Source organism: Hyposmocoma kahamanoa, unplaced genomic scaffold (genome assembly GCF_003589595.1).
Source record: "Hyposmocoma kahamanoa isolate Upper Pololo Valley unplaced genomic scaffold, ASM358959v1 220, whole genome shotgun sequence".
NCBI lineage: Eukaryota > Metazoa > Arthropoda > Insecta > Lepidoptera > Cosmopterigidae > Hyposmocoma > Hyposmocoma kahamanoa.
Genome location: NW_020653740.1, coordinates 884986 through 950869, shown reverse-complemented (window position 1 = coordinate 950869; position 65884 = coordinate 884986). Strand labels below are relative to the sequence as shown.

Sequence of the window (65884 nt, the reverse complement as noted above, 5' to 3'; positions counted from 1 at the left end):
GTACTTATTATAAAAGTCGCCCCACAATGTTTTCAAGATTTTTAAAAATTATTCCCCATCAATGGTGTCAAGTTTTATTAAGAGAGCGCTTTGAAATCGTGGAAAAAATTAGTCTTCCACATAATTTGAACGAGTATATATATTTAGAATGTAACAACCTAATTTTATTTTCACCTCACTCTGTATATACATACTTTTTGCTACATCTAGGTTGCCAAAAAAATATTTTATCACGTTTGTCTTAACGGGCAATCTTATTTAGGCCAAATGTAAACAAGGTCATTCAAAAGCTTCAGATGGAATTACGTTTAGTCTTTGTGTTTTCAAAACACAGTATGTGTATAACAATTTTAACTACAGCAATACTGACCTAAGAATGAATTATGAATGAGTTACAATAAAAAATGTTTCATTTTCTTACGTAGCATGGATGTATGGAATCTATTTATGGGGGAGCGTCTGTGACTCCATGTCCATGTCACTAACTCGGAGATCCACAACCACGGCAAAGGAGGCAATCAAAAGTACTATCTTAAGACATCGTAATAGCCTTAGAATATTTGCGCACTATGTCCGATTCATATCAGTTCCTAGAAATAGCGATCCGAATAGTCACAGGTGTCGGAAGTGTCATTTTATCTCTAAGTGTACAAGCGATATTCGTATTTTTTCGGATTCGAAACGGACTTAATGCACAAGCGACATCTCAAGTCCATCTGTCTGAGTTTTCTAGATTAGTATAGTCTCGGATTCGGAACAAATACGAAAAGGATGCAGTGCGAAAACGCGCTTAAGAACCATCCTAATGAATTGGCAAAACAGTTTGTAATAATTGTGTGTAAATAAAGGGGAAGAAATTCAGAGTTCGTCGGCATTAGACCTCCATCTCACCTGATGGAAAGTGACGATGGGTTCGACGATGGGGGTGGAACCCCAGCCTACGTCTAGTCCTCCGATGATGGAAAGGGGAAGACAGAATTCAATTATGCAATTAAATATCGTTTAGAATATGAAATCAGTGACATAGCTTCAATTATTATTTTCAATAACATGGGTCTAATTTTGTCCTGGAAGATATTGATCCTTTAATCAATTATAACTAAGCAAAATGGTGCCAGTGCTATTAAATAATTAGTTTTCGTAGTTTTTCAATATTACAAGTAGTCTATCAACAAGTATATGTGAATATTTTTTATGGAGAAATGAGGATAATATGCGAAAAAATTTGTTATTATTTTTGAAATTAATTTTCTTTTGAACTAAGTACTTTGTCAGGTTAAAATACTTACCTCACACTCACAATTGCACTCATTTGCCTTGATCAACACTAACGTAACTGAAATTGAAAACATTATTACGACTTTAAGAAATGACTGTGCGACAGGAATTGATAAAATTCACTGCTCTTTCATTAAACAACATAAAAAGTGTTTGATTCCACCCCTGTCCTGCATTTTCAATCTCTGCTTATTAACAGGAACATTTCCCAAAGTACTGAAAACAGCCCTTATAAAACCTATGCAGAAAAGCGGCGATAAGAGCAATATTAACAATTACCGTCCAATTGCAATATTGCCATCTCTTTCTAAGCTACTTGAAAGAATAATCAATAAAAGGCTTGTTAATTATTTAGAAACTAAGAAACTTCTATCGACGTCTCAATTTTGGTTCAGAACGGGCTATCGACGAACGACATAGTTGATGAACTGACTGATTACATTGTAAGAAATTTGGACTCGAAGAATAAATGTTTAGCTATCTTCCTTGACCCAGCAAAAGCCTTTGACACTGTAAACATACCAATACTTTTAAACATGTTAGAAGTCTTGGAATCTAATTCCAAGAAATGCAGGTCCACAGCGCGTGATGATTGACAAAATAACGAGTAACGAATTACCGATTGAATATGGTGTTTCTCAAGGAAGCATATTAGTATCAATCCTATTCCTTGTCTATATTAACCAACTATGCGCTCTTCCCCTCTCCGGTGGCAAGATCAAATCTTACGCCGATGATATAGTCTCATTATTCAGCGCCTCAAGTTGGAATGAAACATTTTCACAAGCTCAATTTGGTTTTAACTCAGTAACCGAGTGGTTCAGTGCGAATGCCCTGAAGCGCTACTAACCTCCTAAGAATGCTTTTTCTATAGTAGCTCACCATTGTACAAACCCTTGAACTCATCTAATCTCTGTGCTTGTCCAACATTCGACAGCACAAAAGAGATTAAATATTTAGGTGTCATAATTGACAAACATCTTAATTTCAAACACCATATTGTAGCGCTTACTCCTAGAGTTCGAAAATTGATATATGTTTTTAAATATTTAAGATTTGCAGCTTGCAGCGCCCTTCTCAAATCAATGTATTTAGCCCTCTGTCAATCATTGCTACTTTATTGCATTACATCCTGGGGCGGTGCACATAAGATCACCCTGATAAACCTGGAAAGAGCGCAGAGAAGTGTTCTTATAGTTATCAACTTCCGTCCTTTCGGTTATTCAACACGCAAACTCCTAAACGAGTGCGATGTCCTCTCGGTTCGGCAACTGTTTATCCAACAAATAATTTTGAAAAAGCACTCAATTACTCCATTTGATTCCGTTACTTTAACCAACCAAAGACGACTCGATACCTTTTCATCTCGTGCACAACTCCGCACAGCACACTCGCATAGATTCTTTTGCTTCCTTGGTACATTCCTTTACCTTAAATTAAATTCTATTTTGCACTATTTCGCCATGAATAAAATACAATGTAAAAGGACCGTCAAATTGTGTCGTAAGATTAAGACTTACAATGAAACAGGGGACTTGCTGGAAGTTGTTTCATTATTACAATTTGTTGTTTCATATAGGTGACCATTAATTTATAACTACTAATTATTTTATTGTTAAATATAGAAAATCTATTTTTAAGTTGTGATATAAAGAAATTTGCACTAAAAGATGCCTAAAATACAGGTATACATTTACTTAGTTTTGGGCATCGCAATTACACATTATATGCTAATATTAAAATGTATAGCTTTACTATGAAGAATGTATAATCTAGATTCCCTTGTTAATTCTTATTTGAATACTATAATAGCTTTATTTATATTTGTTTTACTTATATTGTATTAGATAAAGTTATATTGAAATAAATTTATCTTATCTTATATTATCTTACCTAGTTCCAATGTTACAAAAACAGTTAAAGTTAATCTTATTGAACTTTTTGTAAAATTTAAAACTTCAAACTGAATAATACTCTATTTATGAGATTAAATTAATTTCAGTTGTGCTACCTGGTCTTCTTGGCTGTTGCATTCGCCGCTCCGGCTCCAGAACCCGGAGCACTGATTGCTCCAGCATTTGCCTACAAGGCGCCTCTAGCATATGGTGCCCTACCCTACCCAGGTCTACCAGTTGCGCCGTTGAGTTATGGGGCCCCAGCCGTCGCCTACAACTACCCAGCTTATAATTATAACTACGCAGCTCCCATTTACAGCAAGATTTACTAAGCAAATGCGATGAGTGTTTAAACTATTGGCAGCGATGATGATTTGAGTAATTTTTGAAAGAGATAATAAATTGGTAGTTCCGCCTACTTTTTGTATTATTATTACACATTGTTAAATTTAAATTAATTAATGTCCTTTGTTAAGGGAGTATTTCTATAATTATTTGTATTACATCAACCAATTACTTACACTAAACTGTTGTTCACACTCTATTTATAGAAGTATTCAAGTAGGTGTTCTGGGTATAAAGGGACTAATAATAGAGTGGTTTCATCGGCAACTATTGGACAATACGTACCTACACCTGAATTACGATATCTAACCACATGCGTCTGGTTAGGCCAGGGTCCTCTAGGATAATGTATCTATATAGGTATTTCTAGTAAACCCATTAATAATGATACTCTTCCACAAGTTTGCCTAAGTAACATGAAATAGAGATGTAATACAATTTGTCTATAAAGGTAGGTACCATATCAATTATATCTGTACAACAAACTTTCAACACATATACTTCTCACCCTTTTCCTGCCGATGCAGGCAGAGACCACGGCTTTCCACCTTTTAATCAAAGTATATTGCATTTTAATTTTCTTTTAAGCTTTTATTGAATGTCACAATGTTTCACCATGACATTCAATTATTTTTCTGAAGTTACTCCATTAATTTGTAATAAATATTAATACAAATATTGAACACTTTATAAAATTCCTTTGCTCTGGCTGCATTCGAACCAGCGTCTTCAAGTAAACCGTCGCACGGAACGAGCCAACAAACCTTACGAATTTTTCTGTGTGCTTGTTGCAGATCTTTGTTTTTTGTTTTTAACGAATTTTTGCCGTAGCGCCAACTGTGAGAAATATATTGAATTGGTTACATATTTATGATTAGCTGAGGTGAAATTTTGAATTGAATTGACTTTATACTTTTGTTACATTTTGTCACCATATTATGTTATTATTATAACATAAATCGAAATGTTAACAACAACATAATATTACATGAACCAGTCCTAATTTCTGCAAACGACAGCGGTGTATTTAGCCTTTCCACGTTATGTAATCACTTGATTAGTCAAGCTCAAGGTAGTAGAATAATTGGAGAAACTTTAAATTTCAGATTCGGAAAATCTTGTATTCACTATAAAATTTGGTTTAAGTACAATACAAAATAGTGTCAAATTTAAAAGAAGCTTGGCAATGTTAAATATTGATATTTAATACTGTTGTTAATAAATCAATACATAATGATTAAATATCGTGAACACTTTTTGCGCAAACGGTAAGATAATAGCGACTCTATTACAATCGACTACCAACATTAATTTACATGTTTATTTGAAACCGGTCCAAGTACATTTGGTACTTACTCTACCTCTGTTATACTCTTCCGGGTAAAGTAATAGTAGGCGGGTGGTAACGTATCTATATTTATAATAGGATCAAGTGTCAGGTTGAAGAACAAAAAACAATAAATTATTTTTGCAATAAACATTATATTTAATTGAACATTTGGCGTATCGGTTTCATGTTGTTTTAGCAATGCGTACAGTCGTTATAAGGATCACACGTCGAATTAACGAACGTAGTAGCCCGAGGAGTAAGCATAGGGTGCATAGGGTGCAGAGTAGGCATAGGGAGTATATCCAGTGTAGCCGGTGTAGCCATAAGACACTGCAGGAGCAGCATAGCCGAAGACCTGTGGCTCAGGTTTGGGGCTTGCGAAAGCGGCAGCCACAAGGGCGAAGAGCAAGAACTGAAAACATAAAGTATAAGTATAATAAGGTATAATGTACTGATTTTGTGACTACATAGTACCTTTTTGTATACTCGTAAGCCATTTGTTACTAAAGTTGGTGCTAGCCCACCATGGCGGCTAATGTACTATCCGCTAACACGGGTGTAAACCTTTTTGTGGGGCTTAGATGTTGCCGGACTGGTCAGCAATGAATAAATATCTAATTAAGTAGTGTAACTATATTTCTTATATTTATTAATGATTTCGCTTCGTTTCGCCGCTGCTGAGTAAACTAGTCACTCTCTGCTATTATATAATTGAAACAAGTTCTAAATCTCAAACGACGCAGAGTGATTTTATAGTGCACTTATTTCACTTTTATACGCTAATAACATCTACTGGGATGACGTGCGAAATGAACTCCTCGCGTAACCTTTTTCCGCATGATAAAAGAATGGGGCATAAACTGACGGCAACGGAAGCTCGTAATATCAACGACAATTGTCGGTGAAGTGTGAACTTGGCTTGGTGACGTACTTGGAGCGTGCTTACCTTTATAGCACTAAGAGGTTAATACAAATAACACGCGTCATTGAGAGTAGGTAGTAAGTGGTTACTATAGGGCAAAAATCAGTATTGTCGTTAATTAAGTACTACATATTACAAGAGAGAAAACTAATAATACTACACAAGGAATATTCTATGGTGAATAACAAAAGATATTATACAATTCTTTGTGGGATTTCATGTTTTGATATGTTGGCAATGTGATATACTTTTGATCCCCACTTGCGAGCGACAGGGTGGGCACCTGATTGCGAATAGACACTTTAACATTGTAAGTAAGTTTATTCAAATAAAACAAGCAATCCAAAAATGCTCTGAAATTGGTTATACTTTGTAAACTGCTTTATTATATTATTTAGTAGCAGTAGAGTTCGTTGTGAAAGAGCTCGTCCAGGTACTGTCACTTTATCTATTTCTGCCGTCGAGTAGTAATGTGAGCATTACTGCGTTCCGGTTTTGAACGGTGCTGGTGAAATTACAGAACGTGTCAACCTACGTCCCAGGGTGATGGGCACAGTGGCAGTTCTTGTCATATCTTTGCGATTTTAAACTGTGAGTGGTACATTGCTGCAACTGTCATGGATAGGCATGTAGCTTACCACCAGGCAAACGGCTTATTCAACCCGTCGCTTGATATAATAAAATACAAAAAAGGTTTCTTTCACAGATAAAGTTTCTATTATTTGGTGGCGTTTTTATATTGATATTATTTTGGCCAAGGCAAACTTCACGTTTGATCAGCGCTATGAAAACGCAAAGCAATTCTCGACTGTTTTTTGGAAACCTTACAAATAAATGCTGCCAATCCTACGGGAAAAATTGGTATGAAACTGCACAAAGGGACCTTTTGAAACCGCAACTACAAAAGTGATTTTTACGTTACTTATGCTTCGCTTCGAATAATGGAAGTATAATACTTTGTAAAAAAGCAGTTAATGACTAGTACACCCGTACTTGGCATTAGCTGCTTTTTTACGTACTTACTAAAATGGAACATAAATACCCTTTACACCACCACGTAAACTGTGTTACTTTTAAGTAGATATCTGAATACTCACCACTCTGAAGAACATTGTAATGATTTGAGTTGCACGAGTTTTCACAAGTGATAAGCTCTTCAAGTCTGTCGGCACTTATATACTAACACCAGGACAACCACGCCCGATTAGTACTTGTCGTAGTCAGATAAAAAGCGTCCTTGATCTTCTAGTCAATAAATGTATTCACATTGCCTGGTCTACCTATAACAACTGCGAACCTACATCCGCGTTTCTTCTTAGGACATTATTCATTGCAAAATTATATGTTAAGCTTAATAAACTTTGTTATTAAGATCGATGGCAAATCATCCAAGGCATTGTCGAAAAAACTGTTTATATATTCGAATTAAGGTAACATAATTACTACGAGAAGTGAGTCAACAAAAAGTTTAATCTGATTAAAGACCTGCACGGTTGTCCCAATTAAAATAAATAAGTAGGTTCGAGGTAATTTATTACATAAGTAACCGCCTATTGTCGATTACAATAACTTAAGATAAATCGTACTTCAATCATTAATACCCCCACGGTTGCTTATTTAAAAAAATAGAAGTAAATAAATACTTCTATTTTTTAAAAACAAGCAAATTCAGAACGTGACGTTGTCACTTATATGCTGTGTGTACACATACTTCATCTATGTTCGTATAAAAGTATCTATGAAAAAATTTATGATATGTAGTGATAAATCGTTAAACAAATTTATTTATTTTGACTTAAATAAATGTCGTCAATATTAGGCGTACGAAAAAGCTTTATTTAAGTCTTTTTTAATATGTAATATAGTGTGTACAACAAAATTATACGAATTACCTAGTCGCATAATTTTGAGACACGTTTAGCAAGTCGATACAAAGTAAGTAAAGAGATATTTTATAGTCATTAATATACTAATGAGAACAGGATGGACCTGATTCTACTGGGCGTAATCCTATAGGCGGTATGACGTATTGTTGGTTTGTGGTCAGTGAAAACGTCCATACTATACGTAACGAATTTAATCCAAATTCGTCGCTTACATAACTATAAACATATGAGTGCTTTATTTTTGTCAATGTGATTGGTAATAACAGGATTCATAACAATTTGTTTAGATAATTATATTTAATTAATTTCATAATTATTGAAATAGTTAAGTTAGAGTGTACTTCGTATTGTATTATCAAAATTTGTATTCTTGTATATTATTAAATAATTCGTAAACAACGTTTTTCCAATTTTCTCCACGAAAACACTACAAAGCATAATCACCACGAACTCTCGTAATGGAGAAAAATATAAGTAGTATGGAATGATCGTTTTATGTGAATTTTTGAAGGGAACTTTGAAAAGTGAAAAATATTAGTTCCGACTTCCAAGTTCAAACGACATACGAGGTATACGATGGCTAATTGACATGGAGATACGAATAAGGTAGGAGGTCTAGTTCTTTCTCTCTGCCCTATTTTTATTTAAATAATAGAGATGGATATAGTATCTGGAAATTCTAAATGTGTAATTATTTGATGCATGAGGATTTATGGGAAGCTATAGAAGGGTACCCCGAAGGCCGTAATATTTCTGCTGAAGTTATGTCGAAAAACGATAAAAAGGCCTTGATGAAAATTTGCCGCACACTATTAGGCTCAGCTATGACGCACGTTAGAAGTGCAAAAAGCGTCGGAAACCTGGATTGCTTTACAAAATGCATTCGAGGACAAACGTTTGGGTCATCGCCTTTATTTAGAAAGAAGTCTATACAGGCTTAGCCTCAGTGATTTCCCTGATATAGAGACGTACATAAGAGCAGTGGTGTCGACTGGACATGACCTATCTGATATAGGGAAAACCATAGAAGATAAGTCTGTAGCGGTTATTTTACTCGGAAGACTTAGATCCCGGATTGTTCCCTTGATTATGACCCTAGAAAATAGCAATTAGAACGTGACTACAGCTCTAGTAAACACTAAGCTTATAAACGAATTATCGAATTATTATGAAATGATTCTGCTATGCGTTCCAGAGATATTAAATCCAGAAACCTAAGAAACCTATTGTTTGCTATGACTGCAACGAACCTAATCATAAACGACCAGACCGTTTCTTGAAGAAGAACAAGAAAAAGGTGAAAGAATCGACTTCATTAAGTAGTAGCCCTTGGTAAGATGTAGATTTCAGTGACGATTTCTGGACTATAGATTCAGGAGCCACTATATATATATATGACGTCGAAATTAGAATGGCTTGAGAACATGAGGTCTCCGGAATCATACAAGTAGATTACTATAGCGGATGGTACTAAAATTGACTGCGGCGGTATAAGAAATATTTATATTAATACTGGGTCTGCTGTTAATAAAATAAACGATGTAATTTATGTACCTACTTTGAGTAGTAATTTGATATCTGTTTATAAAGCTGTTGAAAAAGGTTTCACTGTACTTTTTTATAAATGGTTGTAATATTAATATATTGTTATATACCTTTTCTTTTGTAGGTGACTCTATTCTTCACGGTCCGCCCTACAGGGGACTGTACAAACTAGATTGTACAATATTCCTCGTGCTATGGCTTGTGATGTGCACTCTGACTCCACAGTTTGTTACCAGCTATGACACAAGCGTTTGGATCATCTGTGTCGCATTATTATGAACCAAATGGTAGAGGAACTGTCATGTAGGTGTAGAGTTTACAGAAATTGATAAACAGAATTGGGTAGCCTGTGTTCAAGGCAAATAATCTCGAAAACAATTTAAAAAATAGATTACAAGCCCGCAACTTCAGTGTTGGAGCTGGCACACAGCTACATCTGAACCAATGTCAGAAACCTCTTTCCAAGGTAATAAGTATGCTTTATCATTTGTAGTTGATTATACACGCTTTATTTTTATATATTTAATTTCTTCAAAGACAGAGTTGAAAGAAAAGTTTTGTCATTTCCAAAAACTAGCGGAAAGGCAGACTGGAGCTCAAATAATAGTTGTTAGGACAGATAACGGAGGTGAATATGTCAACAAATAATTAACTGATCACTTTCGTATTAATGGTATTGTACATCAAACGACTGTGGCATACAGTCCGCAACGAAATGGCGTTGCTGGACGTACTATAAGGTCAGTAGTTGAAAAAGCACATTCTATGTTGGCAGAGTATTCTCTCTCGAAAGCATTTTGGGAAGACGCGGTAGAAACATCAATTTATTTGTAAAATAGGTCGCCCCATCGTGCGCTTAACAGTGTAACTCCTTTCGAAACAATTTATGTGTGTAAACCAAATCTAAGTAATCTTAGAGTTTTTGGATGTTGAGCTCTAATTCATATACCTGATTGTCGACGTAAGAAATTTGATATGAAAGCTGTGGAATGTAGCTTTGTTGGATATTCGGATGACCCGATTACATATTTCGAGACCCCCAATATCTGAGAAGGTTTACAAAATCTCGCGACGTGACATTCTTCGAAGATTGCTTAACAAACTTGACGAACAACAAATCAAATGAGGATTCAAGTACGTCTAAAACTGTTCCAGAACCTGGACCTGTCATACTAATGTCTGACAATATTAGTCCGGTACAGGAACACAATCATAAAGAGTTAGAGACCCCTTCTCCAGTGTAAGTGAGGAAAACGCATTGCCCGAGGTATCTAGAGAGTTAAATATCTTCCCTTGTGCTATTGACGAGACAATTGATATGTTACAGAAAAAATATGAAGATGCTTCTGTAGCTGTAGTAGTGTTTATCCTGCAATGTCAAGTCCACTAGAAAGTAGGCTATGGAGTATCATCCAGTGGTAGAAGAACGGAGATATCCAACTAGAGATCGAAAACCTCCTGATTATTTCTCATATTATACGTTGGCTGAAGATAATGAGCTACAAACGTACTCTGAAGCGATCCGAGTCAATGATGCTGATAAATGGAGATCAGCCATGCAAAATGAGTATGATTCGCTGATGAAGCTTGATACGTGGAAGCTGGTGGACAGACCTAATAGAAAAATAAGTCCAAGCAAATGGTTATATAAGTTAAAGACAGACGCACGTGGTAATGTAACGAGGTACAAAACCAGACTAGCGATAAAAGGCTTTTACCAAGTTTAGGGTGCAGATTACCACGAAACTTTTTCTCCGGTGGTTAGGCATTCGTCGTTGCGAACTTTATTTGCCTTAGTCACTGAAATGGACCTTAAAATGCATCAGCAAACACAGCATCCCAAAAAAAGTCATAAATAAAATGTGTAAATAAAAAATAAAATAAAAAAAAGTAAATAAAAAAAATAAAATGCGCACGCACGCACGCTCGCGCGCACACACACACACACACACACACACACACACACACACACACACACACACACACACACACACACACACACACACACACACAAAATATATATATAAACATGTGCAGGGTGCATTTTTTTTTTTTCAGATGAAAGCGGGTTCGATTCCCGCCTGTTTTCGAAAATCTTTGAATGCAGTTTTATTTCTTTTCAAATATAAAGGAATATTTACTTTAAGTAAAAAATCAAGGAAAACTCCAGGTGGTACTACAGATTTCCACCCGGTATATACTCTATTGTTACACTTAAAGATTTATATTGCTCTTATAAACAAGTTTATTTTTTAGACTTTTGGGTAGGTGTTGAAATACTGGCTAGTGTACTTCGTATTCTATAATCAAAATATGTATTCTTTTATATACTCCCGGGCACATAAGTCGAGCCACCTTGCATTTTTATTCTTAAAGGGCAGAGCACAAAAATGTTGTTATTACTGAAGAAAGCAGTTTTGCCCAGTTTTATAAATTCAAATTTCGACAAGGACTCATGGAAATGACGTTTAGTTCACCAATTTCAAAACAGCTTAGTAGTTTTCGATCAATCAAACATTACAATTATAATTATTATTTCACATAAAAATAATTTAATATCAATTCAATATAAACTTGAGAGCAATAAATACTCAACATGCATGACTTACGTGTCCGGGAGTGTATTATTCAAAAACTTGTTAGTCATAATGGTCACTTCAAATAAAATCACTAACTAGTCAACAACGTTTTTCCTATTTTCTCCACGAAAATACCACAGTAATTAGATTATGTATATAGTCCCACTGTTGGACACAGGCACTCTCTTGGAGCGTAGTTAACACGCTGGCTCATGCGGATTGAGATCATCAAACACATCATTAAATTGCTTTGCATATGTGTGCAAGTTTCTTTCGCCGAAAAGCTCATGGTAAATTTCAAATTAAATTTCGCACCTACATTCGTCGGTTAACGAAAACAACGGTAACGATTGGCGAGAAACCCATCATGGTTCTAATTGACCGCTTAACAATATGTTTTAGAATATGTCGTAGTTTTTCAGCGAGTTAATTTAATATTTATGTTAGCTTTGTGTGCTTACAACAAGTGTACTCAATTATTATGTAAATTTTATTATAGATAAAAAAGCTATTCAATGGGGATTTACAATCATTATTATATGATCAAAGAACAACGATGATGTACGATACAAAACTGATACTAACACTACGGAACAAGCATTATTTCATGACTAAGAATATATTGTAATCATATTACCTACTAAACGAAAACATCAAGTTTTGAGAAATGGCATCAAGTTTTTGAAATCGAGTGTATATTTGAAAAAAATGAGAATTTTGTTATGTGACGATATTGTTTCAACTGCGATATATATGTACGTAAACGTAGACTTGTAAGAAAATAAACAGCACAACATTTTGGTGAAATAAAATGTTTTTATTAATTGGTAAATTTATAACAGAAAATTCGTTTGAGAAATTCAGATTTTCCACGTAGAATGTTCAAAATACTTTCTTATTTATTTCCCTTAGATAGTTACTAAGGCTGGTATAAAATTAGAATGTCAAGTGGTATATAATATTTTCTTAAACGAGTTTTTAAGTATGATATTAGATGCTGGCTATTTTTAAATGGAAAATTTTAATGTAAAACGTATTTAATTAATAATTACTTATATTACGGGTCACAAATGAACCATTTCTCAACAGGGGATAATATACATATACACCAAGAGTTGTCTTGTCTTCTCATAAAGAGACGTAGAATATTAGCCTTCTAGAAACAGTCGCATATCATAACAGCAACAAAACAACAAAAAAAAAACAAAAGAAAAATCACTCATAAACTTATATCGTAAAGCAATAAAACTAAAATGTTTGAAGAACATGACTTATAGAACAATTATTTGGTGTATTGAGAGATCGTTAAAATTTAGTAATATCCATATCCATAATAAGGGGAAGCGCCGTAAGTTCCGTAGCCATAACTGAGAGGACTGTAGCCAGAATAACCGCCGTAGTAGCCAGGGTAGCCGGACGACGTGTAGCCACCGTAACCACCCCCATAGCCATAGTACTGGGGTAGAGCCACTGCCAGAGCGAAGATTGTGAAGAAAATTAGCTGTGAGAAAACATAATTTTAATGTTATTAATGATTTTCATACGTATACGTCATTACTAAGTAGTTTGGATCCGCCAATACGTGGATCTTTTTTGTATCATCGTAGCAATAACGTTTAAAATGTTTATTCTGAGATTATTTACTGGATCATAGTTGCAAAGATGGAATATTTAAGTACATTGATATATGACTGACAGAGGTAAAACAATATAAATCAGAATCAGATACAAGTAATAGGTGCAAATTTGAATCATTATCTGAAATAGCTTGTGACCGAGGGGTTGAGTAATTAGGGATAGAAAGTACGCTCGATGGACTTGAATTTATTGTAGAAGTATAACAGGGAAAAGGTGAACGAAGGAGGAAAGGAAGGACAAGTAAAGTAAAGGCTGTAACAAAACCAGGTAGGTATAAAAACAGGTACAATAATATAAAAACACGTCCTACATATGAGAACTTACTGTGAGCTTTATTGTTATATGATTAGTGAACTTACCACAAAGGGCTTGTATTCGTATTATTGCTGCTGATAAGCAGTTAGGTTTACATGATAGGATGCTACGGTCTTTCCTCTACGAGAATTTTGATAGGAGTGATGACGGAACGAAGCAAAGTAAGAATGACGATGCAAAATAATTAGAGAATGATTCAAAATTTAAAAGGTGTGGCCAGGAACCAGAGAAAAGGGTGAACAACGACGAAAGAGGTCGCATCTCACAAGCTTAACCAAAATAAAATCAAAAATACTCCCGGACACGTAATTCGAGCCACCTAGCATTTACACTGTAAATTTTTTTATAATTTAATATTTATAAATTAACCGTTCAGCCACAGAGGCAGTTAAATATCAGAATATAATATATAAGATACAATATGAAACAAAATAATAAAATAAAATAAAATAAAGAGTACAATATTAGATATCAGAATATAATTGTACAAGTATAGTATGAAATTACAGGCACATAAGTACAGCAATAAGTACTTCTGTGTACTGTGTATATAGTAGCAATAGAGCTCCGCAGCGGGAAAGAGTTCGTCCAGGTAAGTACTGCCACCTTACCTATTTCTGCCGCCAAGCACTAATGTCAGCATTACTGTGTTTCGGTTTTAAAGGTTAAGAGTTCTGGTGAAATTACAGGCACGTGGGACTTGTTTACTTCCGTCTCAGGATGACGGGCGCAGTGGCAGTGCCCCTCAGATCTTAATATCCATACCCTGTTTTGGTATATGTATCTCAAAAAACATTACTAGCTTTACAGCTCGATTTCCAAGTGCTTACAATAGTGCACGTATCAACAACGTATTGACAAAATTAAATGATTTTTTTTATAATATCAAGTGATGGGACGAACAAGTCGTGCGCCTGATGGTGAGCTACACGCGTGTCCATAACAATTGCAGTGCCACTCAGTGCTTTAAATCGAAAGACCTAAAAGATGTAAATCACTGAACATTTTATATTCAATCAATTTAAGCACTATGACCATTGACTTACAAATAAATGGACGACGGGTCTAATACAAAAACCACGAAAAAAAGTCCCAAGTCAACCTATTTAAACGTAGTGACATGTAAAGGAATAGGAAAAAGCTAAAACGTTGAATTTTAAATTGTAATGTCATCGCAGTACTGTTTAATTTTGCTTGCTTCGCTGTCAGTCGAACAAACGAAGACTAAAGCATGAATGACGCTCTGTATACGGTTTTAACGCCCTATGAGTTCGGACACTTTTTAGCGCGGACCCGACGTCCATATAATTGTAAGTCAATGACTATGACACAAAGAAAAGTAGAGACCTTTTTTGTGTGAAGTACTATTCAAATACTGTCCATGGGTTAATAAGAGAACTTATTCTACAGAATGTAATAGTAGAAAATAACAGATATGAAAATAACATTTATTAAATTGTGATCGTACTACATACGTTTCGCAATGAGATTGCCTACCTACCTACCTATTTCTGCCGCCAAGCAGTAAAGTTCATTATTGCGTTTCGATTTTCGTGGGACTTGTCAATTTATGTATCAGGGCGCAGTGGCAGTGCCCCTCAGATCTTTCCGATTTAAAGCACTGAGTGGCACTGCAACTGTTATGGACAGGCGTGTAGCTTACCATGAGGCACATGACTAGTTCGTCCCGTCACTTGTTATTATAAAAAAAAAATACGTATCGCAATGACATTGGAAATACAAAAGTGTTCTAAAATACAAAACTTAAAAAATTTATTCCGGTTTCCGAATGACGTGTCTGTTATTTCAATAGTCATATGCCCCAACAGAAATGTAACAATGATCCTTTGTCATGTTAATATTTTACGTAATAGGCGATTTCACACACGTACTTCCCGAATTATGTCAACAATTGTATTCCAATATTTAAACAGCCATAAGACAGATACTGTAAATAAAACTATATATTTTCAAGAAGTGATTTAGATACGGGAAAACACAGATGTTATTGTGGAAATTGGGGTGATATTTTTTTATTGCAAATATATTTATTCAATATTTGAAATCAAACAGTCGTAGATGACAATATACAGCATGTCTAATAAAATAATTTTACTGTCTTTTAACCGAACTTCAAAAAAAGGAGGACGTTCTCAATTCGGCTACATGTTTTTTGTATGTATGTTACGCGATAACGCCGGCAAATTGTGAATCGATTTTGATGATTCTTTTTTTATTGGAAAGAGGTGACCTAAGTTGTGGTCTCATTTAAATTTGTAGATAATATTATTGGGTTGGCTTTAGAGGTCGGTTTTTTAGTACTCATTTAAATTTGTAGAAAATATTATTGGGTTGGCTTTAGAGGTCGGTTTTTTAGTACTCATTTAAATTTGTAGAAAATATTATTGGATTGACTTTTGAGGTCGGTTTTTTAGTACTCTGTACCGAGATTATTATCTAAGTTTACATTTCACAATAAAATGTTATTTAATTGATATGTTACCTAAAGGGATACTTGGAGCTGTGTACCTCTATATGAGAACTTACCAGTTTGACAAACATTTTGTGTTATTCACTGAAAATAGATATATCTCTTTGTGTCCCTTAGTATACTCAATTCAGAACTGTTCCGATTTTTTACCGCAGCTCCATTTTTATAGTGAACCCGTGTCCTTGAAGTAGCCAATAACGAAGACACAAAAGAGTCTCGACGGGAATACATGTGAATTATGAATACATAAACGTTTTTGAGACGAGAAATACATGTACAATTAGGTCTACTTTGTTTACATTTAAGTTAACATAACACTTGAGACGAATAAAGTTATGCGCCATTTAGTTTTATTACAGTAATACATTCTTGGCACATAATGGCAATATAACTGCCATTTAGTTGTATAAAAACATATAATACTTAAGGTTTTCTTAGATTTATGTTGTTAGCATGAGAAACATCTTTGAGGCTTTGAACATATCCTTACAAGGTAAGTCAGGATGTATTAGGCTTTGAACAATACGCGGAGCAACGACCTCTAAGTACGCCCTTGCGATGCTCGTCATCTAACAAGCAAATTAGATCATATACTGTAAAGATCAAGGCCAAATTTTGATATATAAGCTTAACTGAACTAGTAAGTAGTATGATTCGGTAGTACACTGCATCGCTACAAACATGTTCGCAAAAATCGTAAGTAATCGACATTGTAACACTTTCACTATCCTCAAAATATTTAATAAAATTTGTTTAAATAGTAATCTGGGACAATACATAACTTACCATGAGCAACGGCGTAAACCCGGTATTCTAGCTATTGTGTCCTGTATTTAGGCCTGCACGAAGAAATTTCTTTCACAAATCGGCAGAACTTTTTGTTTGTTTTCCTTTTATTAAATGTGGTTTGTGTTTCCTGTACAATAAACGCTTGAATAAATAAATAAAAGTTAAAATACCCGAGGTGCAATAAATTTACACTTAAAAACGTAATTTTTTAAGCTGCGGCTCATTCACTATGCTGACTTCCCTGAGAAGAACGAGCAAGAAACTCTAAGTTGCTCTTTTCAAATAAACTTAAATGCTACGGTATACAATTTGAATCAGAGTATGAGCGCAGCAATCGAATGACTATTAATTTTTCTTCTTGCGAAATAATAACAAATGTGTATGTATAACCTTTATTTATGTCCTGTTTTTAATTTCATGACAACAAAAACGAAATTAGTTTCATACACTCATTTCTTTTTAAAATTTGCATTTTTGACAATACCTTCTTGTTAACTTTTATTATTTCTTTCTGATGGTCTCTCATAGACAATCTTCACAATATTATAGACTAACATCTGAATTTGTCCACAGTTCGCTCTCTTTGCCGTCCTGGCTGTGGCTTTTGCGGCGCCCAATCCTAAGCCGGAACCTAAGCCCCAACTCTTGACTTACTCCGGCTTGGACTACGCAGTACCCGCCGCCGTCCCTGGCTACGTTGCTCCCTACGCAGCTGCCCCCCTTGCCTACTCCGCGTACTCTGCCTACCCTGCTTATTACGTTGGCTGAAAATCAACAATACATAAATTTTGACTCCGACTTCCATTTAGGATTTGGATCTTTGATTTTAAGAGTGGCAATGACAATACAGATGTAAAAACTTTAGCAAAAATAAAATAAAACACTACCAAATTATTTTGTTTTATTATGTTAATTCTCCCTAATCTCGTAAAAGTTTTAAAAAGAGTAAGTGCATATATATATATATATATATATTATGTATATTATTCAGGGAAATACGAGGTGAAATTACAATAAAATGGAATTTCCCGCGGTACTTTGTATATGTTATTATTAGCGAGTAAGTGATACGAGTCCCGAGTGGGTTGGGAACGTTCCGCGTGATGTTTCCTTCGCTTAATACTTTTAGTTTTATTGTATTAAACGAACGTAAATCTCTTCTAAAAGTAAATGAAATGATAAAATGAAATGGTGCTATAATTTCACTTCACAAAACAGGCTTCAGAGTTAAGAGGGGCCTTAAGGTTAAAACAAAACATAGACTGATCAAACTGTTTTGAGAGAGACTGATGCCTGAGATAGGTATAGAAAAACCTGTATTACGGGTCACCAGGCTCTCACTCTGCAAATGAGCAATGTGGTGGCACTATAGTTGTGAAACAGGAGAAAAATTAATTAAAGCACGTAAACATTCCTAAATTATAATAAAAGCAATTAGTGGACTAAACTAAGTCTTTAGACCATCTTAAACTTAACACTAAATAATCTCACGATATGTAAACTGTGAGAATGAATGATTGAGTGTTTATAAGGTGCGTGTGTTAATGATTGGGTGTACAGTAAGAATTATATATTTGGGGAGTATGGTACGTATTGACTATTGACAGACCGTTCCCTTTCTACGTTTGTACTTAGTTATATATAGTAAATAAAAAGTAAATAAATTTACCACAAGTGTATTTTGTTTATTCTATTCGAGGGAATATTAGATCAACTAGCCGAGTGTGTATGACATATGCATATAATTTATTGCTGGTAACCGATCCATTACAATAAATTGGTTTAATTCATCCTCACTGGCCTAATTAAAAAAAAAAGAAAGTCCCGTATACCAGGGACAATTCAATATTCCACGTCATACGTGGGGCGACTATAAGTTTCCGGAATGAATAAGAAAAAAATACTATAAATGGTCAGAAATGAATATATTGTTTCTCAAAATATTCTCTGTTAGCGTTAACGCACTCTTTCATACGAATGAAAACATTTATGCCACTCCTCCGTGACAATCTCTAAAACATATTTTTCATACTCTTCGACAGCCTCTTCAGGTGATGAAAATCGTTGACCACGTTCTTAATTTTTGGAAATAAATAAAAGTCACAAGGTGCCAGGTCGGGATTGTACGCGGGATGGCTCATAAGGCCAACGTTGTTCACCTTCAAAAAGTCATTTGTTTGTTTGGCCGTGTGAGAACTGGCATTATCATGGTGCAAGATGATACGGCGTTTACGGTTATTTTTACGGAGTTTGTCAATAACTTCCGGCAAACAAATGGTCGTGTATCAATCACTATTTATGGTACAACGATTCTCCAAAGCAACAGTAGCCATGTATCCAGTTTTATTAAAAAAAGAAGCAATCATCCTCTAAGAGGCACTTTACACGCGCTACTTTGGTTGGTTTCGGCTCATGTCGAAAGACCCATACTCTCGATTGCTGCTTTGTTTTGGGATCGTAACTATAAATCCATGTTTCGTAACCTGTTACTATGTCCCACACCTAATTTGGCGCTCCTTCGTTGAATCTGGTAAGCATGGCATTGCACCAAGTGACACGATCCATTTTTTTGAGCCAGTCAAATTGTGTGGGATCCACCGAGAGCACAGCTTTTTCACACCCAAATGTTTGTGTAGTATTGATTGTATTTGATCATGCCTATGCCTAAAGATGCCCGAATTTCATGGTATGTCACAAGCCTGTCTGTTTTGATCGCCGTATGATCGCACAGCATCGATGTTTTTATGTTCACAGCAGTGGACGGGCGACCATCACGAAATTCGTCACTGAGATTCACACGACCGCGTTTCATTCTGCAAACCAGTTATAAAAAATAGTCATCTTGCATAGTGCTTCATCGCCAAAAGTTTGTTTTGTTAAGTTATACTTAAAGTCGTAGAAAATCATATAACGAAAATTTTCACGGTTAAATCCATGGTGACAGTAGACAGCCAATTTTTAAAATGTCGCCACAATGTAAAAACAAGCGACTGTCAGATTAAACAAACTGTACTCTACAGCCAAAGAGTTCCGTTTTCAAATGTCGTAATTACTTTTTAAATATTGTTTATATAAGTGGCCAGTTCCGGAAACTTATAGTGCGCCCTATGTATATTCTTTCATTCCATTCTATATGATGCAAGCCTGTGTTTAGAATTGAAGTTTGATCTCCTATAATAATAAAGATGTTAAAAAACGAATGCTGTGTAAATAATAATATATTAATTTCCCTCATCACTGTACAATCAGTCGCGTAAACGCACTTAATTATTTCGTTTTATTAAAATTTGTTTACTAAGAAGTTATTAAAATTTTAATAATAATAATAAGTCTTTATTAACAGGGATCCATGAAGTGCTGGTAACAAAAATAGCTTATAATTAGGCTAGTACTTAAATTCTACTCCGGATTATGTGGTTGTTATTAAATGCTGCATCACGGGGCGCTCACTCCTATGCGCGATAGTCTTCAGTTGGCCGTTGCTGCCGCCTCAGTAGCGTCCTGCGTGCGCGATATAATGACGTTTTATTATATCGCGCACGCAGGGCTCTAAGCGAGCTTTGGGTATAGCTATTTTATAGGTATTTTGCGTATAGTTTCTCTATTATAAATTAATTAAACCTGGAAAAAGAAGATGTATGCTTAATGAAAAATTTTTAGATATTACGTATTTGTTTTAATAACTATAATTACGATACCAAGTGACAGGACAAACAAGTCGTGCGCCTGGTTGTAAGCGACACGCCTGTCCATAATAAATGCTATTGCAGTGTCGCTCAGAACTTTAAGGGTCGTATTCCAGAACTCTACTCAATGCTCAAGTCAGGATTTGAGCCGACTTGAGTATGATTTCAAGCACTGGAAATACGAGTTAGGTATACGTGTTAGGAATCTGGGCGTAGTGATGGATGGTAACTTAAGATGTTGAGTAAATGTTTTGGGGTCTTAAATCCTTATATAGACTTCGGCCATACATCAACATTGTTACGACATCTCTGGTGTGTAATGCTATAGTTTTATCCCACCTGAGCTATTGTATACGGACCATGCTTACTTGAAAAAACAAATAAAGCCATACAGAGAGTTCAGAATGCATGCATAAGATATTGTTACTCTGCGCCTAGAAGGGACACAAACCATATTTAATTAAAAATAAGATACTAAATATGCGCAATTCTCAATGTCTCAAATATTACTATTTTCTCATTGACTTACAAATAAATGGACGACGGGTCTAATACAAAAACCACGAAAAAAATGTCCCAAGTCAACCTATTCGAAATTTAAATTGTTATGTCATCGCAGTATCGCGCTGTCCGTAGAACAAATGAAGACTAAAGCGGAGTGTCGCGCTCTGTATACGATTTTAGCGCCTTACAAGTGCGGACACTTTTTAGCGCGGACCCGACGTCCATATAATTGTAAGTCAATGTATTTTCTACATACTTTATTTGACAAGCAAGTACCAAAATATTTATATAGTTGGTAGTGTTTGAGACACTACCAACTTAAAACGTAAATGTTTTCTGTGGCTGTTTAAAAAGCAATCTTGGGACGCAGGCTTTATGAAGTAGCTTGTGTTTTGTGTGTACTTGGTATTATGCTATTTAAATTACTTATTTATTTCTTCAATTGATATATTTTTTCTTTGTCTAATTGTTGCTTGTATCTAATTTTATTTACTTAGCGCCTAAATGTCTACAGTTATTTTAATTTGCATTTTTTTTATATTATTTGAATTGTGATGTTCTATATTATGACAGAATAACAGCGAGGCCTAATTAATAATTAGCAGAGGCTGAGTCATGGACCCTTTGGACGTCGTTCTTTTTTTTTTTTTTTATTGAATATATTTTTATAATTTTTTTTTGTTTGTTTTAAATTTATGCGTGTCAAATAAGCCTATTTTTTTTAAATCGCAAGGATCTAAGCGGCATCGTCACTGCGCCCGTACCTTGAGACATAAGTTGACTAGTCCTATGTACCTGTAATTTCACCAGCATTCTTATCCTTCAAAACCGGAAAACAGTAATGCTGACCATTACTGCTTGGCGACAAAAATAGCTAAGGTTTACGTTTAAGGTTACATCCCTGGACGAACTCTTTCACAAGGACCTCTGCTGCTACAAAAATGTAACTGGTAATTCTCCTGCTAAAAAAAACAATTGACTATCAAGTAAATTTATACCAGGCTGAATTTCGATTCCCGACGAATCGAAATTTAAAATTTGGGCTTGGTCATCTGTAGAATCACATTTGCTAGTTTTAAATTTCATGCGTAACTAAAACTACCGTGAGACTCAGACATATTAAGTAAATTAACGGGTAACTCACGTATTTAGTCCGTGGCCCTTTAGCGGCAGTGTTTTAATGAAAACTTAGTTTATCGAACGTGTGTTTTCGAAAATACGAAAACGTTTTATTCCAATTTTCATAATTCTTTTTTTAACCTAACACTTTATGTAAGTATCAATTACTTACTAATTTTTTGTAAAGGCTAGGCGTGCTCTTGAAATTATAGGGACGTGGGAGTTGTTAACTTAAATCTCAGGATGACGGTTGCTGTGGCAGTGCCCCTCAGATCTTTGCGATTTGAAGCTCTGAGTGGCACTGCAACTATCACGAATGAGCGTGTCACTTACAACCCAAGCCCACGACTTGTTCGTCCCGTCACTTTGTATCTTAAATATATATTATAAAATTAGCGTACGCTAATTTTTTTAGTTCATGATTTTTTTTGTATCACTTGCATTTCTGGTTTCTGGACGTCAGTTTCAATCCGGTTGCGCATTACACTCTGTAAATAAGATAAGACATTGTTAATTTCAAATAATTCTGCCAAAGCTTACATTTGCTTTAGAATTTGAGTACTTGTATATCAGCAAACAATAAACATTTATTGTCAAAAGGAAAATCATACCGAATTACATTTTAAAGTCGACAAATGAGTCATTCACTAACATTTTGAGAAAGAATGGAAATTCTTTCTCAAAATGTTAGTTCCTATTTAACATAGTGAACAGTAAAATTGGCTCATTGAAAGTGATGTCTAAATTCTCCGCAGTCGGCAGACTAAAGCACATAAGTCAAAATCTAACATCATTCATTTAAATTAATACATCTACTGGTTAAAGCACATAAGTTAAATTAATTTGTTACTTCATACATTTCAAACTTTATTTTAGAGGTTTTTAACTTCCCACACTAAAAAGAACACGAAAAAAAATATAATTATATATTAACAAATGAAACACTTTTTTGACTTATGTCTTATGTGCTTTAGTTTGCCGACCCTAGAATTATCCTTTAGGACTAATCAAGCTAAGTCTCAGGCGTCAACCAGTGCTGTGTGTGCCCAGGGCGAAGACCAATTATAGGCAAAATTATTTTTTTATCAGAGCTATTAAGGATCGTGTCTATTGACCAATCGTCTATTGACATAGATCTGTTCAGTACCAGCGTAGCGTACTATGCAATACTTTACTTAATTACCTATCTCTCAATTGTTTTGTTTCCCGTGTTTAAGTTGGTTAAATATTTTCTTCTTCTTTAGCCTATATTGGCACGTGTACCTGGATTTCTCAATGTTTTAAATAATATTATATTGTTTACATTCCAATAATAATGTTTTAGTTTCTGCTAATGACCTTAATAACCTATTTTTTGTGCTAATTGTGGAGATTTGTAATTAGAACTCTCACTTGTTACTTATCATTATAGTTACTGTTAAAAATTTGCTGTAAATCTTCCAAAAATAAGTAAAGAGTTTGAGCGGTCTACATATTCTTGTGCATATTTTTACATTCTGGACAACTGCAGTTACGAAATACTTATTACACTCTTCTGTTGTTTAATTTTTCCTGTCAAGTCTCAAGGTGAATCACACAGCTTAATAACAATCGTAGAACGGTTGATTCTTCTTTTGTACGATGCTGCTACTGATAACCCAGTTGAGAGAACGCTAGCCTTACATGCAATAGACCAAAGTTTCCTTTCGAAACACAGACCTGCACGACATAGATCGTGTGCAGTTTAGTACTATTGATATAAACAGTGAATATCACGAGAAATGTCACCCTCATTAGGTTAAATCGACTTCTCACTGGAGACTACTCACTCGCTAATATACATATTCAAACTACCACGAGAAAGTCCACTTCATTATAATTTCAGTTCATATTCCCCCGAAGAATATAAATACACCTAAGGTGTTTTATTCACTTACTTTTTAAGACTTTTGCGAGATTAGGTGGAATTAAGATAATAAAACAAAATAATTATTGTTTTATTTTATTTCTGCAAAAGTTTTTACATCTGTATTATAATTGCCACTCTTAATCAAAGGTTCAAAGCCAGTCGTCAGTTGAAGAAGGAGTTAAAATGGTATTGTTGGTTTTCAGCGGACGTAGTAAGCTCCAGGGTAGGCAGAGTAGGCAACAGGGGCCGCTGCGTAGGGAGAAACGTAGCCAGAGACAGCGGCAGGCACGCTATAGCCCAGACCAGAGGTGTAGGCCAAGTACTGGGGCTTTGGTTCTGGCGCAGGATTGGGTGCGGCGAACGCCACAGCCAGGACAGCAAAGAGGACCAACTACAACAATACAGATTTTTTTTAACAACAGTTAAACAGCGCAATCTATTTTTCTTTACTATTGTTTTTTATTTTAATTATTTATTCCGTTTTTGTAAAATTCACGATGTAATTATTATTATAGTTATACATAATGATGTGTATTCAAATGCCATTAACGAATTGGCACCTCTAGAAAAGAACATAAAGTGCTTAACAAAGGCAAGAAGGGATTTATAAAAAAAAACACATCGGCACGATATGCTGAAGACGCTGGTTCGAATGCAGCCGGATCGAAGTAATTTTTCTTAATGTTCGATCTTTGAATTAATAATTATAAGAAACTACTTAGTGGAGTAATTTCGCAAAAACAAATGAATATCAAGTTGCAAAACATTGTGATACTTATTAAACATCATATTACAATTATTAAAGCGACATTTTTAGTCAGCCGCTGGTAGGTGTAAAGGTAGGTCTGAGAGAAGAAAAGCTTTCATAGATTTCTCACAGATATCACTACATCAAAAAAGTCGTTAAACCCAAAAATAAAATCGTTGAGAGGCTCAGTTCGGAAAGCCTCGGCACGGCTGAACTCTAAATGCTGACGGTGGTTCGAGTCCAGCCGGATCGAAATATCTTGTTTAGTGATTATTAAATTATAAAAAAAAAACACAATCATCAAAACAGCCAAAAGAGAAAGAGAGAGAAAACAAACAAAAGAAGAACAGAAATAAAAGCTCAGCTAGACCTCAGCAATACCGTGACGAGAGCCGCGGTTTTATTTAATCCTTTTATATCTATTCTATTTTGGAAATCTTTTCCTAAAATGAGCTTGCCTTTTATTTCTATTTACTATCTATTGTACTTAATTAGGTACTAGTTGCGAATTAAAAGTCCGAACCAAAAATATCTTTAATTATGAAGCTAGTAAGTTACACCTACATGATAAGTACTTAAAACTATTTTAATTTATCACAAGCGGCCGTCCCGTACAGTATTGATATTAAGCAAATGTAAAAAGTAGAGTATTGTGATGTGTCCAAATTACTTACAATTTTGCCGAACATGTTTGTAGAGATGCAGTGTACTACCGAATCATACTATTTGCTTATTCACTTAAGCTTATATACCAAACTTTAGCCTTGATCTTTACAGTATCTATTGTGCTGTAAATCGCTCCCTATTTTTTTTTGACTAACCGTTTCAACGGTTTAGACAACGAACTGAGGTGACCACACGTTACTGTAGCACTCCAATAACGAAATCTATTATTTATGTGATAAAACGGAAAGTTTGTTGTATTTATGTTTATGATAACAAACATTATGAATAAAGATTTTTACGGAATGATTATCACTAATTAATTACAGGTTACTTACTACGGTTTCTTACCTTACCTTGGTAAGAAACCTGTTATTAGTGATTAATCATTATGAATAAATTTTCTCAGCGGTATACGAATATCTATTTTTAACTGCTTCAAAAAATGGAAGAGGATTTTTTTACTGTATTTTTTTTTGTATGTTAGTATGCGATAACTCCGCCCCTTTGTGAACCGACTTTGATGACTTTTTTTGTTGAAAAGACCTCAGTATTGGTGTCATTTAAATTTGAAGAAAATATTCCACCTCTAAGGGTGGAAAACTAGGGGATGAATACGGTTTCGCGCACTTTCCGTTAACCGATTTCAATAAAACTTGGCAAATGAATGTAATTCCACGAACTTTTGAGGTCGGTGTTTTTTTTATAAAAAAGTTACATGATGAAAAAGTTTGGAAGCAACCGCAACAAGTCCTTTCTACGACGTGAAGCAAATTTTGTAATATAGTGACGAGATAAGTTGATTTTTTCCGCTTTCTATTCTTTGAAAGAAAGAAAGAAAAAATATATTTATTTCTTAACCACAAATGACACTACAAGAGAAAACAGAATAAAACAAAACATTATTACGTTTTACGTCTAAACATAAATAAATTATGAAATAAAAACACAAACAAAACAAAAAATATACAAAAAAAAACAAAATATGACAAACATGAAAAATATCTATCAGAACAATAATTGAAATATAGCACTAAAATCACCAGTAAAAACACTTTGAATGAAATATTCTTTATTGCACATTAAAAAATTAAAATGACAACACAGAACCGTAGAGTGTTAGTATCAATTAATAAAATAAATATACTACAGGCAGCTTTATTGATAACTCGCAACTTCTTCCAGGCTACCCTAGGGTTGAAATTTAGTAGTTTGAAGGGGGTGCAAACAAGGAATTTCGTCTAATGGAAGTGTTTCAAATAAATATTAATAAATAAATTCTATACTAATAATAATGTATACATATGGATAATACGCAGTTATAAAACCTACTTAAATAGTTTTGTAGAAAAATTAAATAAATAATAAATAGTAACAATAATAATAATAGTAATAATAATAATAATAATAAATATTATAATAAATGCATATAATAAGGAATGAAATTACGAGATTGTAGAGAAAGAAGGCTATCTCTAACAACAAATTATTATTTAATTTAGCATCAACCTCAAAATGCAGGATTAATTGTAAAATATTAACATCCTCGCTGAAGTAATTACTAACATCAGAAACTACAACATTAGTTCCATGATTTTTTTACAAAACAAATTTACCAAGAATAACTTTTAAGATTTTGTTTCACTTTTTAAATATGCATTTGATAGTAAGAAGTTTCATGTTTCGTGCTTTCTGTTGCCACCGCACAGAGTTATCAATGTTTAAAATGACCTATTTAAATATTTTTACTCTTGTACGAATCATTAAGTCATTGAACAAAAGTTATTGTTTATGGTGTTAGTAATACAGTCCCGCGAGGCTGTTAAGTATTTTACAAATAACGCTGTATGCACATTGGATGTATGATCTATAATAATTACTTTTGTAATCGTCTATCAATCCGACTGTCGACCTGAGCCTCTACCACGAGATCTACTACTGTGACAGTTGTCGCTAGCGACCGCATTAGTAACTTCACAATTTTTTATGGCAAATTATACAGCGCCCCTAGCGGTCATAAGAAGAAACAACAATTTGTATACAAAAATTTTACGCGGTCACTAGCGAGTACTGTCACTGTAATCTCATGGTAGAGGCATTGATAGACTGTAGTAAACGCCGCTGTCTACAGGCAGCGTTTCTGATACCAATGGAACATCCTAATATTGCATATGCGTAGTCAGCCGTGCGACTTACCAACCACAACCCTGCAACATTACCAACTACAACCCTGTGTATGTTCACTCCCTGTTTATCTTTACTATATATATATATATATTTTATACTATCACGTGACGGGACGAACAAGTCGTGTGCCGCCTGATGGTAAGCTACACGCCTGTCCATAATAGTTGCAGTGCCACACAGCTTTAAATCGCAAAGACCTAAGGGGGATTGCCACTGCGCATGTCACCCTGAGACATAAGTTGACAAGTCCCATGTGTACAGGCACATTTCACCAGAACTCTTACCCTTTAAAACCGAAACACAGTAATGCTGACATTACTGCTTGGGGGCAGAAATAGGTAAGGTGGCAGTACTTACCTGGACGAACTCTTTCCCGAGGCGCTCTACTGCTACTATATACACAGAACACAGAAGTACTTACTGCTGTGCTTACTGCTGTGTGATGAACTGCCTCCGTGGCCGAATGACTACCATGCCGGACTGCCACGCAGAGGTCCCAGGTTTGATTCCCGGGCCGGGAGAAATATTTGTATGGCCAACATTTATTTCTCTCGTGAGTTTAGGTGTAATTTGTGGTTGTCTATGTGTGTGTCCATGGCACCCGCGACACAGTGTATCCCTAGTGCAGGGCTATGTTGTGTATGTGCGTTATTGTTGTTATTATTATTATCTAAATAAAAAAATGTTGGAACACAAGACTATTATTATTTAAAGATAGTCTTGAGTTGTAATATTTTTTTTAGCTCCCAAAATAGAAAATATTTAAACTTGTCTGACCAGTGACCACTATGGACTCCCTCTCAATAAAAAAAGCATTATGCAAGTTTTTGAAACAAACTTAAGTTAGTGGCTTCTAATTTGAATTGTAAAATATCGATGGTGGAAATTTGAAATGTTGTAAGGAATATTTTGTCGTAATGGATAATGTTCTTTACTTCAAAATGTAGCTTACGACACTTCTAAATTCGATACAATGACGAAATATTAGCGTTATATCGACGGTGGAAATTTGAAATGTCCTTACAGACATTTCGTCGTAAGGTCATTTTCCCTTACGATAAAATGTCCCTTACGACATTTCAAATTTCCACCTTTGAATATAGATCTAGTCAACACTCTCAATTTCTTACTTAAACGGAATCCTTGACCTTCAAATAGGTACTATTAGTAGTCTTGTCCACACGAAGCTTCGTCATATTTTTTGCACATTGTTATGACTGTAAGTAGGTATACCTATTCCGGAAGGCTATTGTGATGTCGCCATTAAAAAGGCAAACGCCCAAACACTGTATTTGATTAGAGATCTAATTCATGCGTCAAATGTTGAAAATATATCTTGTGTATTTTCAACTATCATCATCGAATTACCTACTCCTTTAATTCGTCACAGGTCCGTATGTATTTGCATACGGTATCTATAAAGATGATGTAAGCACATCTGAGCGTTAGAGACATCGCATGTCTCTAGGATGTGTGACGGATTAAATAATAGTAGGGGAGCAGGTGGCAGCTTAGAACAGAGGCAGTTCAGAATAAATGCGTTTGCGCAGTCAGTTTCAAAGAAAATATAGTAGGATTTATGTTTGTAATATGGCAACACTGAGCCCCACACCTGACAGTGGCAACAGTCAGTGTGCGCGCGCCAAAAACTAAATGAGAGGTCGTGTTTACTTTCAGCGTCGAAAAGTAAACATTCTCAAAAATAGTTGTAAGGATATTACTGGAGGAATATAGATGATGGTGAGTTAAACTTTGCTTGTCCTATGGATTGGCCTGTATTCATTGTTATTTTGTAGAGTAATAGTACTCTTTGTTTTGTTCAAATCTGCTCCAATGGTGGAGCAGATTTGAACAAAACGAAGGGGGCAGCTGTGAACACGATTAGATGGGACATTTCAAAGTTAAAGTTAGATACTTTCGGAAACTTTAATGACCATTTCCCGAAAGTTGAGATTTTCGTTTAGTGACTTTGTTGGTCAACGTGCGATATGTAGTAAATGAAATAATGAATAATTTAAAAAATATTAACTATTTTGTGTGAGCATTTCAACTGATTTTGACTGAACTATTAGTGATGCCAAAGTTGTGAATAGCTTCATCTGCTAATATTTTTATAAGAATTGGTTTCACTGGTGGATGGCGGTTTCCTTCACAATAATGAGAATTTTGACAGAATTATAAACTTTTTGATCATGTTTATTATGAATGATAATAGCCACGGAAGAAATTTATGTGGTCTGTAAATATAGCCACATAATAGATCTGACTACAACAGCAAACAAAATAAATAAATAATAATGATTTAGGATTTTATAACCAAATATGTAACAAATCCACCGCAAACCGGCGCGGCAACCGTAAAAGGCAGAGGACATTACATTTATCAATGTATATTGTATGCTATTTTAATTGACATAAGGTATAAATTTCAATGCTCTGAGATGCCGAGAAAAATGCGTCGCGATCCTCCAAGGTCTCGGAGCATTGCGCTGAGATTTGCACTGACCCTAAAACTTAGGTCCTTAATATCCGACTTTCAATACAAAACTAAACCTATAAACTCCTAGTACAAAACATTTATATCCGGTGTTTATTTATAAGGTATTTGATTGTAACCTATTTCATTAAATATTTTTTTATATCTAAATCCAGTTATTTAAGATCTTCTGCAGTTTAACAATTGATTTTAAGTCGGTTCTCTGCTTCAAAATAAAATAAAGAGTACATATCGAGTTCTTAGATTTTCGTGATTGTTACCATAGGAAATGAAACTATTTTTCCGGATTTAAATCCATTTTTTTCACATTATATTTGTTTTTTCAAACAAACCGACGTTTCGGTCCCTTTACAGGTCCTATGGTCACGGTGAAATAAAGTGCACACTGGAGAAAAAACCTGAAAGGGTCAGCTACCCTTATACATAGAATTGCTACTAGACATTTTAAGACGAAATTTAAATCTCCTATTTATGTAATTTAACTAAGCTCAGACCAGAATGATACCAATATAAGTAATTACTAAATCAATCGGACTATGCACCGACCATCTAAAGTAGGTCTGTAGGCCATGTTACGATATGGGCATTTGTTTACCAAAATAATGCGTTCCCCTAACGACCACCGTGTTTAGAATAATAATGTACCACCACGGCCGGCGCGCCGTTGTTAATACGATGATTTATTCAAATACAGTTTGCACCTGCGGGCTTCAGGGGTATGACTCAATCAAGAGCGCACGTCATTTGAATTGAACTTCCAGAATCTATGACGTACTTGAATAAGTTACTTTTATATGTCACTTGAAGTTCATTGAGAGGACTTCAGCTGTGACGAACAAGTCGTGCGCATGCGCCTGGTGGTAAGCGACACGCGTGTCCATAAATCAATTGCAATGCCACTCTTTAAAAAACACACTTTAAACCTCTAAATTGCAACGATAGGGGACTGCCACTGTCACTAGACTACCGTTTCCCTGAGACATAAGTTGGAAAGTCTCGTGTGCCTGTAATTTCACATTGCTGCTTGGCGGCAAAAATAGGTAAGGTGGCATTTCTTTGAACGAACTCTTTCACAAGGAGGTCTACTGCCAATAAGTTCAAGCCATAATGTATAAAAAATAAAACTTTACTAAATTATGGACAAAATTTTGCAGTAAAATCATACACGTTTTACTGCTGTGTTGTAAGGAGACGCTAAAGACCAAACCACATCACGCATAGACGCTTTCGAATAATTAAATCGATAAAAAAGCTTTAGGTAGGTACAATGTAAAAAGTTGGTATGCCTTGACATTCAAAAGACCCAGTAATAATCTAAATACTCAAATATATAAAATGAATGTTTAATTGTAGGTTTGTCTCCTATGCGATCCTGATACATTCGATTGCGATAAAACTTTCGTGAGCTCTTGATTCGATATCCCCAATGAACACTACGCCTACTTTATTTTTTGGCAGTTTTCTGTTATTTTTGTAAACAGCCATATTTATTTATTAAATTTAGTAAAAAAAAAAAACAAAATTCGAAAAAACCAAAGGAACGAATTTTGTGCAAAAGAATAAAAAAACGAACAAAATAAAAGAATATATAATAAAACTTAAACGAAAAATTTCTTAAAAATGTAACAAAATTAAAACTAACTCAAACTAACTTTCTTTGAATTGCTTATTTTGACAGATGAGACCGCCATGTGCATGGCAAATGACACGTCTTGATACGGATTTCGGATGGGGAACGTAAACTGCATGGACTGTGAATTGTTTTTGTGAGGTCATAGTATGAATTTGACAGGCTATCCAACTTACGAGCTTAAACAGGATTTCTATAAGAGCTCATGGTAACGTAACCCAGGTCCAAAAATTAAGTTAGCGTAGTGAGTAGTGTTCATTGGAGGTATCAAATTGTGCCCACGTCCGCAAGTTTTTTAACCATATTTGATAAAATACAAACAGTGTTTCTTTCAGTGGCACGGCCGCGCATACCGAGTAGGTACAGCTAGTCATATATAAAACTGGACACCTATTATTTCATCTGATAGGTATGCAGTAATAAGCATCTAGTAATAAATATGTAGATTTAGGATCAATTATTTCATGCATATTAATTAACTACATTGTTGAATCCTAACGACTATCTGCTACTATTATGATGTTATTACTTTTTTAAATTATATAAAAGCTGCACGAAGGAATTTTATTATCATTTTTTTAATTTTGTGTTTGAAGTAAATAGATTTTATATAATCACTACCTAGCCCTGGAGCAAAGGTGAAGTTACGATGGATAAATTGTATACTCACAGGGCAGCTTATTACAGTCTTCTTTAAAAGACATCCTGTGTAACAAAATGTATCCGCATGCCAAAATTACAGACATACTTATGTAATTTTTGGAGACTGTAAAGTATACCTACACATTAAGTTGATGTCGATCCAAATGCGGTGTCACGGTCCACAGCCTGTGTCTTCTTCTGATCGCATCGATTGGATATATTATAGTGCTTGCCGTCATGGTGATAGGATTTGCCAATCGGTGTGGGGTACTAGCCGATTGTAGCCCCAGGGTGCGTCAGACGTACAGGAAAATAATTGGTACGTCGTCATATCACCCGGAACACGTCCACTGCTGAACATAAGCCCCTAGCAGTAGAGCTCCTTGTGAAAGAGTTCGTTCAGGGAAGTACTGCCACGCAGTAATGCTAGCATTACTGTGTTCCGGTTTGAAGGGTAAGGGTGCTGGTGAAATTACATGCATGGCACATGGGATTTGTTCAATTTCTGTCTCAGGGTGTCGAGCGCAGTGGCAGTGTCCTTCAGATCTTTGTGGTTTAAAGCTCTGGGTGGCACTGCACCCGTTAAGGACAGGCGTGAGCTTAACATCAGGCGCACGACTTGTTCGTCCTATTACTTGATGTTATAAAAAAAGTTTAGTAAGGGGCCGTCTCACTGAACGCCGGTTCGTGGTCTCCATTCGAGAACCTTTCCGCCCCTACGGCCGTCAGTTCTACGAACTAGTTCCCTGCCCACTGCCACTTGAACTTGCTAATCTTTGGAGCTATGTCGGTGACTTTCGTTCTTCTACGGATCTCCTCATTTCTGATTCGATCACGTAGAGATATGCCGAGCATTGTCCGCTCTATAGCTCGTTAAGTAATTTTGAGCTTTTTTATGAGGCTCATACTAAAGCTGCTTGTGCGTATATTCGCCTGAAATACGTTGTCCTATGGATGTTACGAATTAATATTTTTACAGCATGCTATATACAAATATTACTTTTAAATACAAACACGAAAATAGCCAAACGAAGCGTGTAAGAAATCAAATTGTGGACAATTACACACACAGCACAGCATACACACGTTATGGCGTGTCGTTTGATTATTTATAGTTAGTTATTTGCTTCCCGTTAGTGTGTTATTTGTGTGTATTATCTAATTGCTGTCTTTTTCTCCTTTTTTATTTCGATTTTTTTTACATGTTTTAAGTATGTTTCGTAATTGTCAAATGTATGTGTGCTGTGTTGTTCCGTTATGGAATAAATATTTCTTTCTTTCTTTGTTTGTTTCAAATAAACTTGTGTTGCGTCCACCTAGACAAACTATGACAAAAGGAATATTACGTATGAAAGTGCTAAAATCTACGACGAATAAATAAAAAAAAATAATTTCTCTTATATTAGGTATATAAGAGAAATTATTTTTTTTTAATTTCCTGGAAATGCTTTGATAATTCATTCACTTAAAAGAAATTTAAAAAACACATAAATTCAATAAGTTACTTAAAATGCATTTATTCCACCAAAATAATCAAAAGAGTAACCACATAAAGCATTTCGTACTACAAATCTGTACTCGAAAAGTTACCACGCCTAGGCAGTTATTGCTGATCTGTGTAAAACGTTTCACTGCCTTTTTTGGTTCATTGGCGCAACGTTTGGGTTTTTGTTATAAGGGAGTTACCAAACTTATTAACGCGGATTCGTCTTGGTGCGATCGTGTTTAACCACATTCGTCGTTAATGCGCACGCTTGAGTATATGAACAGAATATACTTATTATGTTTTAGTTAGTCCATAAGTTCTCAGTTAAGTGAATTGTAAATTGTTATACGTATAAGAATAAATTTTGTTAAACTTCTTACAGCATGTAATAAAAAGAATACATTACTCCGTAACTACCTGATGATGTATATCTATGAAATAAAATTAAATAGAATAAGTATTCAAATAAATTTCTTTTATTCGTAAAACCCTATAGCTTTATCGTCTTGTATTTTCCCCATCAGAGTACTGACAGCTTTACATAATTGTGTAATCAATCAAGAAAACAAAAAATTGTGTTTTCGAATTAATTATTTATCAATGCTTAACACTATTTTCAAAAAAAGAATTGCTTCATTATATCAATTAATCGTGGAGTTCAAAATAGCCATCCATCGTAAAGATAACGATTCGCTGCGAAAAAATGTTAGAAAATTAAATTATTCAAGAAAATGAAAATATAAAAACTGGCATACTGGCTAATGAGGTGCTTTTAGCTTGTCCCAAAGGATGAAACATTTTATTACTATTATAAATTAAATCATTCAAACTCCTTTATAATGAGATTATTTAAACCCAATTAAAATAGAACTATAAACCAATCTACAGTGTGATAAATCAAATTACGTATTTACTTACTGTACTTAACGAAAAAATTTTAAGTTTCTTTCTATTTGCAGCTTTGTACAGGTTTCCTGTATAATAACTGAAATACTTTCCACAATGAGATAAATACTATTACAATAACGACCTTTTCTAAAGTTCATTAGCCCCAATGGGTTCTGTAAGTCATAAATAAGGTCCATTGACTTTGGTTTTCGACAATTACTCATTATTAGCAAATAACTGGCAATTGTTCACAGTCTCTATTTTGCTCTAATTAAAGTGGCAGGCGTTTTATATTCGGTCATTATGGAACCGCTATTATAACATAAAATGGGCTCAATAAACTAACGTTTGTAATAATAATCACGTGTACACGTGCAGTTTATAACATTTGAAAGAAACTATGACAAATGAACAAGTAAATCTCGAGACTTCCGGCGGTTCGCCTTCCACCAAAGTTAATGAACAACGTGCCGTCGTGGTAGGGATCACGACAACAGGTTCATTTACACGTTTACCTCAATAATCGTGACATTGTGTATATTTCTTTTGTAAGATTTTATTATTAAAACTTTTTACGTATTCAGATCTGAAACATTAAGTGTCATTGACATAATAATATAATAACTAACTTATTTGTGATAGATAACACAGGTTGTATAAAAGTTGATATGTAACAAAATAAGTATAGTACTTATCGCTGCGTCTGCATCAGCATTAGATATACAAACATATTGAAGGTTTTTTTATAAGTCGTGCGCCTGATAGCAACACGCCTACCCATTATAGTTGCAGTGCTACTTAGAGCTTTAAATTGCAAAGATCTGAGGGGCACTGCCGCTGTGCTTGTCACCTTGATACAAAAGGTGAAATTATAGAATAGAATAGAATAGAATACATTTATTACATAACACCACAACACAATAATAAACAGTAAACAATTAAAAGTGAAAGAAAAAATTAAAATAAAACAGAACTAAATTAAAACTAAAACAAACTAAATTGAAACAAACAGAAAATGAATAACAAAAAAGAAAACTAAATAAAATTAATTAAAAATAAAATCTTGGCAATAAATAATTATGCGACCACAAAGCTGGTGAACACTATTGCTGTACTAAGTAGGTGTTATATGTGCGGCTGTGGCGTATGTAATAGGTTCCACTCAGCTAATGTCACCGCCGGCACAAGGCTGAGACGCTGATTTTCAGTGGACCCTAAATTATGTGCTTGTAATTTCACCAACTCCTTTACTTACCCTTCGAAACTGGAATGCTGTAATGCTCTCATAACTGCTTGGCGGCTGTAATAGGTAAGGTGCCAGTACTTCCCTGGAGGTATATTATACATTTACTCACATGTACTTCAACAGAATACACTAGGTGTAACACGTTGTTCTATTAATAATTTTACATACATAGGATTTAATAAGTCAATCTTGATGATTGTGTTATTAAAATAACAGTAATTTGAGTCAAATTTACTGATAATGAGTGTAAATTGTATATCAAAATATAGGAAAAGAAAAAAATAGTGTGCGATAATGGTATTTGAATAAAGTAAGAAAATATATTCAAATATCAAACATTATAAAACAATGAAGTTGTGGATTTTCCATTTAAGAATTCGGACACGGTACAGTACATTTTTTTAGACAATAAGTTGTTTAATTGTTTTTTTAATTATTAATTTACCGAAGGCACTATCTTTCAGTAAATTATTGTACATTTTTGGCGCCATTACAAAAACATTTAATTATGCATGAAGGTAATTTTACGAGCCGGTCATGACTTGATTAACATTAACAATAAATTAATTAACATTAAATATTAATTACACACACACACACACACACAAGTTTTAACTTGTAATGAAGTATATGTGAGTCTATTTTTTGATGATACTTCTTTATAGACCGCAGAAGTGTCTCAATTAATCCATAATTAAGGGATTTCAACCACTTAGATGTTATGTTGTTGCATTCTTAAGTGTTTTTCATATATTATGTAATTCTTTGTTAATTTTATCATATAAATAGTATACGTATACGGCAACCAATACGCGTATGCCGTGGGGTCTGTGATTTTTTATCGAAAGATTATAAATATGCAAACCATTCCAATTTCTAGATATAAAAGAAGCATAGACTCCAAGGTAAACGATTTTTTTTAATCATAGAATAATCACGGACTCATTTTGACACCGCTACACGCGACCCAATGGTGCGGCGATTGTTGTGCATGAACGTGACACGAAGCATGCCTACTCTAATGTCGGTCCTGCGCATGCCCGGGAAAAGGGGATATAAAGCCTTCCTTTGCCACACCGCCATCAGTTCGCAACACTACTTCGTGAAGCGATCCTTACTCTCCTGAGTTAACAATTCAACGCGACCAACGAAAAAGTTTATCTTCAATCAAAATATTCGTGATAAAGTAATTTTACAATAAGTCCTGTTTTCGAAAGCAAAGAAAACATTGGATTTATGAAAAATATGCTAGGAATTGAGTATGTGGCGAGTGAGAAGTTCGTCAGCGATTTACCGGTAAACGAAGTGTCCCAGCAACGCGCATCGAAGACACGGCGTGAATCCGTGACTCCGAAAATTGTGGTGTGCCCACCCATGGAAGAAATGTCGGAGCCAATATCTCTGCCTCGCGGTGCCAGGATACTGAAAGCGCTAGGCAGAAGGTTATCACGGCGTAGCACCGACGCTGACTCCATGGGCAGCTCCAGCAGCTGCGATAGCGACCAAGCCCGTTCGGATGACCCTTCGTCCTGCTCCGCTAGTGAATCCGGCAGCGATGGCTCTGAGCGCCATCGCCGACACCGCTCAACAGTATCTCTGCGTCGTGTTTTCCAAAGTTTGAGCTTGTCATCGCGCTCCCAATCGTGCTCTCCTTCTGACCGTCAGCGACAACCCAAGAAGCAACAACAACCTAAACGCATTCTCCGGCCTCCAGTGACTTATACTTACGTGCGCGGACTCTCCGGGCTTCCAACACAGAGAGTGCCCAGACATATGGTTTGCTGCTCTACTATGGGTCTACATCGATAAAAAAACGACTAAGATCCGAAGAACGCAGCACCTTTGAGCCTAAAGGACAACATCAAGACTGGTTAAGATAAACAAGTAGTGTAAAGTGCGCTAGCGAGACGAGTTCTCATCATATCAGCAGGAAACTGAAGATTTGAGAGCCAATTCGAAACGTTGTCTTCACGGAGGACCAATACGGAAGTGATGGCGCCGCCCGGGGCCTCTTGTTCCGGAACGTGCCTCTTGCGGCTCGCGCTGCAAAAGTTGAGCTGTGACTTGTTTAGTTCTATATAAGGGACAATATATAAGACTGTAAACCGATTTGAATTAAGTGCTCAGGACGTGTAATTCCTACTAATAGAAACCACGCATTATTGTACTGGATTATTCTCATTATCTTAAATCAAATTGCACTTTAGTGTATCAATTTCACACTCATTTTAATATCACTTTGATATATTTAATATACGACTACTTGTCTAATTACGAATGTAATTATAATATAACACATTAAATGATTACGTTGTTGGATTGGTCAAATTAAGACGATTTAACATATATAGTTATAACATGAAGTTTCCTGTTATTCAAGCATAGTGCCTTTCCACATTTTTGAATAAGTAGATTTAGTGATATACTTGTATACTTACTAATATGATGAAAAATTATGTACCTTAACTGAAATAATTACTTGTGCTACTGTAGTATAAAGGTATAATCGATCATCACTTGCCCACGTCGATTTTTGTGTAGTAAGTTATCAAGAATTATTGTTCAGTAAAATTAAGCAGGTTGATATACTAAAAATGTATACCGCGTAGATACTCTAAATATTGAATATATAGGTATAAGTCATTTTTATTATAGTAAAGTAAGACAATTTTCGTATCAAATAAAAACATGAACCATAAAAAAACTCAATTATTTCAATATTCTTTTCCTACCCTACTTAGAATTATCACTTCTATTAATTATTTATGAAATTGTCGACTAAGAAAAATATAATTACACAAATGCAAATACATTATAGTGATTAGTGATGGTCTAATATTATCTTGGAAATGAAACAAATTTTTCCACATGGGCGCCTGCAAAGACCTCGAAGCGTTGGTTTTTTTGAAAAAACAACTACAAAGATAGTTATTACAAACAATGAACGAGAATGTATAGTAGTGTATTTTTTTTTAACAATGCTCTATAATCTCACACTCACAATAACGCTCACACTCAACATAGTCTGTTGTTTTTAGTAAAGTAATTTAAATATATCTTTACTAAATGTTGGTAAGCAAAGCAAATGCGTAAACTTAATAGTTTTTCAGATTGGGTAGGGCCCCTGTGGGGGACCATACATTTAGTTTTGTAACTTTTTATTTATTTCTTTATAAAATCCAGGACGCTTTCTACAATTGTTTTACAACTTTTTTTATATGTGCGCCGGATGGTAAGCTACACGCCTGTCCATAACAGGTGCAGTGCCACCAGATCTTTAAATCGCAATTATCTGAGGGGCCCTGCCACTGCGTCCGTCACCTTGAGACATAATTTGACAAGTCCCATGTACGTGTAATTTCACCAGCATCCTTACCCTCCAAAACCGGAACACAGTAATGCTGACATTACTGCTTGCCTGTTATATGCAAGGTAGCAGTACTTCCCTAGATGAAATCTTTCATAAGGAGCTCTATTGCTAAACAAAAACATGGAGCACTGCATTTGCACATTTTCTCAGCCACGACATATGCTGAGTGGTATGATTCAGTATCTTTAGTTTTAGTTTTAATTTATTTTTTTTTGTAAGTTCTACTTAAATTGAAGGGTACCGAATAAAATTTTCATTTTTTCTTGAAAAAAAAAACAATTGTTATGTGGCTTCTCCGTGGACACACACATGAATAAAAGAACCTAAAATACAGGGGTGTGGTACCATTGTAACTTTACAGTATTCCTTACTGAATTACGTCAAATATTTTAAGTTAGGCCTGTTTATCACAGTGTACTTTACTGTAAACACGTATAAATCAAAACCAAAAGGTAATGACGACAACGTGTTCCGTACGTTATATTAATGGTGAATTAAATAAAGATTTATAATTAATTTCATCAGAACTGCAGGTCTAGAACGCGAGTCACGAGACACGCCCACATTTGCACGTGATCAAAGTATTGGCTAGCTAAAGTTTTAATTAATTATCGTTCATTGATTTATATACATTCACGTTTTTGTATTACTTTTAAATCTTTTTAAAAGGTGACTCGTAAAGCATTAGGCAATTGTCACGTGGAGAGTTTTTAAAAGTTTTACTAACGAATCCACGACTTATGTACTTATGTTTATAGATGCATGGACTTTGAATGCACTAATTTTTACTTTAGACAGAGGTTATAAGTCGTCATCTGGCAGAATATGTACAGATACTTCGTCGCCATCGTCTCATCGTTTCTGATACGGCTGCCTTCCTGGTACACTAATAATATACGATCGGCGATGGCACTCTTTTATAGAAAGAATATGCTGGGATGCTAAATAATTTTAACCTAATGAATATGCTGGTATTCGCTTCTAAAACACAATATATGCAATGCCGTTACATAAGCTGACACACATATGTGTTCTATATAATTACGTAAGATAGGGTAGACGATTTGAGGCCGATACGATGTGAGACAGTGTATGCGGAACTAATAATGTCGGACAGAGACCGAAGAAACGAAGGGTCGACGAACTTACTGCAACTATCGATTTGAGTGCAGCCTCCCCGAATTTGGGTATCCTATATACCTGAAGGATAAAACCTCTTAGCTTTGTGTGAAGTTAAAGTATTTAACGGTTGCGTAGAATAGTCGAATAAATGTAAAAGTAAAATTTATCGAAATAAAGAGATTACATTAGTAACAAAAAAGATTTTTATATGCAATTTCACCATGTATGTACATATGTGCTTACACATCTCCCGATTCTACTCGTACAATATTAAAAGTTGCTATAAGTCATTCAAACATTCGTAAATGTGTGACAAAAAATTCCATTATTTTGATATTACTTAATGAGGTACACGTAAAGTCATAAAATTGTTTGATAATTTTATGACAGAAATTTCATAGTTACAATTAACTGTCAAGGCGTGTCGCGTTTAAAAGGAAACGAGAACCTACACAAAACACGAAAACTAACAGAAACTATTACGTTATAGAGTTCTCTGGAATCACGTTTGTATTGAAGCTATTGTTGTAGTGATTAAAAATTCAATGTTGTTCAATGTTTAACATAGGGATATTACTAAAGAGGATATCACCATCACTGTACTGATAGGTTCGACGGCCTGAGAAGTATGTGTGGTATGTGAGGCCACCTATACGATTTTTCCTTCAATTATACGATTCTTTCTATAGGCAGCATTACGTATTGTTCTTCATAATTAACATCAGACAATACTGATGTGTTTGTTGAAGATAAGTGACTATCGGTTACCGTCAACAGTATATATAATATTATATTTCGTTTTATACACAGGTTCCGATTTAATTTAATTGAATTGATTGTACAGGTTTGCAATGGACGCATACACATATCGTCTGCCCTGTACAAGATGGTCATTTAGATGCACAAAACAATGGAGGTTGACATATTAGACAACAAGATTATATTTTCGCTGAGTCGAGTTAGCTTAACGTGATTTTAGTAGTAGTAGAGCTCCTAACGTGAACATTACTGCGTTCCGGTTTGGAAGGCTAAGGCTCAATTTATATTGCGGCGGAACGGAATGGAAACAAATTTTTGTACGTAACATACAATCTAGATACGAGCCTATGTCATCAGCGGAATTCTCGCGCATGCTCGAGAATGCTCGCACTTTCCGCGGAACATTTTGGCTCGTATCTAGTTTCTACGTTACACAATTAACCATAAAGTGCATTATGCTATGTACAATATAGTCACAAAAATTCTCTTCCATTCCGTTCCGCCGTAACGTAAAGTGAACTTAAGTGTGCTGTTGAAATTATAAGTACAATGGATTTGTCAACATATGTCACAAGGTGATAGACGCAGTGGCAGTGCCCCTCATATATTTACAACGTAAAGCTCTGAGTGGCACACAGGCGTGTCACTCACCATTAGACGCACCACTGGTTCGTCCCGTCACTCTTAAAAAAAACTTATTCTTCTCTTTCGTATCACTCTTGACAGAAAGACTAGTTTAAAAAAAACTTACGAATACCAAAACGTTGTATTTTCGCAGCATCGTCTTACTAGTCAATGAAAACAGAGTTTCACGAGCCTGTTGGTTAGTTGACACATTGAACTCGAGACTTGACGTGTTGATAAATAGCGATAATACATGCGTCTTTGGTTACTTCTAATCAATCAATTGCGTAATTTGTTGTGGTTCAAGGAAGAGCAAGATCTATTTGTGGTTTTTCTTTATAAATAATGGAACATAATTTATAATATTGTTAACGTATAGGAAATGAAACAATTTCTAGAGGTCTAAATCGCAACGCAGTCGGTCGTGACCATGGGACCTGGACGTCTACTCTCAAAACATACAACCGCAGCTGCGTACGAAATCAAAACGATCCGTGAGCCATCCGCAGTTCGTTAGCCACAAACGCTTTCGTTTCTGGCTTCGAATCCCATAGACAATAACGGACCGATATCGTGAATATAAAAAGTGAATGGTGAAATAGGTTCTTTTACATGCCTAAACAAAAATTTAACAGAACAAATGCGGATTTCTTTAGTGTTATACCATAATCAGTCGATAAGTCACTATCGACTTGCAAACGTTTCATTAGACCTAGAATATTTTTGAACAACCTGGGGGCCTACCATAACCTTTCCAAAAACAATCTTATTTCAATGTAAGCTTAAAGTAAGCTTATTATAATATTACTCATATTCGTACCATGACGAACCTGTCAACCAAGTAATGTATTATTGCAAAAGTGATTGAAAGAACTAATGATTTCGCAATATTGTCTATTCCTTACTAAAACTAGGAAAGAGACAACGCTATGTGAACTATATAATGATATCTCTTTCTTTTTTGATGTTCCGAATCGTCTTATCATAGTATAATGTTTAACCATTTAATGTTATGTACATTTAGAGAATTTTTACTATCAAGAAAAGAAAAGTATGTGATAATAAAAATCTATTAAAATTACGTCGTTTTTCCGCACTTTCACGAAGAAAAACAAATAAAACAAGCTGAGTCTTGATAGTCACGTTGTGAATCGGAACTATAGTCTAGTGTCGACTGTTTTACGAAATAAACATCGCGTATTTCTTATATTATAAATAAAAAATAAACAAAATATTGAAGAGATGTATGTAAATAAATAAGATCAACTTAGCTTTTAATCATTACAAATCAAAATTAAGACAATAAAACTGAAAATAATATTGTTTCCTTTGCATCCGTGTAACCATTTTAAGATTGCTAAATTTGACATAAGAGCAATATTACTTTAATATTAAAGTCACATCATAGTACGATCTGAGTGAATGAATAGTCACAAAGCTGCCAATAAAACATCATAGTTTTAACATTACAATAAGCTTACTTTAAGCGCGTTATGGTACGAAAAGTCAATGTAAGGTTAAAGTAATATTGTTTTAAGAGGTTGTGGTAGGCCCCCTGATTTTTGGAATAAACTTTTTGAGGATGTAACAACATCTACAAGAAGATTATACAAAATTCTCGCAGCAAGCCGGTAGTCGCTTACAACTTCGCCATCAGTAAGAGATCTCAAGAAACTGCGATTCCTTTGACATCGTCTCTTTACTTCGTCTTCACGTATTTTTTGTCCGACCGCCTCCACAACTAACAGTATTCACGATATTTTTACACAAACGATGCACAAACTATACCACTTGAGCTATCGTTGGTTTTATGTCAGTTCTACGATGAAAATAATGTCAAAATACATACATCTCGAAAGCTGTCATTTGGCGAATCTGAGTCAGGTATCCGCAACTGCTTTTTTCAAAACACGATCTTCGTACGCACTTCGTAATCAAAAGCGTCTCGTCTTACCTCCGATCCGATACGAAGCTAAAACGATGATCGTTGCTTCATATTTCATATGACGTGTTGAGGTTAGGATGTCCGATATACGTCGTGTCAAAATCCTGTCAAAATGGCTTTTTGTAGTAGCTATATCACGGTCCGATGTCGGACATCCATATAAATCACGCGTTTCATTCCGCAATCGTTCAGTAATCGGCACGTAACTCGTTTCATAGTAAGAAATTATTGAAACGAAGAACGTACGCAGCTACGTGTATCGGATTTTACTTTTCGGAGTAGAGGCTCTATAAAGTGTAAGAAACGTTGGTTTGTTTAAAAAAACATATTCGCGAAATAGGTCTGATAAAATAGTTTCATTTTCTATGCGTAACCGTCGCGAAAACCTAAGAATTCGATATTGTTAAATAAATAATATAAGTACCGAGTACTAAAAAACTAACCTCGAAAGTCATTTAAAGGTTAAGCTTAAATGTGGAATATTTTCTTTAAATGTAAATGAGACTACTACCTACTGAGGTAGCCTCTTTCCAACAAAAAGAAAGAAGAATCATCAAAATCGGTTCACAAATGCCGTGCCGGAGTTATTGCATAACATACATACAAAATTAAAAAAAAAACAGTGGTATTGAGAATCTCCTCCTTTTTGAAGTCGGTTAATAAATATTTGTGTTAAATATGTGCCTATTTATTTGTTGTGTGACACTTACAGCTGTTTGTCTAGAAGCTAAACACAATAATGAAATTAAGCTAAGGTTAAAAAATACGCGCCTTAAACTCGAATGTTCAAATAGATTTGGTCGAAATAGAGGAATCCAATACCGTTCCTGATCCGCATTATCAATTCTAATCGAGAGGGATATCCCAGTCAGTCGATTTGGAACAATAAGTTTTAATTCCAAGCACGAGGTAGACCCTTTTAATCCAAATACCAAAATAGAACGTTTCACAACACTATATTACTTTAAAAAAAAATCTTCATCAAGTAGGTACTTGGTACGTAGGTTCACCCTGCACAAATTAATTGATCCTCTTTCGTTAAACAAACTAGACTTCAAAACTTTCAATACAAAAGGTACACTTTTATTATAAATAAAAACAAATCTCATCAGGAACAATCATTCATGGTAACTAACAATAGTAAGAATATTGTTATCCTAACTAATATCACTTACTTTATTTACATAGCCATAAGTTTTGTAATACAATACATTAAATGAAGATAGATCATTTACTTTTTGTAGCATTTAGCATTTGTGTACTGGAAGCTTCTGAAGTTATTTATTAAATATCATGATTTCATGGTAACTAACATTAGTAAGAATATTGTTATTCTAAATAATATCACTTACTTTATTTCTATAGCTATAAGGTTTGTAATACAATACATTAAATGAAGATCATTTACTTTTTTTTACCATTTAGCATTTATGAACTGGAAGCTTTTGAAGTTATTTATTAAATATCATGATTTTATCTACACCTTTTATATTATTTTTATTTGATACTCAATTTTGTTATAAAATGTTATTACTGTTGTTAGGTATTTTAAATTTCTGTTTATTTCTATTGTTACGTTTCATTTAATATAATGGTGCTAACAACTCTGCAAGTCTTCAAGATATATATTTATTCTCGTATGTATTAGAATTTTGTATTTGATAAAAGTGCGTTTACTTGTGTCTGTACTTCTATATCTATCTATTAAATTACAAAACACGTTTTAAGATATAAAGCGACGGGACCTACAAGTTGTGCCCCTGGTTGTAAGCGACATGCCTATCCTTAACAATTGCAGTGTCACTCGGGGCCATCGAGCATATTTCTGATTACTCGATGCTCGGAACTTTAGATCGCGAAGATCTGAGGGTACTGTCACTGCACCCGTCACCGTGATTTATCTCGACGAAATACTTTTAAATTATGTCAAAGTTTATGAACATAATGCATTCAGAATTAAAGTAAATAGAAACAGAAATAGCCTATGTTCGCCCAACAAAAGTTTGCTCAACAAATTTTTCAAATCTAATTTTAAGTTGGTTAAGTGTGTGTAGTACATGACCTAATTTACTTGTTTTTAATGCCTAAAATCTATTTAAATGGGTTGCAAGGTGGACGACGTCACAGAGAGCCTTGGCGACGTACACAAATACACCATTTCGTAACGCACACCTCTGCAGGGGTAACCTCTACAGGCTCACATCCAACGATAACTTCCATTGAAAACGCAACGTTAGCCACTCCAAAAGGTTATTTCTTGTCTATAATGGATAATGCACAGAAGTACTGCACAACATGGTTCCGAGGTTGTACAAATGCCTACGTCACAGTGACCTACTTTGGGTCACTGGGTCACGAGAGGTACTGCAGCTGCCTTGTACGAGGGAGGGGTTTGATTTTTATACCCAAGAACGACGTCATCGTGTAAACCTTGGACCCCTCCCGCGCCCCTACACTGAATGATGAATGAATAGGTCGATCAGTGTTAACTACACCAAGAAGGTCATATTTCATTTAATTTTGAATTTCAAATGCTTTGGCAAAACACGTTTGATTGTTAAAAGGCAAGATTTGCGGCAACACTGAAAATAACTTTTAGACGTTTTATTTATTTGTTTTGAAAAACATTTTTTTTATAATACACAACACTTAAGAAGAAATATTCAATTTTTTACGAATTCCATTGTTTATAAATAGGTACATTATCTTGCTTTCTGTGATTTTAAAGTACGCTTTGCAATTTGACAATATTTGCTCTAGCAAAATTTAACAGATCTTAGGAAATATTTGCTCGACACTAAAAAAATATCTAAATAAAATATTCGTATCACCAAATATTACTTTTTCTGTCCCCATCAAAGTCAACAAGTAAATATTACTTAATCAGGAATCGGACATAAATAGTGTACGATGTGTCGTGCATATTGTCAAAAACTTGGACTCAAGCCAAATGCTATTGTGATTACAATATTTTAACAGTAATTAGTATTGAAATACTTACTGTTCCTATCGTAAGCACGGCAGAATATGTCAAACGTTCACGTGACTCGTCTGGCAAATAATCGTGTTTACCCCAGCGTGCCAGGCAATGGAAATCTTGCGACTAATTAATTTTAATTGTTACTTTCACGTGACTTGTAACCTTATTGCTCTATCTTTGATAAATTTGTTAGTTCACATGAGTAATTAGTCTTATGTAAGCATACTATACTTTTTTATTATAATACTAATCAACGTTACAACGAAACTAGAAGAAAAAAATTACCTACTGTTTTCTTCATTCATTTGTAATCTATGTTTTTTTTATAATATCAAGTCAATATCAAGTCAGTCGTGTGTGGTAAGCTACCCGCACGTTCATAACAGTTGCAGCGCCAAAATCTGAATGGCACTGCCACTGCGCCTCTCACCCTAAGACATAAGATGACAAGTCCCATGTGCCTATAATTTGATGAATTACTAATTGACACTCCTCCCAAGAGGCGGTTGGAGTTTGTCAGTGGGAGTTACATAAATACTGGCATTTCATTTTACTTATAGTTTAAGTTAGAAGATATCCAATGAAGAATATTGACCTTCCCCAGGATATGACGGTCATGGTCTCATTTTTATAACGTGTCATGTCTAATCAGTACAGTAAACTGATATATAGATCAACTGAAACTAAAACTATTTTTAACCGACTTTAAAAAAAGGAAGAGGTTCTTAATACATATGTTTTATGTTGGAAAGAGGGTACCTCAATAGTGGTCCCATTTGAATTTGAAGAAAATATTTCACTTCTAATGCTTTGGCCACATAGAGGTGGCAGCGGAAGCGTTCCGGGTGCGGGAATTTTTGTAATGTCCGAGTTTACACGAAACCCGCCGAGTCGAAGGGTGTCATATATTGGCGATTCCGTGGCTGGTTACGTGACACCAAATTGCGCCACACATCACCGACAAGTGTACTTCTTGTAGTTGTTTTTTGTTGTTTGTTAGTCCTGGTATATATTTCATGGGTCATGGTACCTGATTTAAAAAAATAAATAAATAAAATTTAAGTTCCGGGTGGCACAGGCGCAAGACTTGTTCGTCCCGTCATTTGATGTCATTTTTTTTTACTCAATGCGAGGTGGAGACTTTACGTATACTTCCAAAACTTTTGAGAATATTATAGTAACGTTTTAGTGTGCAATATAGTTTTCTATTAAATTACAAATTTGTAACATTAATCAGTATAATGGAACTATGAACCCTAAAACTTTATCATTATATTGGAAGGTTCTTAATACTGCCTGTTTAACTTAATTCTAATATCTACTGGCTTTTTAACACTATAAACATAGTAATAGCGCAGCTACCAGCTGGTCATCCATTATAATTGAACGTGGAATTTGTTAAGGCCATTGAATTGAAAAAAATATATCGGTCTCCCAAGTCACGCGGTCGAACTCGTAGACTTTTGTAACTCGAAATGTCAAGTGTCGAACTAGTGATTGATAAATAATTAATTAACGGTATGAAAAAATCCGTGACCGTCCAGTCACGTGCACCAACATACCTTTCTTATAGTTAGGGTTCCCATAAGTTCGTTTAAAAAGGAGACTCTCGTCACATGTTTCATAATATTCGTTATTTTCAAAACAGACAATTAATTTCAAAACTTGTTGGTACTTACTTAGCACACTTATTGATTAATTAGACTTAGAGACTTAGCGAGTGTGTATTTGTATGATACCTAGTGACGGGATGAACAAGTCGTTAAACTGGTGGTAAGCGACACGCCTGTCCATAGCAGTTGCAGTGCCACTCAGAGCCTTAAATCGCAAATATCTAAAGGGCACTGCCACTATGCCCGTCACCCTGAGTTGACAAGTCCCACGTAGTTGTAATTTCCTTACCCTTACCATTCAAAACCTAACACAGTAAAACTCACATTGCTGCTTGGCGGCAGAAACAGGTACGGTGGCAATACTTCCCTGGACGAACTCTTTCAAAAGGAGCTTTACTGCAATCACCTATGGACTGGGTCTTCCAGAAGAAAACGTGGCGGTTTCTGCCGGACTGATATGTTATGGTTAGTCAAGCAACACACACTTCATCATTTTATTTAATTATACAAGACACAATTAAATAACAGTTGCTTTATTATTTATTACATTTTGTACAATCAAATGTGCTACATGTATCTTGTTTATTGGAATTATCCAATAATTCCACCTACAAACAAAAGTGCAATAAAAAACTTGATAGACATTTACAAATTGAGCTTTGTCCCGTCTTATCGTAAATGACATAAAGATAAAATACTGCCTTTTGTAGATACATATTTCCTTATGTCAAATCGGGGCTTTTCCTCATTTAAAATATGGAAGTCATGGTCACAGCCATAGAAGGAGTAAACTTTAATAGGGCTTCGCTGTGACGCACTTACCTGGAGTTGATGAAATATGTTTATATAAACATAAAGTTTTATTTATAACGACCTTAAAATATGTACAGCCTTGTTTATCTCGTCTTGCTTTTTAACTTAAAAAAATCATAATTAAGTCAATACATAAAGTGAGTTATTTTTTCGATTTCTTAAGAGCCAGAAGGCCCATGATCCCAACGTAACTTCAAATCGACTTAGACAAAAATTGTAGTGGAATGATATACGACAAATTCGATTAAATTGGATATAATAGCATATGTTTATTTGCCAGAATCTAGTAATTATGCATATTTTTTTAATTGCTTGTACCTAATTTTACTTAAGTATACTGACAGTATTAATGGAATTAATGTTTGGTCTCTATAGTGTCAAACTAATGTGCAACTGAATTTGTAAATTCTAAGTATTTATTTATTACTATAGACGCAATGTGTGAAAAGCCATTTTGTGAATTGTAATCTAAAAGCATGTCCTTGCTTAACAATTTAATTTCATTTGGTAATTTATTGAAAATAATTATACGTCATGTCTCTAGTTTGCCTGTGAATGACTTCAACCATGCGTTTTAAAATAATAAGGTGAGTTGACCTCGGAAGAAAAAAAACAAAGGAAAAGCATTCAGCCTCAATTTAGCCGCTGTCGCCAAAACGCACGCAAACAAATGATAATGATGAATACTATGAAATATTCATAATGATTAGTCGTAGTTTCTAATTGAAAAATATGCAAGGAATTCTGGACTTTTAATATAATTTAAACTTTACCCAGTCATTATACCGTTGAAAGTTCAATACCTTTTGTATTACAGGTTACGACGTTTTGATTTTATATTGAAATTTTATTCAATGTCCCGCCATCTTGCGGCTAGTAATTTTACTACAAACAACTAACATCATTGCTCTGGGATAATGTTTACTTTCGTTTGTTACAGTACACAAAATCAATTGGATAAAAAGAAAATTGAAAATGTTTTAAAATAAGCCTTCCGATGATATGAAATACAATCACGGGTAATATTTTTGGTGCAGCTATCATTTTGGCGCTCCAAAACAGAACTATAAGATATTTCTCTACGATTTTCGAAAATTAGCGCGAAGGTATTGATACAACTAATAACTACTTTTTGCATAATCCATAGGTTTTTGTTGTTAGTCTAAACATTTAGACCTATAACAAAAACAGCTTTAAGTTTTACAAACTAATTGTCAACTGCCTGCCTCCTATGATTAATTGTTAATTTAAACAATCCTAATTGTTTTAGGTGATTCTGGATATCCACAAAGAGCCTGGCTAATTATGCCTATCTTAAATGCTGCATCAGGGTCACCAGAAGAGAATTACACCAGGCGTCATATCCAGGCCACGAATTGTATTGAACGGTGTTTTGGCTTGCTGAAGACACATTGAAGATGTTTACTTAAGCACTGAACACTTCATTAACATCTCCAAGTCACCAGTAAAATAGTAATTGCATGTGATGCGCTGCATAACATTGCATTGAATGCCAAATTACCCCCACCAGGTGATATGGCTGCGCAACATGATGATGAGGATCTACCAGTAGTAGCCCAGATTAGCTAAAGCATGGCAGAGCCATGCCCAATTCTTTAGTGAATAGATTGTGATGTAGAAAATGAAAAATAATTATAAATATAAAAATATAATATTTTTATTATAAATGTTATTTATTTCTTAACTTCAAGGCTATTTTGTTATTATTTTACAAATTCACCTTCAATCTTTTAATTTTAAGTGTTCAGGTACAGTCAAAAGCACATCAAGCTTGACACTTTGTACTTTGGACTGTTCTTACCGTAAGCGGCATTGAGTTGGATTTAAATCTTAAGTGTTCAGTTTGACGTGCTCTCGACCCTGTACATACAATATTATACTATTTATTTTTCTTAAGTAATAATATGGTAAACCATATACAATTTGTTTTTACAAAATACAATAAGTATTCTCTTGGTGATAATACCTATTATAATTAAGTTTCTCATAAATGTATTACCCACTTCATACACCTATTTATTCCCAGTAGGTCCATTTACTTAGTTCTACACCTACCTACTTGTAGATATTATTATACAAAGTTAAAAGTGGGTCTGCACAAGCTTAACATTTTACTACATCAACTATATGTCATTGGTCTAGAAGTAATTTGCTTGAAGTTGAACTTCCTCATTTGACGATGATGGTCTCTGAAAAAGAAAAAGTATTAATATTATCTAAATGGGTTTGCGATAAAGAATTTAGATTTTGTTCTAGATTATAATGTGGTTTTGTAATGATCGCAGAAGTTATGAAAGGGGATGATTTAAAATTGAATAGAAACAAATTTATTTTTAAAAATGTTTTGTTCTAAGACTATGATAAACTGGTAATGCCATGGTGACAGAATATGCTGAAGGGACATAATATCTATGTGGTACTACAATTGACTAAATAAAATTTTAACTGCCTATGTAGCCAAACGGTTACCATGCCGGCCTGACACGCAAAGGTCCCAGGTTCGATTCCCGGGCCGAGAGAAATATTTGAATGGCCTACATTTGTTTTTTTTCGAGAGTTTGGGGGTAATTTGTTGTTGTCTATGTGTGTCCTTGGCACTCGCGACACCGGGTTTCCCTAGTGCGGGGCTATGTTGAGTGTATGCATTATTATATTTATATTGTATTCTATATATATTAATATTTGCTCCTGGATACTAGCTTGACCTACTCCTGCTGACACCCCTAAAATCGTAACCACCCTCTGTGCCAAAGCAGTTAAAATTTGTTGGCTGTCTGAGCGATGGCCCCATTACCCTCAGCAAGTCGCCGAGAGGCCTTATAATTTTTTAGCTTTTTGTTTTCCAGTCCACTCATACTTAAATTAATGCAGTTAGTTAAAAGCGTTCATAATAGTTATAAAACCCATTCATGGTATATAAATGTAAAATCAAAGAGGTGGGCTAGCTTACTTTATCCCATTTATCGGATGACTTTTCGACACCGCCACGCATAGATCGCCACAGTCGATCACTTCTCAGGCGACCTTGAGCTTCCGACTGGGGCTTCAAGAGGTCGCCGTGCCTGTAACATACACGGTCTTAATTTCTTTTGCTTAGGTTGTACTATATCACGTCATTGTTTACGTTACATCAGTCTCAAGTGGTAATTGCATTTTAATAAGTTTGGATGAAAAACATATGATTCCTATATTGAGTATCTTTCCATAACTTCTACAAGACCTGAGGATTGCTCCAGACTAGCTCGCAACCTCGGTTCCATTGCTAAAAAGATGAAGAAAATACTTCTAAAGTTGGAATGTAACATCACAATAAACTTTGCAAGATATCTATCTTACATGAATTATGGGTGACAAAAGTATATCACAGAAGAACTAAATATAATGTTTCTGCAGATACTTACCTTTAAAATACCTTTAAGATCACTTTTCACGTTTAAAACTATTTTCCACTTCAATGCCGCGCGTTTTGTTATGAACATCGACCACTTGTCAAATTCAAAGTGAGGTTTGCCGTCGAAACCGTAGACTATATTTAGATTTTTAACGAATTATCGAATAGAATGAGCAATCGTCAGGCTCTTGTAACTTTGGCTACCAATCTACTATCGTTTTCGTTTAATCGTTAACGATTGTAGAAATGGAATAGATTGGGAGCGATTGCCACTTGTCTAGGCCCTCTGGTTCGATTCCCGGGCTGGGAGATATATTTGTATGGCCTACGCATGTGTGTCCATGGCACCCGTGATACAGGGTTTCCCTAGTGCGCGGCTATGTTGAGTGTGTGCGTTCTTATTATTATTATTATAAACATTCCGGTAACACAACCCAACCCAACATACAAATATACCTACTACCTACTTATTTCTTCTACCAAATCTTATACAAATTTATTATTATATCAATTCTTTAGAAGTCAATTTGTCATCAGTATGATTCAATACAATTGATACCTTGATTTGCTTTTATTGCTTCACTACGTGTACACACTGCAAAAGTAATTAACTATAAATATAACTGGATTACAAAGAAAACATTCCAATTTACGCTACATTAAATTTTACAAATTATTTTATTGCACGAACTTTTATTAAGTTCAATTTATTATTAATTAATAATAGAAATTAGAATAAATTAAAACATATTAATTAGTACTGCAGTCTTATGTCTGTTTGAGATTTTTTATTAGAGGAAATACTGGATCCAAACTGGTGATACGGAGAAACCATCTTCCCTGTTGAAATTAGGATGTTTTTTAATTTCAATGGCCTCTCGCAGCATTCTGGGTAGATAACGGACTTCTTTTACAAGGACCTGGGGTTTGTCAAACTTCATTGAATGTGTAGGTTTATCCATCACATGCTCGCAGACTGCAGATTTGTTTACGCGACGGTGTTTGACATCAGCTATATGTTCTTTGACGCGGGTACAAATACTTCGTTTTGTTTGTCCAATATAAGAGAGACCGCACTCACAGTCTAGCTTGTAAACTCCTGCATCCTGTAAGGGGATGTTACATGTCACGGGTCTCAGAAACTGAGAAATCTTCCTCAGAGGCTTGAAATAGGTCTTGATAGATGCGCGCCTGAGGACTCTTCCGATCGTGTCTGTAACATCTCTCACGTAAGGTAAGATGGCAGGTCTTCGCTCGACTGTTGGTGGTTTCACACGGGGCCTGCGGCATTGGCGTGGAATCTTCAACTTATTCGCATGTAGGACTTGCTTTATATGCTGAAGTTCCCCTGCTAGATGATTACTGTCGCAGACAGCACGTGCTCTCTGAAACAAAGATTTGCCCACGGTAGCTAACTGGCTAGGATGGTGATGGGAATTACCATTGAGATACCCATCTGTATGGGTTTTCTTTCGAAATACAGTAAGGCCTAAGGTGTTATTAGGATTTCTTTTAATTAAAACATCTAAGAAAGCTAAAGTACCACAATTCTCTTGTTCCATAGTAAATTGGATCTTAGTACTAACATAATTAAGATGGTCCAAGAAAGAAGGTTTGCTATCTTTAGGTAATATTGTGAAAGTATCATCAACGTACCGTTTGAAAATCTTCGGCCTAGCTGGGGCCATGGGTAAAACTCGCTCCTCGAAGTCTTCCATGAAAATATCGGCAACAACGGGAGATACCGGGGAGCCCATCGCTATACCGTCAATTTGTAGGTAGAATTCATTATTCCACAATAGATAGCCTGATGTTAGGCAATGTTCTAATAATTCTGCATATCCAATGGACTTGTTTGAAAAAATAAAAATACGCGATTTAAATCCGGAAAAATAGTTTCATTTCCTAAATTAATGAATGTGTTTTAATTTGCGTCAGCCGCCTAATTTTTTTTAACTGCACTGTCTTGCAGTCTTCATGAGTTTTATCACTCACATTTTGACAACCACTGTGGTCGAGTGGCTTGCACATCAGTTTTGATGGTGTCGCCATGTCCGGAGGTCCCGAGTTCGATCCCCGCCCATCTGGGTCAATGTATAAAATTAACTTTACTATATTGTCTTGGGTCTGGGTGTTTGTGGTATCGTCGTTGCTTCCGATTTCCATAACACAAGTGTTTTAGTTTTCATATTTATTTAAAACGTATAATTCAAGTAGTCATGTGACCAACAAGACGTGAGCTAGATGTTAAGCGACACGCCTGTCCATAGATGGAGGAAGAGTGTTTTTAACTGTGTGTCTGTTGTCCCATGCGATAACCCTCGTATAGCCGCGATTAAAGTGACACTTAGTGATAAACCAGTATTAATAATTACAGTTTATATGCCGTTTGATAATAACGACAATTTACCGGAGTATTCAGATTGCTTAGGTTGTTTGAATGCTATAGTGGCGGACAATGACGTTGAATCTGTTATAATTTTAGGGGACTTTAACGCTCACATCGGAACAACTTTTTATAATGAGTTAATAAATTTTTGCACAGAGACATATTGGTTTTGTGCAGATGTAAATATACTAGGGGCTAATTCAGGCACCTATACCTATATTAGTGATGCGCACGGTGGCAAAAGGTGGTTGGACCAGTGTCTGGTTACTAAAGCAGCCAGGTCTACGATAACTAAATGTTATGTGTATAAGGACGTACAGTGGTCAGATCACTTTCCATTATTCATTCATTGTAATTTTAATGTAATTAAAAGTAAGATTACGTTTCTGCCTAGAAAACCAAACAGGGTATTGTGGGGTAATAGAACACCTGCGCAAGTAGAAAACTACACAAAATTATGTAACGACTCTCTGAAATACGTAGATTTACCTGTAGATCTTCAGAAATGCTGTAGTGAATTTTGTAATAACAATCGGCACAAAGGCATAATCAATGAGTTGTACACTCAATTTGTTTCCACACTGAGTTTTGCAGCAAGCTCGGTGTATTGTGAAGGGAAATGGCGTAGAAAATGTGTCGCAGGATGGAACGAGCATGTCAGCACCGCTCACGGTGAGTTTAGAGACAAATATGTTATGTGGGAGTGGTACGGCTGCCCCAGGTCGGGTCGTATTTATGATGATATGGTACACGCTAAACGGGTTTTTAAAGGCAGACTTAAATGGTGTCGGAAAAACCAAGACCAATTAAAGATGGACAAACTGGCGTCACATCACTCCAAGACTTCCGTAATTTTTGGAAGTCCACTAACAGATTAAACGGACCTCATAGCTTACCCGTGAGCGTTGATGATGTGACAGATGAGCAAGGTATTGCTAATCTTTTCAGACAGCATTTTACCATGAATTCTCCTTCGGGGCTGTCTCGGTCTGTGATCGATGCTGAGTCCTGTCGTGGACTGGTACCAACCTTAATCAAAGCAAGTGATATTCGTGTTGCTTTACGTAATATAAAGAAAGGAAAATCACCGGGACACGACGGTCTCAGCATTGAACACTTAAGATGTGCAGGCTTCCATGTATCTAGGATCCTTGCTTTACTATTTAACTTGTGTCTGGGACACTCATATTTACCGTATGATCTGATGAGAACGACTGTGGTACCAATACTTAAGAACAGGACGGGTGACGTGTCGGACAGGTCGAACTATAGACCTATCTCTCTCGCAACTATAGTGGCCAAGGTATTTGACAGTGTGCTCAATGTACATTTAAAAAAACACCTGCAATTGCACGACTCTCAGTTTGGGTTTCAATCAGGGTTGTCAACTGAAAGTGCTATTGCGACACTGAAGCATACTGTTGGATACTACATTAACAGGAAGACGCCGGTCTATGCGTGCTTCTTGGACCTGTCGAAGGCCTTCGACTTGGTCTCCTATGACATCCTCTGGGATAAACTTTGTGCCGCAGGCATGCCTGTGGAGCTGACAAATGTTTTTAGGTATTGGTACCAAAATCAAACTAATGTTGTAAGGTGGGCTAACGCATTTTCTGAGCCATATACCTTGGAGTGTGGAGTTAGGCAGGGGGGATTGACATCACCTGATTTGTTCAATTTGTACATCAACGCACTGCTCGGTGAGCTCAGCAGCACGCATGTTGGCTGCTTTGTAGACGGAATTTGTTTAAATAATATTAGTTATGCCGATGACATGGTGTTGCTGGCGCCATCGATTAGTGCGTTGAGGAAACTTATTGGGGTGTGTGAATTGTACGCGGTTTCTCATGGCCTTGTATATAACGTAAAGAAATCCGAGTATATGATATTTGGGGCGGCCGGTGGCAAAGATCCCAGGTGTACTATTCCAGTATTTTTAGGTGGATTGCCATTGAGGAGGGTTAGCCACTTCAAATACCTGGGGCACTATGTTACCGATCGCCTCAGGGATGATATGGATATTGAACGCGAGCGTAGAGCATTATCGGTAAGAGCAAACATGCTTGCCCGTAGATTCGTCAGATGTACTGCTGCAGTGAAGTTTACACTCTTTAGAGCTTACTGCACATCACTGTACACTGGCGCTCTATGGACAAACTACACCCAGCGCTCCCTGAATGCTCTACGCGTGCAGTATAACAACGCTTTTAGGGCGCTGTTGGGCTTGCCACGTTTCTGCAGTGCGTCAGCCATGTTCGTGGAAGCGCGAGTAGACGGTTTCATGGCTGTACTACGTAAAAAGTCGGCGTCGCTACTGAACAGAATACGTGACAGCCCCAACAGCCTCCTGAAGACTGTTGCGGAGAGATGTGAGTGCCCAATTATGCGGCACTTAATAAATAGTACTAGGTCAATAGTAGAGTATAAGTACTAACATAGTTTTAAGTCTGTACTAACACTTTATGGATCACAGTTGTCTTAAATAAAGAATTTATTATATTATTATTATTATTATTATTATAGCAGTTGCAGCACCACTTGGAATTTAAATCACAAAGTTCTGATGGACACTGCCACTGCATCTGTCATCCTGACACATAAGTTTATATTAACTCGGCTCTTTGACAACGTGTACAGTGAGATAATACAGAGCAAATTACCCGCCCCGTAGTGTACCCACGACCTACACAACCGTAATTGAATTTCCTTATAATCTTACGAGTACCTTAGTCGAAAACAAACTAGCGAAATTGGCTACGACCTCTATAAAATTATATAATAATATCCATACAAAAGTAGTATTATTCTATTTATAAAAAGATACTTCATTTGCACGGATGTCAACTTAAGCTGATAGCACTTTCTTTTCTTTATTTTCCTTCGTATCGTGAGACAACCTACGCGCGGGTTCCGTTTTACGCGCGCTTATAATATAAACTCTGTATACTATATACTACTGTGTAGCATTAGAATCAATTAAGGCATTTCTTTGTTTTTCTTTTTTTCCTTATTTTTTTGCTTATTTTCCATTTTTAGTAAATATAGGCAGGTAAGCAGGAAAGATGAAGACGATTGTCGTGCACGTACACGTCTATCCGAGAACCTTTGATTTGTGATAGTTAAACTAACACCTATAAAATTTACAAACTTACATGCCAAAAATTTTAATTTTTGGATTTCCCTCAATTTCCATGAGATTCCCTCATCAAATTTTGACTTGTCAATTGGGACCGCCTCGAGAGTACACTTTTTCATACAAAAAAAAATATTCAAAATCAGTCCACAATTGACGGAGAAATCGGTGACCATACATGAAACATACAAAGCGCCGAACATACAACAACTTCCTTTTTTTTGAAGTCGGTTAATAAAATCAACCTATTCACAAAATGTTTAAATTCATTACTAAAAAAAGATTTTACAATTCAGTTTTCACCCAAGTCAATTATTATTATTAAAATAAAAAAAACCGACCTCAACAGTACGTGGAATTACGTCTATTTGCTAAGTTTTATTGAAATATCCCCTAGTTCGCCACTAGACAGGACTTGACACTGGAGATAATAAAAATAGGTTCTCACTACGACACTACACAAAGTATATTGAAAGAAAAACGCCTTGAATTGGAGAAATAGCAAAATCAACCATTAAAGTAATTCCTCCTAAATTAAAGTTAGGCGCTATTTACAAACATGAATCTTCATGCCTGAACGGCCACCATTCGAGGTGGATGATTTTCTTCAAAATGAAATGGGACCACTATGGGAGTACCCCCTTTCTAACAAAAACAGAATCATGAAAATCGGTTCACAAATACCGGAGTTATTGAGTAACATACATACAAAGAAAAAAGAAAACAGTCGAATTGAGAACCTCCTCCTATTTTGAAGTCGGTTAATAACAATTTATGATCGTAGGTAACTCCTGAGTACCGTAACGTTTTGTGTGTGTGTTAAAATAAGTTATAAACCTGTAAGTATTTAATTTTTTAAAGAATTTCTACTTTCTTTTTACATTTGACTATCAGTTTGTCTTTTTTTAGTGTTAACGATTCAGATAATAGTTTTAATTTTTTAATTATAGTCGGAACTCAACTGTTCTTAACTCTACCACCACACCGTGTTTAGTTTAGTTTTCCGATGCGATAGATTTCTTTCGTACCTCTGTTGTCTGTGTCAATAGACCAGAAATTGTTCGGCAGTATTTTTCCACGCTCTATATTTGTATTTGCTTATAATTACAAGGAAATAACAACAGTAGATAAATAAGACTTAGCTTATTTGGAACATGTTTGGAACTAAATATGAACCAGAGCAATATCTAAAGATATATTTAGGTATTTATTGCTTTGGCTCATATTACGTGAGGCGTACTATAAGCTTCCGGAATTAATAAGAAAAAAATACTATAAATGGTCAGAAATGAATTTATTGTTTCTCAAAATATTCTCCGTTAGCGTTAACGTACTTTTTCATACGAATGAACCAATTTTAAAAACATTTATGCCACTCCTCCGTGACAATCTCTGAAACACATTTTTCATACTCTTCGACAGCCTCTTCAGGTGATGAAAATCGTAGACCGCGTAACTGGTTCTTAATTTTTGGAAATAAATAAAAGTCACAAGGTGCCAGGTCGGGACTGTACGCGGGATGGCTCATAAGGTCAACGTTGTTCACCTTGAAAAATTCATTTGTCTGTCTGGCCATGTGAGAACTGGCATTACCGTGGTGCAAGACGATACGGCGTTTACGGTTATTTTTACAGAGTTTGTCAATAACTTCCGATAAACAAATGGTCGCGTGTCAATCACTATTCACGGTACAACGATTCTCCAAAGCAACAGTAGCCATGTGCCCTGTTTTATTAAAAAAAGAAGTAATCATCCACTTAGAGGCACTTTGCACGCGCGCTGCTTTGGTTGGTTTCGGCACATCTCTAAAGGTCCATTCGCTCGATTGCTGCTTTGTTTTGGAATCATAACTATAAGTTCATGTTTCGTCACCTGTTACTGTATCCCACACCAAATTTGACGCCCCTTCGTTGAATCTGGGAAGCATGGCATTACACCAAGTGACGCGATCCGTTTTTTGAGCCTCAGTCAAATTGTGTAGTATCCACCGAGAGCACACCTTTTTCACACCCAAATGTTTGCGTAGTATTGATTGTATTTGACTCATGCCTATGCCTAAAGATGCCCGAATCTCATAGTATGTCACATGCCTGTCTGTTTTGATCATATATGGCGCACAGCATCGATGTTTTTATTGTTCACAGCAGTGGACGGGCGACCATCACGAAATTCGTCACTGAGATTCACACGACCGCGTTTGAATACTGCAAACCAGCTATGAATCTCTCACCATGCAAGTCGTCTTGCATGGTGCTTCATCGCCAAAAGCAGTTTGAAACCGAGCGAAGCTCCGCTGTGCTGTTAAATTACACTTAAAGTCGTAGAAAATCATGTTATGAAAATTTTCACGAGTTAAATCCATGGTGATGTAGACAACCAATTTCTAAAATGAAGCCACAATGTAAAAACAAGTGACAGTTAGATGAAACAAACTGTATTTTACAGCCAAAGAGTTCCATTTTCAAATGTTGTTTATGTAAGTGGCCAGTTCCGGAAACTTATAGTGCGCCCTATGTACGTGCTTTCTTGATTCTAATTAAGTTTTCATTTCTTGTGCAAATGCAAACTTAGCACTTGTTGATTGTACGATTTGGCGGTTTTATTTCGACATGACTTATACCGACACCCAAGCAAGTTTATTTAAAATTAAATGTCGAAATCCAAGAATTATATATACCCTTTCGATTGTAATTTTATATCGAAAACAGATTCAAAGTCAAATAATCTTTATTTCATAACAAAATTTCGCTTAAAATGATAAATATTTTATAAGGCATCATATATAAAAATATTATATTTGCATTATCATTCAATAATGTTTATGAAATATTCGTAGCTGATTACTACGCCGTAGTAGGTCCTACTACGTAGCAAGTCAAATCAGATTAGGTATTGTGGGCGTAGAAATAAAAGCTTCGACGTCCACCCGATTGACTGTTTTCTATGTTACTGATATTTCAGTGACGTCAAGTAATTTCGCTGCCCACAGAGCTGAATTAAGAACAAACGTTCTTAAAACGTTCGAATTGCGACCCATATAATACTCGTTAAGGACAAATCGTTTTACTTCATTTTAAATAACTTTATCCGTCCATCTTAGCCCATTATGATTATACCATTATGTCCTTGTACGTGAGCCGAACAACTTAACACTTAATTAAAGCAGTAGAGCTCATTATGAAGGAGTTCGTCCAGGGAAGTACTGCCAACTTACCTATTTCTGCCGCCAAGTAGTAATATGAGCATTACTGCGTTTCAATTTTGAAGGGTAAAGGTGGTGGCGAAATTATAGACACAAGGAACTTTATAACTTATGTCTCAGGATGACAGGCACTACGCCTGTCAAGTCATAAGTTATAAGTTCCTCTGCAGTGTAGTGCCCCTCAGATTCAGATTCAGATTCATTTATTTCACAAATATAATATTACAGTATAAATTGCACTACATGTCAAAGTATAAGAAATTATATTGAGATCTTAAATTTTTATTGAATTGATATTCAATTATTTTTTGTGAAATTACTCCACTCGTTACTTACTACTTAGTTACTAGCTTAGTTGGTATAGCGTCTGGCACGGTAAGCTACTCGTAGAAGACGTCGGTTCGAATCCGGCCGGATCGAAGGAATTTTTTCTGAGTGTTCGATCTTTATATTAATAATTATATTGAGATCGTCAAATAAAAATGAAAATTATAAGATGAAAAATACACAATAATTAGAAAATTAACGATTCATTAATAATAATATTGTTGTCATTAAATCACATATCAAATATATATCTCCATCATGTCGTCGTAAGTTGATAACAAATTAAAATAAAATAGAAAATATTCAATAGCGTTTCATTTTTGGGTTCATAAACTAATTTATATTTTAATTTATATTCGGAGTATAAAGGATTATCCAAGAAAAGGTCTTTCTGCCGGCGCCTAAATGTTTCGTCAGACGGTTCAAGTCTGATCGGCGCTGCAATTGTTATAGAAATTTTAACTGTCTCCGTGGTAATAGTAATCTACATTATAAACACGAATATAGTAATTAGTTGTATGAACCAGGAAATACAGATTATGTCGCCTGTATTTTTATTTACAATCAGCATTAAAAACATCTTCACACGTTTCCACCACATCGCTCAATAAAATGTGAAAATATTTATGATATTGATTATGTATATTAATGATGTTGGATGACAATGTGGTGAGTTGCGATCGTGACGAATTGAGATTTTGGTCGAGAGGAGACCGCTGCTCTTTTTCTATATTTGAAAATAAGACCTACTTCCGAGCAAATTTTAGAAAATTTCAAACTGTGTGCTTGTGTGGGTAGTGTAAATCTTTCATTATTATCATAACTACCACGACTAAAAATGAAAATTCTACGATACACGAGGCTCTTTGACAAGAAATGCACAAATACCATAAATTTCGAGAGTATGTTATTAGCTTTTTACCTAAAAAATATATCCGTTTAACAAATATATACTAAAGTACATGGTATTCGTATGTAATATGTTTGAACTAGTCAGTAATTTCAACCACCCTGATATTAAGCTAACTTTTGTAAACTAAAATTTATTTGTTCTAATTTTAATTTTTAAATTTAGTAATTTTTTATTTTTATATATATTTTGATAGCCATTTTTTAAATTTTAATTTCTAAAACCAAAATGCCGACCGACACTATTTACGCAGAAAAACCATTCCTTTTTTAACCGATTTCAAAAAAAGGAGGAGGTTCTCAATTCGACTGTTATTTTTTTTTATGTATGTTACGCGATAATTCAGATTTCTTATGCGTTTTTGATGATTCTTTTTTTGTTGGAAAGAAGGTACCTCAATATTGGTCCCATTTAAATTCGAAGAAAATATTCCACCTCTAAGGGACGCAAACTAGGTGATGAATCCGGTTTCACATACTTTCCGGTAACCAACCTCAACAAAATTTGGCAAATAGATGTAATTCCACGAACTTTGAGTTCGGTTTTTTAGTACTCTGTACTGCGATTATGTTTTCAATATACATTAGTAAAGTGGGCGACAGTCGGCGTCGCCTATAAAAAGCTTTGAATGAGTACGCTGTGGTATCTTCCGCAGACGGACTTGTGATCTACTCGTTTCTTTCCACGAGGGATGTAGTGCCTTATCAAAGGTACTCAAACTTTTAAAACGCGTTATGGAAAAATGAATAATTTGGTGTGTATATTGCAAACATTAAGTTACTTATTTTTCGAAATTTCAAGAGTATTTCAAACTTCGTTATCACTTTGAATGCAGAAAGAATACAGGACCCTTATTTTGTTAAAATGGCATTAACATGATTTCAGTAATAAGCTAGAGGTAATAAAAAAACATATTTATCTTTATATCTTTGCATATTACAAATCTTTTATGGAAAAAATACTATTAATATTATTGTTAATACACAAATTACACCCAAACTCGCAAGAGGTATAAATGTAGGCCATGCAAAAATTTTTCCCGGTCCAGGAATTGAACCCGGGACCCAGAGTTAAATAACCGTTCGGTCACGGAAGTCTTGTGAATCTATTAATAAATTAGTTACTTAATTATAGAATTATTATTGTTCTTTTATATTTCCGATCTAAATTACGTTTTTTAATTCAGATATATAAATTATCTGTAACGAAACGAAACGAAAGCTAAATAGGTAACAGTAAAAGCGAAAAACATGAGGCAAAGTATTTTGGGCTATTACAGTTGTAATAATAATAATAATAAATCTGATATGTAGCGTTCCCGACCCGCATTGCAAGCGAATTATTATTGACGAAGATTCTACATTATGTGCTGCTAAGATTTTTTTCTCAATATTCTTATATAAGTGAAAATAAGTTTGAGAGCCGCTGATTTACCCGGCACACGTTTTGTTAAGAATGACCGGTCACGCGGAGCTTCACATTGCCTTCTACGTCTATTGAGTAAAATAAAAAAGTTATCTGTAAATGCTCTGTTATCGGTGTTCTTAACGTTCTTCGTCGAAAACATAAGTAAACAAGGACCATTTTGATTCTGATTTATATACTTACCCGAAATATCCAACTTACGTTGCCCGTGTTTGTCATCGTATCTTTGTTAACTATAATCAATATTAGGTTGATTGAACTCGATTTAAGTCGGTAGATCACTATATTTTACTATCACGATATTCATTTATTTTTATGAAATTACTCCACTAGTTTGTTATAATTATAGGATAAACAACCCTAAGAGAAATTCCTTCGATCCTGCTGGATTCGAACCAGCGCCTTCAGTATACCGTGGCTGACGCTCTCCCAACTGAGCAACGGAACGAACCAGCAGACGTTACGAATTGTTTCTATGTGCTTATTGCCGATCATTGTTTTTGATTTTTAACGATATTTTTACCGTAGCGCCATCAGTGAGAAATCTATGAAACTAAGCATTGTGTCTAGCCTATAGTAAAGGCTGATCACATGTGTAAGTTTGCCTATCATAGGTAGGGCACTATCTTACTGGTAACCCCACACATGAATTATTTTTATTTTTAAATTTCCCATATAATTTTTATTGGCTATGTTTAACTTTCACATTCAAACCAATATCCGCTTCTTTGGTGATACTTTAATTTCATTAGTAAGGCATAGCATCGAATCTTTCTCTCTCCCTTTTTTTCACTGTGCCAAAATGCCTTTGACTGAAGGGAATAGAAGATAAGAAGTCGCCACTAGAGTGCGCTGGCTTCGTATTTGCTGGCTGGCGGTACGGCAAGAGAACCTCGCCGCGACCACTTCGAGAAAAAGTAAAAAAGAAATAAAAGAAGATGAAGACGCTACGCTGTTCTTGCGGATGACGGACATTTTTTTCTTTCTCATCATTATTTTATTTAATTTATTTGCGTGTGAATATCCCCGGGCGACGTACACCTCCAGCGTATACAGCACTAACGAGGCATTCAAGGTACGGCACAGTTTTTGTTCTATTTTTTATTTTCTCGATGCTATAGCCGTAAATCCGATCTTTCCTTGCCTTCTTCTAGAACCGCGCCTTACAGTCCAGACTACCATCAAATTTAATAGGTTGCAAAACCTCGCAGCCGCTCCATTTTTTCATTGCTCCTTAAGAGCCGGATCCTTTAGCTTTCGCTTTGTACAGTAATTGGTACCACCCGCCAACTTGTTTCATCTTTAATATAACTTCTATTTATGTAATGTCGAATTTCATTCTCACAGTTAACTAATCTATCGAATGACATTTTTATAGAATTATAAATATATATATATATATATATATATATATACACAAATCTCTCTTACTCTCTCCCCGCACCGGTACAAAGGTCACTTTGCTCGTAATTTTAAGTCAAATAAAAACTTTGTACTTTACAAAAATTTATTTTTTGAATATTTTATTGGACGTTTAGATGTCTTCAGGAGTTCCTTCTATTTCTCGGCAACGTTGAGGTAAACTTTTATTTTACCCTATTGTGCTATAAGATGGCAACTATAAGGAATTTTTATTTCTTTCTGTATATACATATTTAACCTC

The 65884-nt window shown here is 35.2% G+C and overlaps 1 protein-coding gene and 3 long non-coding RNA genes across 4 annotated transcripts; 1 reads left to right on the top strand and 3 right to left on the bottom strand.

Moving 5' to 3' along the window:
* Positions 1–5022: 5022 nt before the first annotated feature.
* On the bottom strand, positions 5023–6959 carry LOC113227910. The gene is made up of 2 exons (XR_003310240.1): positions 6868–6959; positions 5023–5260 (listed from the first exon to the last, which is right to left on the bottom strand). It is a non-coding gene; the product is annotated as an uncharacterized LOC113227910 (long non-coding RNA).
* Positions 6960–13103: 6144 nt separating this feature from the next.
* Positions 13104–16338, bottom strand: LOC113227966. Its single transcript, XR_003310249.1, has 2 exons — positions 16281–16338; positions 13104–13281 (listed from the first exon to the last, which is right to left on the bottom strand). It is a non-coding gene; the product is annotated as an uncharacterized LOC113227966 (long non-coding RNA).
* An 8046-nt stretch (positions 16339–24384) lies between these two features.
* LOC113228025 lies at positions 24385–25682 on the bottom strand. Its single transcript, XR_003310256.1, has 2 exons — positions 25633–25682; positions 24385–24601 (listed from the first exon to the last, which is right to left on the bottom strand). It is a non-coding gene; the product is annotated as an uncharacterized LOC113228025 (long non-coding RNA).
* An 11724-nt stretch (positions 25683–37406) lies between these two features.
* LOC113227976 lies at positions 37407–39061 on the top strand. The gene has a single exon (XM_026461088.1). It carries the CDS (start codon positions 37434–37436, stop codon positions 38004–38006), a length of 573 nt encoding a protein of 190 aa, XP_026316873.1. The 5' UTR covers positions 37407–37433; the 3' UTR covers positions 38007–39061.
* Positions 39062–65884: the final 26823 nt, after the last annotated feature.

Excerpts from the sequence above, each read along its gene's own strand:
- LOC113227976 (XM_026461088.1), top strand. The coding sequence starts at position 37,434 with ATGAAAAATATGCTAGGAATTGAGTATGTGGCGAGTGAGAAGTTCGTC.